This window comes from Falco peregrinus, chromosome W (assembly GCF_023634155.1).
Source record: "Falco peregrinus isolate bFalPer1 chromosome W, bFalPer1.pri, whole genome shotgun sequence".
Lineage (NCBI taxonomy): Eukaryota > Metazoa > Chordata > Aves > Falconiformes > Falconidae > Falco > Falco peregrinus.
Window position 1 is genome coordinate 13,391,677 of NC_073743.1, and position 72,089 is coordinate 13,463,765.

Consider the following 72,089-nt stretch of genomic DNA (forward strand, 5'->3'; position numbering starts at 1 on the left):
CAGAGGGAAGAACAGATTATATAAAGATATATATAATGTGACAAGTATTTCTGCAAAGAAAAATATCCCCTGTTAAAGCAGATGCAATGGAAACCATTTTGGTTTTGTTGCAAACAGTTTTAAAAACTCAGTTCTTCAGAAATTTTGACAATTTTTTTGGACATAACCTGTTAAAACTTTTCTGTCACCTTTCAAGGACTAATTTTTGGTTATTTTTAATGGATACTTTTGAGGCGTGCTTTTATACAAATGTAATGCTTATTTAGACAGATGCAATAGGAAGATATGTTGTTCTGATGAAATTATTTGCCAGGACAAACAATTGTACAACTAGAAAAATTATTTTTAAATAAATGAAGTCAACGAGCTATGAAAATACATAAATTAAAAGCCACCAGCATGGGATTAGATCCAGCACAGGTGGTGAAATGTCAGCATCTCCTTCTGTTTCTGATGTAGTCATTCTTATAATACCCTTTCCCCTAAACACCTGTATAAGAATAGTGACAAGGAGATCTTAGCTACACACGTTCACCAGAAGCCAGACAGAACCTTTACCACAATCAGTTTTAAAAATAATAATAACAACCCCATGCCCAGTACAGCACAGAAATTGACCTCCAATGATGCCAGGGTTTGATTTGCACACCTGCTGAGCATGCTTTCCAGATATCAACAAATCTGGAGAAAAAACCAGGATGAGTAGTATTACTATGATGCTCTGGAGCTTTTCCATTACAATTTGGTCAGTATCACCTCAAAAACATTTCATGGTATGAAAGGATATCACTGCTGGGCAGAAACAGAGAAACAGAGATGTTCACAGCGCCATAATTTTCTGTGTGGACATTTGGCTCCTAGAGGGAGACTTGATGAAACAGACATTCATATTATTTACACCTGTGTAAATATGCAGTATGTGAACTGATAGCAGTAGGAGTTGGATATTGGTGTCTTTCTGTTTTGGATTATTGGTATTGGAAATCACAACCCAAATGTTCTCAACTTGCATAAAGGTCTAGTTCACAGAGTAAACTGTTTCTTCAATCTCTGCTCTCCTCTCCTTCTCCTAGAGTGGTTTTTTTGGTTGATTTGTTGGGTTTTTTTAATTTTTCCCTGTCTAGGACATATCTGCCTATGTCTATAACTACTTAAACATATTGTACGTATATATACATACTCATGACTAATCTTGCTGCTAATTGAAAAGGCCATAATGTACTTCCTATCTAAGAAGCAGCATAAGGAATGTTGTATCAGATATGTCTTTAGCCTAAGCCAGCCTCTGAGCCAGCACTGGTCTTGTGGACACTTTTAGATGACAGACATGTCACAGCTCTGCATAAGGTCATCCCTGGACACATGTCCATTCTAATGATTTTACAGTTTTAGTGATATCAACAAGGACAGTTCAGACCTCAGCCTGCAGAAACAAAAGGGAAATGGTGTATGACTATTTCTTTACAGTGAGTGTTTCACAAACATTTCATTACAAGTACTGTAGCAATTAATGACGTTACTTTGCACATTCTTACAAGCAATCATAAAGCTTTTGTAATTTCTTTTCTTACCAAGTTGCTCTGCTAGATGTTTGCCTCTCTCAGTGAAGATTACCCGTTCATCCTCCATGTCACATTTGTTACCAACCAAAATAACCTGGGCATTATCCCAGGAGTATGTTTTGATTTGAGTTGACCTTAAAAGAGAGACAGAGAGAGGGAGAAGTCAAAACAAAGCAAATTCCCCTTAAATAAATTTCAAACAGAATTTCAACAAGGTAAAAAAGACAACAGTTATTTTGACATTTAGGGTAACATGATTCTGTTTAATTTTGGATTTCAAATAAACTAGGGATTATCTGTCAGTATTTATTATTATAGGAATAATATCAACACAGGTTTTACTTTTACTTGTTAAAATAATACAGTCTTTTAGCATTTTCCCTTGCTATCAACATTCTTCCTATATTTTTAGAAAGAAGCAATGACACTTTCTCCCACACAATTAAAAAAAGAATTTTCACATTTTAATGCAAATCTTATAACCTAAACCCAGAGCTTTGAAACAAAATTAACAGCTTATTAATTTCTTATATCTCACCTTTTAAAATTATGATTTATCCTAATATTAGGATTTAAATTTATCAGCAAAACTTCAAAGTCATTCTATCTTCCTTCTGTTGTTTCTCTCCAGCACATTCGACTATAGCTCTTTCATCTACCAGGATGATATTTACATTGTACATTAAGCCACTGACAGGGGCCAAGTTTGAACTTTAATTTACCTTCCATTTAAATTATACAAGCTCTGACCTTGACTACAGCTGAATTGGAGCATTTGAGTCTTTGAAACACCATGGGACCTTGAGTGCTGGTAGTGAAACAGCTCACCCTACAAAGCTCTTTTCTGTAATTTGAATGCGATGCAACTAATGAGCAACTTAGGAGCACGCCTGTAGAACCTCTCAGCTGCTGACTGCCACCACTCAACTGATATTCAGACCTGCTCTGTAGGAAGGAAAGATCCATGTCCTGGCTCCAGGCTCAGCTAGGAGTGATGCTGCTGGCTACCACCTTCTAACTACCCTTGAAAGTAACACAGGGTGCAGTAAGCTTACTCTAAGCACTTATATTTTGCCTTGGACTTGTAACTATGCCTGGCTTTAACCTCTGACTCAAGTGCTTGGTAGGATATGAATATCTCTTCTTTCTCCATATGATAATGGAGAGAGAAAGAGAATGTACAGAATCTATATCTCTCTCTACTTGGGCAATACAGGGTGCTTAGGAAAACTGCACTGGTATAGAACTAGCTTGCTTAACTACACATTTAGGAGAAGGTACCCTGGAAGGGAATCTTGTGTATCAGAGCCCTAGATGTCTGTAAGAAAAGATGAAATAGCTTCAAAAATCTGTCACCTAAGTGTTTTGGAAGCTGGTCTGTGTGGGTGTTAAATTCACTAATGACCCCTTCTTATACCACAGCCATTATCTCTACACATTCGGATCCCTGTCTTTAAAATGCTTCATGCACAAAAAAGACCACAATGTAGTCTGACAACCATTTCTAGTGAAAAACAAACAATGGATCAAATCTCCCCACCTGGCTTTGCTTAGTGCAAGACCAGAGGGATGGACATGGGCAAAAACTGCTACAGACTATCTTTGTAGCCCTGGATCCAATGCCAATGCTCACAGGCCCAGCCCTGCCTGGCATGAGTCAAAGCAGCCTGCTGTAGTTTAACCTTTAAGCCATTTGTGATGGGTCTGCAGTGCTAGGCAGAGGAATTTTAAAGGGACAGATCACACTGCCTTTAGGGTTGTTTCACTTCATCAGAATGGTCAAAAAGAAGCTGAAGCAAGCCCCAGGCATTTTGTGCTGTAGATGAGTCTGTCCAGATCTTTCCTTCAAGAAATGGATACTGTGCTATTTTAAATCTGTTTAAAAAATTATATTAATTTGAGTAGGCTATCATAAGGTACTGTGACTAAAGAGGAGGTCAGACTTCTCTTTACATTTATATTTTACTAAAGATATAATTGCTCTAAAAAAAGGGAACCATGCATTTATTTCGGCAGAAATGTACTTTTGGAACCATGCTGAGTTCTGGAATTCATGGTTAAGCAAGATAGGATTATTACTATTTTTTAATCAAAACTATATTTGTCATAATAGCAACTTTGCAAATACTAGTAATTCAAATGTCAGAGGATGTTAGTCAATTTTAAGGACTCTAAAAGAGCTTAGCTTTGAGAAATTATGATTTGAGGGTCAATTGGTTCCCCTTATGTCAGTAGGATATTGAAGATGTTTAAAAAACAAAATATACAGTAAAAAATTAAGTTTCACTGAAGGAATTAATTGCGTATTCTGCAAAGGTGAAATGAAAAAAAAAAGAAAATGATAAATAAGGAGATACAACCTGAAGAAATATCGTCACATCAATATAAAGGGAACTCATTCAGCTTTGTTTTGAAGACTTTTGCTCAAGAGCCTTACCAGAATTTCTTTATTTAAGACTGTAAAACGCTTCATTTTATTGCAGCTAGATGTGATTTTTCATTCTGTGAACTATGAATCTATGCAGTCAAATACTTCTCATTACCAAAGTCACTTATTTTATTCTTAGACTTTTTTGTCTGATTTTCTCATGTCTCATCTTCTAGTTATAACGAATTTTTTAAGCAAGAGAACTTGTCCTTAATAATGATTCCAAAGGCTTATGTTTTGCAAAAGACTCTGTAGTACAAAAATACAACTGATTGAAAATCAGTCAAATGTATCCCCACCTAATCCCACATCAATAGGAGCTTGGATTATAGCTCATTGCTATTATATTTTCTTTTAGACATACATTTCCACTAATGACTTCTAGAGATTTTGATTCTCACAATTCTCCACAAAAGCCAACACACAGGTCATTTAAAAAAGAGATTTTGCTGTTCCTTACATATATGACCATTCAAATAACCAAGGCATTTGATTAATCCAAAACACATAACATTGTCCTTATAAAGAACTTCTGTCTCAGGAAGACTGAAGACATGAAAAGGCAAAGCAGATATTTGCAGTAAGCTGGATACAGCAATTCTTGTTCAGTCTCACTGCCCTGGTATATGTCAATACCAATACACTCTGTAAATCTTTCACATTCTAGTTGTATGGTAGGCAGGCAATCTGCAACATGGTAGAATTTTTAGAATGCATAGACACCAGAGGGGCAGATTAATGCAGAATTTCAATACTCCATTATTTTCAATGATCAATGCAAGACTCATTCTCCTTGTACATATACCTTGTCAGAAAAGAGCACTTACTGAATGTTAACTAAAGAAAAGCTATTTTCTCATCTTAAAAAGTGCTGCATTTTCCAGTAAAGGTTCAAAGTACTGTAAAGTTACATCAATAAATCTCCGAAAGAGTATTGGACTATTATGAAAGAAGACTGTCAAAGATAACATGTAGGCTTTTTACTTTCTGTGATGGAATGAATTACTATGTGAAAAAATGTTCAAAACGCAGTTTTTCAAACCTACATTCTTTGAAATGAACCCTGAAGAAAAGGCAAAATTAAAAAATTCACACTGGCATATTCTATTGTGTTTGCATGGGAAGGTTTTGTTCTATTGTGTTTGCATGGGAACACTCTGAAACAAACACTCTGAAACCAGAAGGTCTTCCTGATCAGCTGGTGAAACGTTAACATAGCTTTTGTCTGTATTGGCTGTGGAACTGTGAATAAAATGCATTAGCTAGTGTGTTCTTTTAATGTCACATTTTCTCAGGAAGATAAGAGGGTGCAGAATGTTCTTCCCTTTGCATATGGCTCTCCTTTATGTTTTTTTTTTCTTCCTTATTTTTGGAAAGCAGGCATAAACAAATGTTAACAAGCATTGATGAAGGAGCTTCTTCAGAGCCAGTAAAAGTGTGAGACAGAGAGGAGACAAAGTCAGTAATTCAGGCTGCTTATGTGTTTCACGGAGATTACCTAAACTGCTCTGTGTGCACTATAGCTCACCAGGTGAGCAACAGCACCATGCCAGTGTCCTGACTGGCTCTTGCTGCTCTAGTGCTCTGCCAGGGCTGCTGGGAGCTTGCAAGCTTTCTTTGAGTCAATAATAGAGGGAAGAAGCTAGATAAGGAAAAGAGACAGTGTAAGGACAGCAAAGGGAAAAATGAATGAAAGACAAAAAAGGGATTTAAATGAAAATATCCGCATGCATCTTCCACACACTGTTCATATGATCAGTCAGCACATGGATATTTTGTATTTTTTCAGTTTCATCTCTGTTCTGCCTCACCTACCCACTTGCCTCTCAGGCTTCGTCATATCTTTGCAGTAATATGCTCTGTCTGGTCTCATCCACATGTGAAGTACAGATCATCACAGGTGATGGGAACATGGTGTTCTTTTAGCTCTGCTTCCCTCAGCATCACCAGGGAGTTGCCTCACTTCAGGCTCACACACATGGAGAATCTTTCCTCTAAGTTAATAACACAGTGGAAAAAAACATTCAGAAAGTATTAAAAAGCTGCATTGGGTTTGCATGGAAAGGTTTTGGTAGCGGGGGGGGGGGGGGGGGGGGGGGGGGGGCTGCAGAGGTGGCTTCTGTGAGAACATGCCAGAATCTTCCTCCATGTCCGATAGAGCCAGCGCCAGCCAGCTCCAAGACGGACCTGCTGCTGGCCAAGGCCGAGCCAATCAGTGACAGTGGTAGCGCCTCTGTGATAATATATTTAAGAAGGGGAAAAAACCTGCTGTGAAACACCAGCAACAGTCAGAAGAGGCTAGTGAGACGATGTGAGAGCAACAACTCGGCAGACACCAAGGTCAGTGAAGAAGGAGGGGGAGGAGGTGCTCCAGGTGCCAGAGCAGACATTCCCCTGCAGCCCACAGTGGAGACCGTGGTGAGGCAGGCTGCCCCCTAAGCCCATGGAGGTCATTGGTGGAGCACATATCCACCTGCAGCCCATGGAGGGCCCCACGCCAGAGCAGGTGGATGCGCCCAAAGGAGGCTGTGACCCCATTGAGAGCTCATGCTGGAGCAAGCTCCAGGCAGGACCTATGGACCTGTGGAGAGAATGGAGCCCACACTGGAGCAGATTTGCTGGCAGGACTTGTGACCCCGTGGGGGACCTAGACTGGAGCATGCTGTCTGTTCCTGAAGGACTGCACCCCATGGAAAGGACCCACGCTGGAGCAGTGTGTGAAGAACTGCAGCCCGTGGGAAGGACTCATGTTGGAGAAGTCCATGGAGAACTGTCTCCCATGAGAGGGACCCTACGCTGGAGCAGGGGAAGAGTGTGAGGAGGAATGAGAGGCAGAAACAACGTGTGATGAACTGACCGCAGCCCCCATTCCCCATCCCCCTGCACCATTCGGGGGGAGGAGGTAGAGAAAATCTGGAGTGAAGTTGAGCCCGGGAAGAAGGGAGGGGTGGGGGGAAGGTGGTTTTTCTTCTGATGTGAATGGTAATAAACTAATTTCCCCAAGTCAAGTCTGTTTTGCCTGTGATGGTAATTGCTGAGTGATTTCCCTGTCCTTATCTCAACCCACAAGCCTTTCACCATATTTTCTCTCCCCTGTCCAGCTGAGTAGGGGAGTGATAGAGCAGCTTTGACGGGCACCTGGCATCCAGTCAAGGTCAACCCACCACAAAAGCATATATCTGAGGCTGTCGTACACGGGCATTTTAGAACCTTAGGGTGTCTAAGCACTATTAGTAAAAAATTTGCAAGATGAGTCAGGAGGAGAAGCAAGGTCATTGGGAAAAAAGGTCTGCATGATATTCCATAACAAAATGGAAATCAGACAGAATTCAGGAGGTTTTGCATCATTCCATTTTTTCTGAACTATTTATTGCGTATCCATAGAAGAGCAACAAAGCTGGTGAAGGGTCTAGAGCACAAGTCTTATGAGGAGCGGCTGAGGGAACTGGGGTTGTTTAGCCTGGAGAGGAGGAGGCTGAGGGGAGACTTTGTCACTCTCTACAGCTACCTGAAAGGAGGTTATATCAAGGTGGGTGTTGGTCTCTTTTACCAAATAGCAAGTGATATTATGAGAGGACATGGCCTCAAGTTGCACCAGGGAAGGTTTAGGTTGGATATTAGGAAATATTTCTTAACTGAAGGAGCTATCAAGCATTGGAACAGGCTGCCCAGGGACATGATTGAGTCACTGTCCCTGAAGGTATTTAAAAGATGTGTAGAGGTGGCGCTTAGGGACATGGTTTAGTGGCGGACTTGGCGGCGTTAAGTTTACAGTTGGACTCAATGATCTTAAAGGTCATTTCCAACCTAAATGATTCTATGATTCCAGATACATTCTGCTAGGAAAAATTCTCCTTATCTCTTTGAAACTCTTCCACAGACAGAGTTTCTGTTAAACAAACAAAAAAATAGAAACACCACCACTCTAATTTATTGGGATCTTTTGCATAAGGTAACATTCACATGGTGTTGTGAATGAGTTGTTTAGGTTGCTTAAAGTATCACCATCAAAGGTATTAGCAAAATAGTTCTAATATGAATTTGTAGAAGTGCGACCTAGCAAAGTTCAATTGCAAGGTTCATTCTATTACTTACTACATGGATGAAACATACAAAGGAAAATCAAGTTAGAATTGAGCTAGAATGATTTGCACAGAGACTGAAGACACAAAAGGGTAAGGCAGACCCTCCTGTTGAGTCACAAGTTTCAGAGTAAATCCCCTTGCTTTCTAAACTCCTGATGGAGCTTAGGTGCAGCTATGTCCAATCTTAGTCTCAGACTTAGTCAACAGTATATCAGTTAGGATCGCCTAAAGAACCATTGTCCAAAATATCAGCAAAAGGTGATCTTAATATGATGTTATAAAAGTACCCATTCACCACCGATAGAATTTTTACATGGCTTTTGATCTAGCAGCAGTCTAAGGTTTATTCACAGTTTTAAGGTGGATCACAAGATTTTAGCAGCGCTTAATCATTGACTAATTTAACATTTACAACCTCTGTCAATAGGATTTACTACAATCACAACAACTTAATTACAGATCCAAGACAGCAACATTCATACTATACTTGCTATGGGGTATCTAAATCAACTTACACATGCACGCACACAGATATACACACACATATAGAGATATATATATGTATAAATGTATAAAGATATATGTATATAAATGTATAAAGGTGTACCTGTTAAAATTTCCCCTTGAGTTCAGTGAAATACTCACTTCAAATGTCTTGGCATTTCTCAATGGGCAAGGGTTGAGTCTCAAGGAGTGGAGGGATTCGGCCCAGGCCCCATCGTCAGCTTTTGGTGACAGTCCTCTGCACTTTGCAAATTTGAGAGTTTATGAGCTCTGAGAGGTGTCCGCTAAGAGGGCAATGCTGGTTGCAGCCTGCTGCAGTCCACGAGAGCCCAAAGGGCCTCACTTAGGACCACTGTTTATAGAGTTGCAAGATGATTGGCTTTAGTGATCAGTAAATTTCCATCCTGGACACAATCTGGGTCCATAATTACTGGAATTTTCAAAATTCCAGTAACAATGGTACTGTTCCACTCAGGCTACGATTCAGGTAAGGAACATTTCAAGACTGTCAGGGGATGACTGATTATTCCCACTCTCATTCCCTACCTTGGCCAGGCAACAGGAGTTCCTGGTATGGTCAGTACTGCTCCCTACCTTAGACATACAAGAGTCCCTGGTGTGGTCAAGGCATGCTTAACCACCCAACTCATTACACAAAGACCAAGGCCTAATGGGAATTCCTGAGATCATAGAGCAGCCCAGAGGAGGGGGATGGGGAAATGCACCACCGCACCATATGTGGGAAATTGAATCCCTTGGACAGGACAGTCATTTGCTGTCTGGATGGCAACAGGAGCCTCTGTTGAAAGGATCCTTGCAAATGTCTTACCTGTGTGCAGTTGAATCCATTCTACAGTAGGAACTGCTTGGGAGGAGCCTGCTGGCATGGCCATGTTTTCTACTCAGGATGTTTATTAGCACATTTAAGCAGATAAATAGTGTCTATCAGCTGGCCTGTGCACAGCAGAGACTGCTTGGGGAATCTCCAGGACTGTCCAAAATTCCTATTTGTACAGTTCCTGTAAAGAATAAGGCAAATACTTTGTTGTGGAGGCAGCTGAGAGTTCAGTCACCTTCTCACAGGTCAGTGCATTGTCTCAAATCAGTGCATTGTCTCATCTACGCAGAATCTAGCTGGGGAGGTCCTGGATCTTCCAGGGAATTAATGAATAAGTTAATGAAATGTGTATACAGGCATAGACTGATGCCCAGCTATGCCACTACTGTGACAATTTCCTTCTTATAACAGAATCGTAACTGAAATTCCATAAATTTGACTACAGCTGTACTTTTTATTTTTTATTTTATTTGAATAAATATATTTGTGCTTGAACACTATGTAAGTCCCTATTTTACTTGGAAAATGGGTGCCTCTTAGTTTTTCACAGTGTTCTTATGCAGAACATCCTCACCGTGGTAGTGGACCTGTTTTATTGATCCTGTCCATGTTACAGTATTTCTTGACATCAGTCTCCTCTCTTCTTTGTGACTCTTTTCCTTTCACTTTCTGCTTTTCTCTGTCCAGATCTCTTACCTACCTGTCATATCTGCCATTTCATGATCATCTCATGTGTCAGTTATTCCATTTTCTTATCTGTAAAAACTGCTCCCCTCAGAAATGTCCTTAAGTTTCATTCTTCTTTCTGTAATCTTCTCCAAAGCTTTGGTGTTCCAGTTCTCAGGCATCCCCTCACTGTCCCTCAACCCTTCTGCCCTTTGGTCCTGCTTGTTCCTTTTTTGGGACAACAGCTTTCCTTCTGCTTCCTGTGGAGCAGACACTAACAGTTGTGGAAGGATCTGACTGTGTTGCTGTGCTACAGGGTTGCAGCTGGGTTTCAATACAGAGCACTGAAAATGTGGAGGATCTTCCTTCCCCCAAGCACTCCCTAAGAGATCTGAACAGTCTTCTGCATGGAGCACTGCATATCATGCCAAGCTAAATATAATTATCTTCTGTAAGTCTAGGCTAGTACACAAACATGCAAAAGCTACATGGTAAGCAGTTATAGGACTAAATGTGCACAGTACATCTTGTTTAGATGGCATATTGACTATATAGTACTAATGTTATCAAAGTAGTTGCATTTAAATTTCAAGTGGCCTTTGGGAACAGAAGATTAGCCCATTCACTAGAAAACATACATAACATTAAAAAAAAAAAAAAAGGCAAAAAAGCACTTTTTTTTCCCCTTCTGCCAAGAGTTTCAAGTGACTGACATTTTCTTACTGGAATTTTCCTCATAATTAAATGCAGTGGTAGTTGCACATTGCTATTCAGAGTTAATCAGAAAGAATCAAAATAGTTCTGCAAAGTTTAAGCCACTTCTGTAAAATTACCAGTGGCTTAGATGTTTTATAAACTGTTTTAATACTGAACCTTTAGGCAGTGGAAAAACAGAAGTAGGAGAAAGTTTTAAATTACCAATGAACCCTCAGGTGACCGAGCAATGTGGTAACTGTGGGAAAAAGATGGAGCATGGCAGAAAAGGCTTAGAAAACAAACAAATGAAAAAGACAAAGGAATTGCAAAGGAAGTAAGAACATAAGAAAACCCAGCACTGGCATAAGCCTGCTGGACTGTAGACCAGCAAGCTGGAAACCTGGCCCAGATGGAGGAGGCAGACATGGGAGATAAGATGTGGGACAAATGAGGGCAGAGAAGAGAGCTTAGGAAAGCTGGCTCTTCTCCATAAAGGCTTCCAGTGTCCCTTCTGGGTTAAGGACAGTTCTAAGTTTTGCCTTTGGGGTAGTCATTCGGAATGGATAGATAAAAAGTCCTTCTATATAAATTAATTAAGGAAGAAAAATATGTGAATTTGTGTATTTGTTTATTAGTTTGAGTTGAGGGGTTGGGGGCCCCTTTGTTCTCACAGATTTACCTCTATCTTAAATAGATGACAAATTGCAGAAATCTTTCCTTGTCTTGCTTGGGTTTTTTCCTGGTTATTTCCAAACACAGTTGTCTATTTTGGCACCAGGTTAATTTCACAATGGAAGTGACTGTTTCCAGCTGAATAATGCTCTGAGGAATGTAATAGTTAGAGATGGAGCAGTAGATTATTCCTTCATAATGGCTGGATATATAGGGCATTTCTAAAATAGCGCTCTCAAACTGGTGTCAATTTTTAGATGAAACTGTTTTAAAGTAGAATTTGTTTAAGGGAATGTATTTGGATGAGTGAGTCCTCATTTCATCTGGCTTGGTATAAAGTAAATAACATTAATGTAGTTACTCCGTGTTACAATTTTAACTGCTCTTGCAATATCACTCTTTTATATGCGTGCTCTCACATATTTCCTTTCTGTGTATCTCTCCACTCTTCCTTGCCCAAGAGAAGTTTGTATATTTATTGGAGATGTTGGAATATGCATCAAACATAAATGTGGTGTTTATTTTCTTAGGTTTTGAATTTTTTGAAACAAGTGCCAAGGACAACATTAATGTCAAGCAGACATTTGAGCAACTCGTGGATATCATCTGTGACAAAATGTCAGAAAGTCTGGAGATGGATCCCACCATTGCTGTCAGCAAGCAGAACACATGGCTAAAGGACACTCCTCCCCCACAGCAGCCCAACTGTGGCTGTTAATGCAACTATCAACAAAGGCAACTCAGTGCTGCCAAGAGAGTATTTATGAATACTCTATATGCCTTTATTTATACTATTATTTAATTGGGAGAAAAGTATTTTATTTTACATCAGCAGCTGGTTGAGCATGTATATGGAGATAGAGATGTTAGTTTGAAAGGACAATCCTTTTTTTAGCATCTGGCTTTTGTATGTAGGATGGCTATTAGTTTCTCTTTTCTTTTTACTGTTTTACATTACACTTACATCAGCTGGTGTCATATCTTCAGACCACATTTGTCTAGAATTGGATTTTGCTTCATGGGTTTCAAATTATATAGTTGAATCCTTAAGGTAGTGGCCAAGGTGATTTAGAATAAGCTTCCTGACGGCACTTATATTTTCTCCTGATAGAGCAGCTTTGGTGGGCACCTGGCATTCAGCCAGGGTCAAACAACCACATTATGTCTATACAGATATAAATATTGCTAGTGGAATAGTCTCTTTATATTCTCACCCACAGACAGAAAAGATGGCAAAAAAATATATTAGATAAGTATATGCCCACATAGTAAATACATCAGGAATACGAACTTTTAGAGACAGTCTCAATGCACACACTACTGTTTGGACCCAGAGCTCTCCAAAGATGCTTACAGTCTCTAGAGGGGCTGGTTTCTATGAGTTTTTAAAATTAATTATGTAGTAAGTGACATGCACTGACAGCAGAGAAACACCTTAATTAAAATGCTCGGGGGGGGGGGGGGGGGGGAGGGGCAGGTATGATGTTTATTCCAGCAATTTCAGGGAACACGTACTTCTGATGTTCTGGTTTCAGGAAGGAGTTGTCCTGGTTTCAGCTGGGATGTAGTTAACTTTCTTCTTAAGAGCTAGTACAGTGCTGTGTTTTGGATTTGGTGTGAGAACAATGTTGATAGGACACTGATGTTTTTGGTTGCTGCTAGGTAATGTTTATACTAAGTCAAAGACTTTTCAGCTCCTCAGGCCTTGCTTGGGAGAAGGCTGGAGGGGCATGGGAAAGTGGGAGGGGACACAGCCAGGTCAGCTGACCTGAACCAGCCAAAGAGGTATTCCATACCATGGGACGTCACGCTTGGTATATAAACTTGGGGGGTTAGACGGGGCCTGTGGATTGTTGCTCGGGGACTGGCTGGGCATCGGTCAGCAGGTGGTGAGCAGTTGTACTTTGCAACTGGAGTGCATCATCTTACCAGGAAAAAAAATTAAACAAAATTAAAAAACTGAGCTGAAATAAACAAACCCCCTACAAACCCCCCCACACACCCCTTTTTTTTTTTTTTAAAAGTTACTGTTATATTGAGTTCATTGACTGGTTGATCCTAAAAACTCTCATCTCTGTTTCCAGCATGATGCCTCCAAAGCCCTTTAGCTGAACTATCAGGGGCTGCAGGGTAGTGATGGGACCTGCAGTGAAGTCCAGGGTATGTTCTAAAACATTCTCAGTTTATTGAAGTATTTGGTGAGGGGAAGTGTCAGAGAAGCAGCTATGAGTGTGGAGGTGTGTCTAAAAGCCTTCAGTGACCCAAGCTGAATTTCCTGCCTTTATTTGCAGGTGACAGTGCCGAACACTGGACTACCTCTGAGCAGAAAGGCTGGCTTTCCAGCATTTTCAGGAGACATAGTTTTCCTTCTGTAATTGAGGCAATGGAGGGTATCTTCCCCCCCTTCTCCCAGTCCCATTCTTATGATGTGGGAAAGGTATGGCACAGCCCCCTCCAACCCACAACAGACTGGGATGGTAAAAGGAAGATCTGCCATTCCCATCTTTTCAGGGGACTGGATCATGTCAGGAGCCCTCATTGTCTGGGAGGAGCTCTGGCACTCTCCCTGTCCAAGCCGGGGTCAGTCTGAGGTCTCCCTCATATTACCAAGTATCTTTTACACGTCAGTGTGTACCATATGCTCTATTCCTTTCCCCATGCATTCCTTTAGGTCTCCTAAGCACTTATTATTCCCAGCAACCCTAATATGTGCCTTAAGAATGCCACTGTATCTTGAAGTTTTCTCATGTCCTCTCTCTATCCCACTCACCTTGGGGATATGATAGAGATGGATTGTTCTATACAGAATCATAGAATCATAGAATGGTTTGGGTTGGAAGGGACCTTTAAAGGTCACCTAGACCAACCCCCCTGCAATAAGCAGGGGCATCTTCATTAGATCAGGTTGCTCAAAGCCCCGTCCAACCTGACCTTGAATGTTTCCAGGGATGGGGCATCTACCACCTCTCTGGGCAACCTGTTCCAGTGTTTCACCACCCTGTTCCTTATATCTAGTTTGAATCTGCCCTCTTTTAGTTTAAAACCATTACCCCTTATCCTATCACTACAGGGACTATTAAGAAGTCTGTCCCCAAGCACAATAATTGATTGCAACTCTCAATCTTCATGGACCTTTGGAAGCTAACTCTGTAGCAGCTGCTCTGCACTTGGCACTCAGACCCTGCTGTAGGGAGGGAAGGGAGACAGGTATCCTCAGGCTTTCCATCTGTTCTCCAGAATAATCCGATGTTAGTGGGAGACAAGCCATACAACGATATATAAACCTACCAACCAAAAACCCCAACTCAGCTTTATGATTGGGATTTTGAAAACAGTCCTAGAGGTTAAATATTTGAAGAACTCTGAGACAAAACAAAAGAGAAGAGTCCTGGCTACAGAAGACTCCTGGCTTTTCAGGCTTCTGAGTGCTTATTTGAATACTAGACTTTTTATGGCCATGATTATTGGCATAGTAGGAATATAATAGCAGTAATTAGTTATAACATCAGTAAAAATAAGATCTTAACATTTGCCATATTTTATTTGAACTATTGAGCAGCTCGAAAAAGACACAGCCCCAAGAAACAGAACAATTTTTGGGAAATAGCTCAGGATCTTTCCTCCTTCAGGTACCAATGACTGTCATGGTTTAACCCCAGATAGCAACTAAGCACCACACAGCCACTCGCTCACTCCCCCCCACAATGGGGGAGAGAATTAGAAAAGTAAAAGTAAGAAAACTCATGGGTTAAGATAAAGACTGTTTCATAGCTAAAGCAAAAGCCGTGCATGCAAGCAAAGCAAAACAAGGAATTTATTCACCGCTTCCCATCAGCAGGCAGGTGTTCAGCTGTCTCCAGGAAAGCAGGGCTCCATCATGCATAATGGTTACTTGGGAAGACAACCACCATAACTCCAAACATGTGTCTCCCTCCCTTCCTTCTTCTTTCCCTAGCATTATATTGCTGAATGAGAAAATTAGCCAGTACTTAATCTCTCTGCTGACTCATGGATGGTGTCAAATGCCCTGTGGGGGTGGCTACAGCAATGGAAGCAGAACAAGTGGCAGTGCAGAGGTAAACCCATCTGGGCTGCTGAATTATGGCAAGATATTGTTGCTCGGGTGGAGAACCTGGTTGTAAAAGTACATCACATAGATGCTCACGTACCCAAGAGTCGTCCCAATGAAGAATATTGAAACAATGAGCAGGTGGACCAGGCTGCTAAGATTGAAGTGGCTCAGGTGGATCTGGACTGGAACATAAGGGTGAGCTATTTGTAGCTCAATAGGCCCATGATGCATCAGGACATTTAGGAAGGGATGTAACACACAAATGGGCTCATGATTGAGGAGTGGACTTGACTATTGATGCCACTGCACAGGTTATCCACGAATATAAAACGTGCACCATAATCAAACAAACCAAGTGGCTAAAGCCTCTTTGGTATAGAGGACAATGGCTGAAATATTGATCTGGGGAAGCCTGGCAGATTGATTATATCACATTACCGCAAACCTGGCATGGCAAGCATTATTAGTCTGAGCCATCCTCAGGCAAGGCAAGGCAAGGTGAGAGGAGGACATGGACACATCTTACATGAGCTTGGGCATATCCTGAATCATGCAGCATGGCTACAAGTGCAAATATTCTCCCAGCTTTGTTCTGGGATGCTGGCTGCAAAATGGTCATCTCCTGTGCATGTTATAACAAGGAAAAATGACCCCAGGATGCCCCTTGCTACAGCCATGCTTTGCTTGTACTCCATTGCAATGGATTCCAGACTCTCCCTGCCTCTTTATGACCATATAGACTCTAATCAGTGGTGACAATACATTATTAGCATATATCTTTTTAAAGAAATTGAGTGATAGATAAATAGTTCTTTATTTAAATAAGATTAATTAGTTGCTTTTCATTTTGCATCAAGAGACTAGGAAGAAGAGTAATAGCAAAATCAAAGAGGGAGAATCTCTCCTTTGGATTTGTGAGACAACTAAACACCCAGGCCTCCAACATGTCTGATCTTCTGTATGGGATGGGGAGGATGGGGGAAGCAGCTGCCAGAGTAACATTGTTCATTAGACTGCCAGTCATGTTATAAGGAAAAGGCTCATATAGAGTACAACAGCAGAATCAGTCAGTAGATTAAAAACTCCTAGGATCTTTGTATTGACACTCAGACATTGTCATAGAGTTCAAAATTAGTCAGATTAATTTTTAAAGTGTTCACATCAAATATTTGGAGGTTTTCAAGATCAGACTGGATAAAGCCCTGATCAAATTGCTCGGACCTCTTAGTTGACACTGTTTTGAGCAGGAGGTTGGGCTGGATGACCTGCTGATGTCCCATCGAACCCAATTTATCCTATGTGTTGAAGTTCAAGTAGATAGTAGATCTTTTCTGAACAATCAGGGTTACCTACTGTTGGAAAAGTAGGCTTTGATTTTCCATCACAGGTTGGCTTTTTGAGCCACGTGTTTCACATGAAATTGAATTTTCTGTTATAGAGTTTGGTCAGATTTAGATCAGAAGCATCATGATCTCAGTACCTCTCTCAACTGGAACCTGGCTATTGTAGAGAAAATGAAACACAGAAAGGCTTTTGGGAAGTAACTTATTAACCCTTACCCAAACATTCTAAAAATTTAGTTTGAATTCTGGGGAAACTAGCAGGATTGGAATTTTCATTCTATTAAAAATTATGCCTTGGCCTGTTTCATAGGGTGGGATTTCCAAAAGCAGCCTGTGTCAGTCTAGTTCAGTTCCTATTGACTTATGTGACAGAACTGCAATTTTCTTAAATGCAAGTAGAGACTAATACTAAGAACTTTTGGAAATCCCATCCCAACCTGATCAAGGGCCAAAATTTAAACAATCAATGGCTCGTTCTTTACACATAGTCACTGATTATGAGTTGTTGGAAGAGACAAAGCAGGATTTGGTTAGATCCTTCATCTATCCGCTGTTGTAGCACAGTTCCAGCAAAATAAAGTAGAAGGTTAAAAAGAGATATATTTTAGTGATGGAAGAGGGCTGGATCATTAAATTGGAACTTGAGACAGGAGATCCAAAACTATTTCCAGCCACATCACAATTGTTGGTGCACACACTGCACTAATTTGTTGCCACTCTCAGCACAGAAATAGGACTGAATGTCATGGAACCTTATTGATTTAGCCACAGATAACCTCTTCAGACGAGATTTAAGCCACTTGGTGAGATACAGCAGTTGATACACAGAACACATTAAATTTATGAGAGATTAGATGCCTGTGGACAGGGGGTCCTGAGCTCCAATAGTGCCAGCTGAACTAATACTATAAAACCCATTTTCCAAGTTATGATCTAGACTAAAGCTTTTAGCAGCAGGCTAATCCTGTGCATGGGTAATGCACCAGTCTTATCGTGCTCTGACAATGTCTTGCTTGCTGTATGATCAAACTAGTGCTCACAAAATGCCTTGGGAGCACGAAAAAGTATGGGATGTGACTGGCTCCTGTGGTGCCTCCTGGCACTGACCCACCAAATGGCTAGCAAGCCCTGCTGAGCTGAACCTTCAAATGCATGTTTTCAATTTTGATAAGAGTTCATCTTCACAAGCGTTTTGATCCTTATAGTGCAACTAACATTACTGATTTTGTTGTTGTTGTGTTTATTTAGATCTGTTTGACTGGTGTTTGAAATAGATGAGCTAGCCTGATTTTCTGTCAAAATACTCTTTCTCTCTGAACAGCAGTGTATGTGAATGATACCTGGAACTGTTTGTTCCTTTGTCCTAGAGAAACTACATCTATGTGGCCTTTCCGGAGCATCAGTATGAAAGATTTTCTTTCCAGTTTGCTCAGCTCTGTATATTCAGCTGTCCCACATGCACCTTCTTTATTTTAGGAATAAAGTGCTACTTCAGGGTGCACAAAATCTGCTGGAGTTTGATCCTAACTTTGAGAATGCTTTGAATTTAATTGTCATTTTTAGGAAAAAAAAATAGTGGTACAAATTCTACATATGTTGATGATACCTTTGTTACTTCAATAGCAGACAAACGATGTTGATTTACATTCCAAAAGAAACACACCCCCCCAAAAAAAATCTTCCCCTCAACTTCACTTTTCTATATTTGTGAGAGGCAAGTTTTATTACATTTTTAAGGGCATCAACTGAATTACTGTTCTGCTGACTGACTGTTAGGACAGATTCCTTCATGGCCTGTTTCCTATAGACAGACACACAGTGTATGTACCTAGTTCCTCTTTATGATGACAGATTCAGCAGCGTGAGACCATGAGTATGCAAATCCTCAGAGATAAACCCTCAGGGGGTGTAAAGCAACAGATCTTCACTTATGCCAACAGGGGAGTGAGTTGTGTTGATTTACACCATTTTATCCATATGCATAGTCTCTTCAGTACATGCTGACTCCAGATTCTCCATGGTTCATCATTTGTCAAGTCTCATTTAAAGAGGCAACTCAGTTCAATTATTTCAATGATTTTTACCAGTTTTCTTTATTGAGGAGGGGTAAATGTAGTTAATCTTTGCAATTGAAGCTGTTTTGTTTTGTTTTTTTTAAATTTATTTATCCATGGATGTTCATTGAAGCAGAAATTGTAACTACACATGTATAGTATACACATATACACAGCAGTACATCTTTGACACTCATTCAGTTCCCACTGCTACTTGTTCATTTTCAGTGCAGCCTTCCCTAAATGCTACAGTGGAATTTATCTGTAATTTCTCATTAGCACCAGAAATCAACTTTGTTACATTTGCAGACCATAGGTTTATTATCCATGATTAAAACAGGTGTAGATGGTTTGTCATTTATAGAATAAAGTACCTGGTATTTGATTTGGGGAGGAAGCATAAGTCCTAATCTTCCAGTAACTTCAGGATCATGCATAACATGCAGAAATGAAAACTAGGGATTGCTTATCACTTCTGGTGATAAATTTCCTCAAGTAATTCTGACATGTACACACAACTAGTGTTAAATGAAATGTTTGTGCTGTAACTCCTGTTTAATTTTTTGTCAGTAATGTCAGATGTGTTGTGGCTCAGTTGGACTGTCAGAATGTGTAACCTATATATTAGTGTTCATGGAACGGAAATGTCTGAAATGTTGCATGAAAATATGTTATAAAAATAGATATGTTTTCTATTTTTTAATACCTCAAAACTGAGGAATCATGGGCCAATAAGTGCAATATTTAATGACTTAGTGTATATAAACTTGTGTGAAAGGAAGTGTCCTGTATGTGTGATAAACTGTTGATGAAGCCTGTGTGGCTTAAGATTTCCAGTAGCTGAATGTGTCTTGTAGTAAAATTTATATAGTAAATGCTTTACCAGTGTAGTGTAAAAATACTCAATTCTTAAGTCATTCTAGCTATTTTTTATATATTAGATGATAGTAAAAGATATTTGTATGTTTACTGCAAGTGCATGTCAATTTTACTTTTAGATTTGTGTCCTTTTTGAAAATGATCATGTTACACCAACGCTGGTAGGACAGTGCTTTCAGTCAGAAGATGCTTATAACTATTTTTAAAATATCTGCCTATATTTTTAAAGCATATTCTCTAGAAGCATTAAAAGAACCTCCTAGAGCTCAGCAGTTAGAGTTATTTATTCTTAAAGAATCAGTTACATGCTCTGTCTGCCTGTATTGCATAATATCATGTGGGTATGTTTTCTTTAATCTGATAGAGTTAACTCATAATACTTATCTTAAATATTAAATATTAAATATTAAATACTCTTGCAGATGACTTGGCAAACTTCAGTTGGTGCACTGAGTTAACATTTTTGGGAACAGCTTGAAGGTCACAGTAAAAATGGTCCAGTACAGTGGATGGTGACCTTAATTAGTTACTTCTGCCAATTAAGTTTCTTAACTTTTCTAGATCCTAAAGATGGAAGATACATCCTTAAATATATTGACTCAGACTCTTCACTCAACTGTTACATGTCTCTCAGTGTTGAACAATTCCATTAGCAGTAAAGCTATAGTATAAATGGAAACAAAATTCAACCCATTATCTAACCATGATATTAAAAAGAAACATCCAATAATTTCTTTTTCCTTTCCAGTTATCCTTGCATATGTCTAATAATTCTCTAAGCAGACAAGCAAGGCCATCACTATTCAGCAAAACCCTTGGGTACATTTGGGACTTTTAACCCTGAATCACTGATCTGCCATGGGCTCCCATCTCTACCTAGGTACTCTGCAGAGAAGCTCATTCTGCTAATTCTTGCTACACCTCTGGTTTCAAAGGAATGTGTCATGCACCTTGGGATTTGTTAAATAGAGATGGGCCACTGAGTCTGGACCAAGGAGAATAACTGGTTTTGCTAAACAATTTTATAAAAAATTGTTTTCATTAGTAACACATTAAAAGGTACATAAGTACATTTTTAGTTTGATCTGATGCATTTTTGTGACAACGTACAAGGTTGATTTAGGTTTGGGTTTTGTGTTGTTTTTTTAATTAGCCTGATCAGACAAAGAATCAAACTCTAAGGCCTACTAGAAACCAGTAGCATGGGTTTCCTTTCCTATGTCATCGAATAGTTTCTCTGCCAAAGCAAAGTAGCCAGATTGCATTAAGTAGCGCAGGAAGGTACTTGCAATGACCTGAGCAGCCCATAAAATTCTTCCTGTTTTTTACACCTTCTGCCATGAAAACGTCTGCAAAATTATAAAGAGCAGAGTGAAATGAAAATGTATTTGGAAATAAATTTAGGATTACTTAATAAAAAAGGAAGTTCTGAATATCTTTATAGCTGAGCAGCAGACAAAGTAGCAGTTATATGAGATACCACTTAAATACAGATATACAAGCTGCTACAGGACTGAGAATGCATTACCTAAACTTTTTATTGCTAAATGACCTGACTGTTCAAGGGCTGGCAGATAATTTTAGCTAGTATTTTTATTACTCCTCATAGGCATGTGATTACATACACAAAGATAAATGGTTACCTTGAAAATATGTAGCTGTTCTGGCTTCCTCAAGCTAATTTACTTGCTGAATTGTTCTTTAAGAAAAGTTGAAGAACTTGCTTAGGATACATTTTTGAGGGGGTGAGACTCAATCTGTCCCTCCTCCCCCAACTATTACTGCAATTTAGTGACTGTGGTTCTAAAAAATGTTTGTTTAAAATTCTTCTGGGTGACAAATTTTGTGAATCATCTGCATACATCCATGGGAACTCTTGTCCGAACATGAAGTACAGGTTTTATCCATATGCAGAGTTTTAATTCTATGTGGAAGTAGAGACCATGTGTATTCCATTGGATATTCTGTTTGTGACTTCTGTATACCAAGTGGATTATGTTTAATTTTTTGTTGGAAGTTTTCCCTTTTGTGTTTACAATAAATATTCAAGAGACTATATTAATGAATGTCAGTTGTGGTGACATGGTTTTACCCCCCTTCCTCTGTTTATTTCCTTTCACTTACTAAAACTGTGAGAGAATTATTTCAGTTTGATAAAATAATGGACAATGATAACACAGTTTCATTAATATCCCCTCAGTAGCACTGGTGAGTCATAGTTCTGTCTCCATCCCACAGAATTCACTGGAGATTTTGCCCTAGGAGTCTGCAGGAGAAAGATTAGACATTTCCCTACCAAAAGCTGTTTCGTGGCAGGCTACCCACTGGCCTTTTAGCATGGAGTAAATTTTTTTCTTTCGACTTTTCATTGTATAATCTGTTAAACAGTGTCCGTGCCTTTTGGATGCTGCTGTTAGTTTGCCATGCAGTCTTAGTCCATATGATCCATCTTAATTGTGGGAGTGGTAGTCACACATAGTGTGATATATTACTGTCCAGGTATTGCTTTTTCTAGACACACAGCCACCTTTGCATTAGTTTGAACCCTACTGTGACTCCTGAATTTACCTTCCCTTCATATAAGTCCTAATCTTCATACAATCTGTTGATCAGGTCGCACTGTCCCCTGTGCCCCCCAGCTCCTGCACTCAGGGGTCCACCTGCAAATTCCTTTAATTCATGTTCCCCCTCATTATTCGACTGTTTCAGTCAAGTCCCTCAGTTTTTCTAGTATATTTACATCTCATCTGCAGAGTAAACATTGCATATTAATACCAAGTTCTCACTCAACACCAAGTGCTTCCTAGCTTATTGCTCAGGACCCCATATCTTTAGGCAGGCTTCTTCTGAGGGGTCTATCTGTGCAACTCACTGCCCTTACTCATAGAGTTTCTCTTTCTGGCACCAATGCTTGCCATCAAATCACACCTGAGAATGAAACTCCCTCGTTCCTCCCAGCTACCAGAAAACTTAGTGTCTTCTCCATCCACCTTTCTCATGCTGTTGTTCTGTGAGATGGGCCCTAATGTGCTTTCTGTGAGAGACCATATCTCAAACTGACTGTCTCAAAGTTTGTTAGCTGAGCTCCTGCAAGACTTAATAGTTGTGAACAGATAAGGAGCCAACAGCTGCCTGACATCAGTTTTCGGCCAGGGTCAAGGAAAGGCCACACCAAAGGGACCAGGGGTGGGGAATGTAATGGAAATACCTTTAAATTGTTGCAACCCATGATTTGAGTTTCATGTTATAGGAATAACTATAGCAGGAATCACCCGAACCATTGGAGGACAAGCCTTATAAGAAGCAGTGCAAGTGCAGCAGTGACCTGACCTGAGCTGGATTTGGTGCCCAGTAACTCCATGCAACATACCACCTCTCCTGTCCTGAGTGACCACCATAAGAGATGGAGCCCAAATTCATGGGCTAAACGAACTCACTGGTCATTTTGTGGACATTTGTGGACATTCTAAAGACATTTTACAGGGGTGCTCCATAGACTAGAGGAATGATATCTGTATATTATATCAAAGGATGGGAAGGGGAGGGTGACTGGCTGGGCATCAGTTGGTTGGTGGTCGTTCTGGTTTCAGCTGGGATAGAGTTAGTTTTCTTCTTAGTAGCTGGTGCGGTGCTGTGTTTTGGATTTGGTGTGAGAACAATGTTGATAGCACACTGATGTTTTTACTTGTTGCTGGGTAATGTTTATACTAAGTCAAGGACTTTTTCAGTTCCTTGGGCCCTGCCAGGAAGAGGGTTGGAGGGGCACAAGAGACTGGGAAGGGACACAGCCAGGACAGGTGACCTGAACCAGCCAAAGAGGTATTCCATACCATATGACATCATGCTGAGTATATAAACTGGAGGAAGAAGAAGGAAGGCGAGGGATATTTAGCGTTATGGCGTTTTTCTTCCAGAGTAACCATTACGCATGATGGAGCCCTGCTTTCCTGGGGACGGCTGAACACCTGCCTGCCTATGGGAAGCAGTGAATGAAATCCTTGCTTTGCTTTCCTTGCATGCGCGGCTTTTGCTTTACCTATTGAATTGTTCTTATCTCAACCCTCGAGTTCTACATTCCTTTCTGATTCTCCTCCCCATCCCTCTGGGTGAGGGGGCAGTGAGCGAGTGGCTGCGTGGCGCTTGGTTGCCGGTCAGGGTTAAACCACGACAGTCCTTTTTGGCACCCAGCGTGGTGCTCGAAGGGTTTTAGATAACAACAGATTTGATTGGAATGTGCTACTTTGAATTTAGTTTATAGTTGTTATTGCTGTTTAGCTATTAAGGGGCAGGTTTCTGTGCTTACGATGGGGCTTTCTTGCTTGCCTTACTGTATATTAGAGCCTAGTGCTCATTAGTGGCTGCTTCTTGCTTTTACTGCTTGCTGTACTGCTTATCATATTACTGTGATGTGCCTTGGAACATTTTGATAACAGCAATGGTGATGCACCAGGGCTGTCAGGTGGCCAGGGCATGGCTGCTGTTCCTGTGCTGCTGTACTGGACAGGCTGGAACTCCAGTGTGAACTCAAGTCAAAGGGACTGTGACCTGTGGATGAGCCCACGTGGGAGCAGGACACCCCAAAGCCCCTGTAGCCGTGACTAAGTCCATGCCTGGGCAGGTATATCTCGGAGTGTCTGTGGCCATGGTTGTGTCTGTGCTGCAGCAGATATGCCTCTGAAGGAATTGTGGCCCAAGGATGAGTCCATATTGGAGAAGGTACACCTCAAAGCATCTGTGGCTGTGGATAAGTCCATGCTACAGAAGGTACACCTTGAAGCATCAGTGGCTATGCATGAGGTCATGGTGGAGCACCTCAAAGCTTGTGGCCATAGATAACCCCACAACAGAGCAGGTACAGCCCTGGAGGGATTGCAGCCAGGGATAAGGCCATGCTGGAGCTGATTTACTTCTGAAGGGACTGTGGCTGTGGGTAAGGCCATGTTGGAGCAGGCCTATGTCATGGCCCATGGATAAGGCCATGTTGGAACAGGTGCACCTCGAAGTGACTGTGGCTGTGGATGAGTCTATGCCACAGCAGGGATACCCCTGGAGAAACTGTGGCTTGTAGCTGAGGCTCCACTTGGAGCAGGTTGCAGTCTGCAGATAAGTCCAAGCCGGAGCAGGGGCAAGGGGAGGAGTTCATTGCAATGTTAAACCCTACGGGGTGGTCCAAAGGGATCAGGGGTGGAGATTGTAATGGATATACCTTCAAATGGCTGTAACCCATGATTTGAGTTTCATGTTATAGGAATGACTATAGCAGGAACCACCTGAACCATTGGAGGACAAGCTTTACAAGAAGCAGTGCAACTGCAGCAGCGACCTGACCTGAGCTGGCTTTGATGTGCAATAACCCCACACAACACACAACCTCTCTTCTCCTGAGTGACCACCATAAGAGATCATGTTCATGGACTAAATGAACTCAATGGACATTTTGTGGACATTTTATAGACATTTTTACAGGGGTGGTGCATAGACTAGGGGAATGATATCTGTGTATTATATCAAAGGATGGGAAGGGTGATCATTGTTAACAAGGTTGTATTGGAAAGTGTAGCATGACATAAATGGTATAGAATAAGGGGTGGATACTGTCCTGGTTTCAGCTGGGATAGAGTTAGCTTTCTTCTTAGTAGCTGGTGCAGTGCTGTGTTTTGGATTTGGTGTGAGAACAATGTTGATAGCACACTGTTGTTTTTACTTGTTGCTGGGTAATGTTTATACTAAGTCAAGGACTTTTTCAGTTCCTTGGGCCCTGCCAGGAAGAGGGTTGGAGGGGCACAAGAGACTGGGAAGGGACACAGCCAGGACAGGTGACCCGAACCAGCCAAAGAGGTATTCCATACCATGGAACATCATGTTTGTTATATAAACGGGGGGAAGAATAAGGAAGAGGGGGACATCCGGCATTATGGTGTTTGTCTCTCCGAGTAACCATTACACATGATGGAGCCCTGCTTTCCTGGAGATGGCTGAACACCTGCCTGCCAATGGAAAGTAGTGTATTTCTTATTTCGCTTTGCTTGTGTGTGTGGCTTTTGCTTTACCTATTGAACTATCTCATCCCACAAGTTTTCTCACTTTTATCCTTCCGATTCTCTCCCCCATCGTATAGTGGGGGGAGTGAGCGAGTGGCTGTGTGGGGCTTAATCGCCAGCCAAGTTTAAACCATGACAAATATTTAATTCTTAATACTAAAACAGGGTTTGCTTATGAGCAGACCAACTAATATAACACATTTCTCACAGTGGGACACAGTAATGATACATGTTAATGAAGTGGTTTTATGTCATGTATAGTGCTGCAAGCTGTGTTATACTGTGGGAAGTGATTTAGCAACTCACCATACAGACAAAAAGCTGTACATTTCATTTTCTCTCCACTGAGAAACCCAAAGTTAAATCATCATCCTTCAAAGCTACTTCTAGACACGCACAGTGCACATAATCATCAAAAATTAGAATTTGAAAGGAGATGGAAAAAATATTTACAGGAAAATAATATTTATGGAAATAATAAGAGGCAAAATACAGTCTGCACTTGCACATCTTTTGACTGTCCCCATGGTTTCATTTTCCAGCTGCTTCCAAATAAATGATCCTGTTAATCAGCAATTTATGTTGATTGCACAGACTGTTGCTGGAACTCTGAGTAATGACCCTAATCAGTGCAGCTGATCCTAAGTCTGGTATCTGAAAAGCATAGCTGTGAAATAAGGGAATACTGAAGTCATTTACTAAAGGAACTACAGCATCTGTTTGAGTATAGTATACTTTTAAGTAAATGAGCAATTTGCTATCACTTTAAAATATTTTTTTGCTTGCCATTTTGTGTATATATATATATATATATATCAGGAAACAGATACAGATACATACATATGCCCTCACATTTGCTGTTTTTCTTTCTTGCAATGACATGCTTTTGATAATTTTTTTTAGGAAAAAAAATAGTTAAGCAAGCAATGTTGATGCTGAACAAGTCTTTTTAGTCCTACACGTTTCTATCTAATACTTCTCACTGCATCAGCGATGGTTCCTTAACCCAGGACTGCACCACTCTGCTGAAGAGCCTCTCTTGCACTTCTGGGGTTACCTATTAGCCTCCCCTCCTTCAGCCTCATAGAGCACCTGCACAGCGATGATATTTTGGAGGTACAAAATTTTTACAGGCAAAGTAAAGTTTTTTTGGTTTGTAACAACACCGATAATCCTGCAGCTATAATTTAGCTTGGTCACACAGGGTGATTTATTTCTCCTTTTTCTCTTTTAAATAACAAATTCATATTTGCAATATATATGGCAAGTGTCTGGCAACAAGATGTCCCATTTCAGAGAATTTCTCATTATACAATTCTCTAGAATTCTGGATTGACTCTGACTTTTTACTGTCATATCTCATGAAATTAATTGCATATTTGTGGCCATTAATCCCTTTTTGCCTGTTTTGCCAGGAATACCTTCAAAGTTTCTCTCATTTCTCAAATTTGCTGCTTTGGTTTTTATTTCCTCTATTGGTTTAGCTTTAAAATTTTTTTTGAATATAAATAAATTCTGCTATTGCTTCTCTTATATCTGATCTTGGTTTTTGGGTTATTTTTCTCATTCAGTATTTTGCACAACCTCTTTCACAAACAACTCAGTCTTATATGCACATAATTTGTGTTCTGAAATGCCTGTGTCCATGTTTTGATGAAGGAGTTAAGACTTACTAGGTCATAGAAGCCACCCGTGATGATAAATTATCTTGGACTATCCTTGTTAAGGATTCATCCAACCTGCAAGCTATGTGTCATGGCTATCATATGAGTCATTTTACTTTTCACTGATAAGGTAGACAGCATTGTTTTACCATAACATCAAGGATGTGTTACTTTTGTAATACTACATTTTACACCAGAACTGGTATAAACTCTGTCAGCACTTATCTTCTTATTTCCTGGAAGCAAAGCAAAGGAAATATTCAGAGCTATACTTGAACCCTAGAAATAAAAATGTGATTCCACCATTGTGTCCTTGCACCAATACCTATTTGGAAGTAATTTCCCTACATGGCTGTACACTGCAAGCACAAAAGATTTGAGATCTGAATTTTTGAGTCAGAATATGTGTGGCCTAATTTTCATCTGAACACTTGAGCTTCTGCCTTTTTTTTCCCCACAGATACCTGAAACTGGATTGGCAAAATGGCAGTTGCCTTAATCCCGCTGTTAAATGATACTGGTTAATCAGATGAGTATGAGTTATATAATTGTACCTTTTTTTCATTGAGGCCCTGAAGGTAAGTTTTGAATTACTCTGGTCACACTTTGCTTTTGAGACACTGCTGATCAAAATTAATTTTGTGAGGTGCCAGGAGCCAAAGACAACAGTAACAACCATTTCACTGTCTACATCTTGCCTGGCACTGGGTGTCAGGATTGTCCTGCTGACTCACTCTGTGAGCAAGTAAACCACAGGTTTATTTCTGTTGACTCATGGAGGCTGACGGGAGGTATTAGACTTTAGATTTTATTTCTAGAATTAAAAATAAAGCAAGAATAAAATTGTAAAAACAACGAAAGTCTTGTGTATTCATTCAGAATGTCAGTAGTGCTTCTACCTGATTCACAAATCAAAAGACCATGTATATATATGTATACACACACACATACATATATAATTTCATCTCAAGCCCTAGCTTTTATATATTTGAATTTTTTTCTCCATCACAATTCTTAAAACAAAAGTATAGTGCTTGTCCCTGACCCCAGAAGCCAGAGCTAAAAGGAAATCCTGAGTATAGTGGAAGCTGTCAGCAACATATGCAGGCATGAATGCAATGCTTTAGTAAAAAATGTGGAGATTAGATTTAAAACTTTCTAACACTTTTGAAAACTGAACACAGATACAGCATAAACCTCTCCTAAAGGCTCATGTTGAACTTTCATAAATTAAAGTTTATCTCGCTCTGACTGTGAGCACTTTAAAACATACTGTTTAAACCATGTTAGCTAACACATTTTTAAGGTTACAGCTTCTCTCTGATGATAAAAATGAAGTGTTTAATATTGTCTTGTTTACACTTCATCACTGACTTTAGAGGTAGAGACCTCTTTCAGAGTACATAACTGTGTACATCAAACAGGTCCTAAGGTAGGCAGGAATCTTTGGCTAGAAAGCTTAGAAGGGCAAGCATCACAAAATCAGAAGTTCATCAGTTAAATTGTTCTGTATCCCCAGCATGGTAGAGGATTACAAGATAATGAGATTCCTAAAGTAATGTACTGGAAAATCAAGAGAATAAAACATTTCCTATGCACTGTTCCAGAAAAGAAAGCCTACAATTGCAAACAAGCATGAATGAATGAGTTGGACATCAGGCACGGAGTACAGGAAATGACTGCACTTTACCAGAAAGTGTTTCCAGTGTGGACATAAATATATCAACAAAACTGTATTTTGCCCTGGAACATAATAAGCTATCATGTACTGCCAACTTTGATCCTATAACAAATCAAAATAAAGCAGTAAAACTTTTGCCCGTATAACCACATCTCTATTAGAGATGTCTCTTGGCAGAGCTAGACAGGTTAAGAGTCATCACTCTTCACAACTCTGACATAGATGGGCTGGCAGAGGTCTTTTTGGGTGCAATTCATCTGGTCTATTCTAGACAACTACTTTAGAATAAGATGAGTAATGAGCTAAAAGTGTCTGTTTCTTGCCATTGACCAAAAGGGAACTTCATATGTTTAATTTGGATATGGATTTCTGCAATGTAGCAGCTAAATTTATTCTGAGGAGTCTCACCTACAGCTTTGGATGTTGTCAAGGTCTCTGTGAAATGTGTTCATTTGATTCATGTCAATATAGAGCAATGCTAGGACCACATGATGAAATGTAACCTTCTGTCTTACATACCCTTGTATAACCACACGCTTAAGAAAAACAGAGTGATCAATGTATATAGTTCCTGTATCTTGCAAAGAACATCTGGCTACATACCTAGTTTCTGTATCTTATAAAGGACATCTGGTTACACACCCTGATATGCTGGCTGAGCTGCTAACCGAATAGTGTTAAGTAAGAGAAGTTTACAGGGCGTATGCATAAGATCTAGGGTCATCCTAAGGGTGAGCCGAGGAAGACTGCTGACTTCATCCATTGACGACCAGAAAGGGGTTAAGAAGACCCTCAGAGATAGAAAGAGCATGCACCACGAAGTACACGCCTATTCCAAGGATCCATTTACATAAACCGACCCTTTCTTAGAAATAGCTATGAATATGCATTAGTTTAGGAAATATAAACCAAAAATAAATTTTGTACAGTGCGCGTCTTGGTGGAGCGGAGACTCCCGGCGCACCCAGCGCTGTTTGCTTGCCTCTATTTGCTTAATAAATTGCAAACTTTGATTGTAATCCTATTTTGGGACTAAGTTATTTATCACAGTCTCCAAGGTTTCATAACTCACTAACATACTACAAGATTTGTCTACAGAAGAACAGTATTAGGTGAAGGTTTCCCATATACCTCTACAGATGTAAACTAGCAAACACATCCAGGCAGACTTATCTCATACAAGAGAAAGGTTTCTATAGAGCTATAACACTCAGAAGATCATTTAGCTAATGAACTTATATAAGCTTTGTTGGTATGAAACATTTCTAGCCAAGGCTGATCCCCTAAGGCATGTTCACTACCTTTAACTCAAGAAGGAAAAACGAAGGACTTAGCCTGTGGCAGATTACAAAAACAGCTGAGTAGACCTGTGTGTGTATTGCAGAACTGCAAAAGGGTTACAGTCTGGGGCAAGATGACACCATCTCCTGCCACCCGGCTTCCTTTCTCCCTTTCCTGTACAGTTCCCACCATCTGATCTCTTTCTCAGAAGGAGCAGAGGGCCTCTCCTCTTTCATCTCTGCTGCAAAGTATTATTCTCCTCATATTCCTTCATATGGTTTCAGTCTAAACCAAGCATCCCCAGGAAGGTGAAGAAAAAAAGTGATGGGTAGATATGAAGAATTCTGAGGAAGTCTGGGCACATTTCCTAGGCTGAGCAGATGAGAAATGCCAATGTTACAATCTTCTGTCATGTGGAAATCCTATGGACATCATCCTGACCCTGGGCCAAGTTGCAGGCCCGGCTTTGCCTTTTCCTCACCATTAGAGATGTGTAGAAACCCCAGTCTGGAGATAGGACAGTGGGTGCAGAGACCTATATTTCCCACAAACCATGTGCTGGTAGGGACTTAATTAAGAAAAATGGGATTCTGTGGATCACTTAAAATCAGTAAGCATTCCTTGTAAGAATCCTAAATGCTGCAGATATTAGATCTGTATGAATCATTTAACTATTTATGTTCAGAAAAAGCTTTTAAATAAGTACTAAACACACTCAAATGTAAGCACATGTATTCAAAGAGAAGGCAAACTGTCTTTTTTTGCAAACCTAAGAACTAACCCAACTGCCACAAAACAAATCTGGAGGAAAAAAAGCCCAAACAAACAAAAGAAAAAAGAAAAAAAGAAAAATAAACAGAACGTAACAATTTAAGAGGTTAACAAACCTCTTATTTCTTCCCTTGTGTTTAGTTTGGCTATATCAAGCCAGTGACCACTACTTAAGATGCAGTGACTCTACTCGTTTCTGAAGCTTCAATTTGCTATGCAGAATCTCAGCATTCATTATTTTCTTAAAAAGGTAAAACTTCAACCAACAGTTGTTAAAACTCCTGACAATAGAAGCCAAAAGCAATGCTACTGCTTGCATATGCAGGAAACCAGAAGCTCGAGTGCTACTAATGACGTACAGAATTAGACTCTATAACTCGAAAGTTATAAAGTAGGTATGTTTATTGCACGCAGATGCACGGGGGATCGCTCCTCCACAAGCATGCATGCCCGAAGTGAGGAACCATCTCACATTTATACAATAAAACAAATGAATATTCAATTAACGGCTATACATATTCGTTACCTAAACCCACTTACTCTCGCTTCATATGTTAATTAGCTTATCAGTCCTTTGCCTGGAATGTGGTGGTCTTGCAGGTTTGTAGGTGATTCATGTCCTTGTGACCATCTGATCTTCTCCAGCAAGAAGACTTAGCACTCCCTCCCTCTAGATAACATTGGAATGTCTCTCATCCTTTTCTCATCCTTTTTTAAATAGCCCCTTTGTTAGAGGAAGAAGGGCAGGCATCTCCGCAAAGCTGTGTGGCTATGTGACCAGACACCACACCCATGACCAGTCACCATACCCACATTCCTTGAGCAGACATACAATCACGATCGATGTCCATTGTCCCTATTTCACACTATTTCTCCATATCACAGTGATACTCTATTAACAGAAAAGGAGAAGAAATTTCAACCAGGTGTTTCAGTCTCATCAGGGCTTATGTTCAAAGACACAATGATTACCTCTCAGATAGTCCATAAAAAGGAATGTATGCAATCCAAGGCCAACTTGTCCTGAAGCACAGATGTGGGAGGCTTGGGGGTGTAAGCAGAATGGACTGCAATGCAAATGAACTGCTCTCTTTTCTTGAGGGTCACAGAGCCCCTGGGGAACGTGCAGAGAGCTTCCAGTGATATGGAGAAATAGTGTGAAATGGGGATAATGGACATCGATTGTGATTGTATGTGTCTGCTTATGGAATGTGGGTATGGTGACTAGTCATGGGTGCGGTGTCTGGTCACATAGGCACACAGCCTTGAGGAGACAACTACATTTTTGAGGAGACGCCTGCCCCTCTTCCTCTAACAAAGGGGCTATTTAAAGGAGAATGAGAAAAAGATGAGAGACATTCAAATGCTATCTAGAGGGAGGGAGTGCTAAGTCTCCTTGCTGGAGAAGATTGGATGGTCACAAGGACATGAATCACCTGAAGAAGATCGGATGGTCACAAGAACATGAATCACCTACAAACCTGCAAGACCACCACATTCCAGGAAAGGGACTGATAAGCTAATTAACCTACGAAGCGGGGTTTAGGTAACGAATATGTATAGGCGTTAATTGAATATTCATTTGTTCATTGTATAAATGTGAGATGGATCGTCACTTCGGGTATGCACCCTTGTGGAGGAGCGATCCCCCGTGCATCTGCGCGCAATAAACATACCTACTTTATAACTTTCGAGTTATAGAGTCTAATTCCGCACGTCAGTTTGGCGAGCCAGGCAGGAGGATTTCTACTCGGCTGAGGGACCAGCTGCGGAGCGGACGCTCCTAGGCGCGCCCCGGGAGATTTCCTCGGAGGAGCCTCCTCTTCTCAGCTGTTCACCCGGGAGCAGAAGAGAAACCCCTGGGTCCACGGATAAAACGGTATGTTTAGTAACAGGGGCGGCTGGTGAGACGCACGGAGACGTCTGGCGCGCAGCGTAGTCCCCAGGTGGAAAGGTACCTTGGGAGGGGGTTTGCTGACCAAGGGGTGGCCGCTAGCGATCTTGAGGGCAGATCGAGCAAATCCGAGGTTACTGCCATTCCTAAAAGCCCGGAGGCCTCGTGACGGAAAGCGGGGGGCGGGACGGAATAAGGCGGAATCTCACAGGAACAAGAGGGACCTCACATCAAAAGTAAAAGGGAAACTTTTGCGTAGGAAAAAGAGAAAGCTAAAAACTTCCTTTAGGTTGTTTTAAGAATTGGGGAATTCCTGGAATGTAACAACTGAAATAGCGCTCTGTGTCTTGTTTGTTCTATGTGTTGTCTTGTTACATGTTCAAAACTCGGAGTTATGAAATGTATGTTGAAAAATATTAACATTCTGGTAATTCGTGGCAAATAGCGGAAAACTTAACACTCTGCTTAAGACCAGGAAAACTGGTTTTTGTTTGTTGATTGTTTTTTGGCAATTGTTCATTGAAATGCATACTTTGTGAGCTGTTAGTGTTCCTAAAAGTTTGTACATAAGTGCACGGTACCGTATAACATACTGCTTGTGTGACTGCGGGCTGCCCGGAGAGTGTGAATGGTGTGATTGAGATGCGCATTTTGATTTTCCGTGTATAGCTTAATTATTTTGACTGAGTGTGAGTGCAAGAGTGCTTGAGACAGGCGTTTGAGTGCAAAATGAGTAAGAAACTCTATCCGCGTTTCCGACCTTGGGTGGCTAAGGCGGCCGGAGAAAAACAAAGTAATTAAAATTGCAAAATGGGAAATGGAAGGAGTAAGCCCTGTGAAAAATCACCCTTGGGTTGTATATTAAAACATTGGAGCAATATCGTAGGACAGGGTGGTACCGAAAATAGAAGGAAATTGGTTAAATATTGTAATCAGTGGTGGCCTTTGTATAAATTGGAGAGTGATGCGAAATGGCCTCAGGAAGGAGGAATGTTAGATTATAACACTCTCCTGCAATTAATGTTTCTGAGAAGAGAAGGAAAATGGGACGAAGTATCATATGCAAACATGTTCTTCATCCTCCAGGACAAACCTGAGTGGCAAAAGGACTATGGATTAGTACCCCCTCGGGATCCTATGGTACTAGCACTAGAAAGAGTGCGGGATTAACATCACCTGATCTTTGATGATGGCTCTAGAAAAGGATAGGGAAAAAAAACCTGAGACCTAAACTAGAAAATTGTTCTTGTTGAAGTTTTTGTGTTAAAAAGCTCAGGTTGCGGTTCCTTCTGTGGAGCAACCAGAATGAAACATGTTGTAAGATAAAAACTTGTACTGATGTATGTAAAACCTGAGACGGGGGTGGGTGGAGAATCAAAGACCTTGTGAAAGTGTTGGAAGTATTGGGGTGAGTTTGTACAAACCCCCGTACCCCCTCGAAGGTGCGACTGAGTCATGCTGGGATGCATGGCAGGGTGTTTTCTGTTTGCCTGCAAAGGCATGACATGTAATAACACAGACTTAAAGCAACAAGTAGCAGATTTGCATTCAGGGTAAGAAAGAGTTAAAACAGAAGTGCTGCTGCAGAGGCAGGCTTGTGTAACCTGCAGAGCAGGAAGAGCATCTCTTGCCCCGAACCCTTCTGCTGGTAAGGAGGAGGGGATTGCTATTGCTGACAATTGAGCAGAAGGACCTGACAATGTCACCCCAATTACTGCAGCATTTGCAGTACAACAGGACCGGTAACGGCCCCTTTAGGGCAGGGAATGGGTATGAGGTGGAATTTTAGTGAATACAAAACCAACTTATTTGTTAAACTTCAGTAAAAAATAAATAAATAAATAAATTTGTTACAGTTGTGGGAGCTGCTGGCCACCAGGAAAACATCCTGAAACCTTTAAAGTACAAACAAAAAAAACCAAATAAGAATGCCAAATTCACCAAAATCTTTGTTGGGATGAGATTTATTAGAACATCTAGACCTTAAAGAAGGAGAAATGAAACTAAAAGTTAAAAATGATCAAGTAATTGAAATATTGAGATTATCTTTAATTCAGCAGAAAAGAGGAAAAGAGGACCTCCCTGAAGTAAGAGAAATTTTTAACCAGGTGTATCTGAAAATAAATTCCAGGAAAGGTGAAAAATGCTTTACCTGTTACAGTAAAATGATAAGGGGGAGGCTTGCTCAGTTCAGATAAAAACAATATCCCTTGGTCAGCAAGGCTGTGGGGATATTGGCAGAAAAACTGAAATAAAATACACTCTCTAGTAGTTCTACTAATGTAAATCTGTGTGTTTTGCCATGACAGTGACTTGTTATGGGATGTGCAGATGAAACTGCATTGACAACGAAGTACAAGGAATAAGGTTGGTCAGGTGCCTCCTACCATAGTCAAGGGCAAGACTGGGTTGGCCTCTGTGTTTGCCACCAAGAAGAATCTTGAGCTCCGCTGTTGGCTGCAACCCAGTAGGCGTTGAGCGGTGGGAACAAATGCCATGCCAGACCTTGATGTGAGGAATGGCCCCCTCTGTTATAAGAGGGTCACCCAGGAAGGAAGAACATAAGATGACACACTGGGGCACTGATTTGGAAATTGGAAACCGCCTGGCGAACCATGAGGCCAGACGAGTAGCAGAGGAGGTAGGAAAGGAGGAATTCTCCTTAATGCCAGACGATAAAATCCAAACTGTAAGTACAGATCAGGAGCCAAACTATTCTAAAGAAGACCTAAAGCTAATTCAGGACATGAATGGTGAAATAAAATTAAATAAGTGGGCTTATTTGGCAGATGGCCATATAGTGGTACCATCCAATTTAATATGGACCACAGCCCTAACAGAACATAATAAGACGCATTGGGGAGCTGATACTTTATATAAAAGTCTAAATCAGAAATTGATAGGGGGAAACTTGTCTACTGTAATAAAACAGGTGACTCAGCAATGTGAAATGTGTTTACGCAATAATCCCAATACAGCAAATAAAATAAAACTAGGGAACATTAGTAGAGGAAATTATCCAGGACAACAGTGGCAAGCTGATTTTCCAAACTCCCAAGAAAAGGGGGTTACCAATATTTATTAGTTATGTCTGATATGTTTTCAGGTTGGCCAGAAGCCTTCCCGTGCAGAACTGCTAAAGCCCGGGAAGTGACCAAAATACTACTCCAAGAGATAATACCTAGGTTTGGAGTCCCAGCGGTAATGTCCTCGGATAGAGGACCACATTTTGTGTCCAGAATAGTGCAACAGATCAGCCACCATCTAGGAATAGATTGGCAATTACATACCCCATACCAACCACAATCGAGTGGCCAGGTGGAAAAGATGAATCATCTAATCAAACAACAGATTGTCAAGTTAGGCCAAGAAACAAATCTAACTTGGCCCCAGTCTTTGCCATTAGCTCTTACACGAATTCGAACTAGACCAAGAGCAAAAGAGGGGCTTAGCCCATTTGAAATTTTATATGGACGACCCTATGGGGTACAAAAGGGGACGTCTTCACAGATTGGTGAAGAAACAATGACTTCCTATATGGTGGAACTAAACCAACAATTAATAAGAATTGAGAAGCATGTGATGGGAACACGCAGTAGGGGTCTGGATGGACCTGTTCACGATATACGACCAGGAGACTATGTATACGTTAAGTGTTTTGCAGATAAAACCCTGGAACCACAGTGGACTGGACCTTTTCAAGTCCTACTCACCACCTACACTGCAATCAAGGTTGAGGGACAGAATTCTTGGATTCACCATACCCGGATTAAGAAAGCCCCTGCAACTTCGTGGAAAGTAACCCCAGTTAAAAAAGAACTGAAACTCAAATTTACTCGGACAAATGGGAACAATGTGGGTGGCAAGTAAGTGAACCTGAGAGGTTGCGGATCCACCATATGGGAAGGGCACCACAACAAACAATATAGAACAAAAGAGTCTGGGACTGAGCCAGTGGCCAGTCTTGCCCAACTTGTTATCAGTAAGCCCCAACTCAAACAAAGATATTTTTGATCAAAACAGATTTTATATGTATATATGAGGAACGTTTAGATTCTTAAAATGATCAATAGTGGGTTTAAACCATTTGTGGTTTTTTGTACCCTCTCTCTTGCCTACAACCAAGAGCCTGATAACTGGCCTTGGAATCATGCCCAGAAAAAACACACTGGAATAATGGGAAAGGTGGACTCAAAGACAAAACTAGCTATGTTGGTTTTTTCTGAAAATGAGGTGTACCAAAGGAATCAATGGGATCGGGAGGATGTACACAAAGTCGACCGATTATGGGGAAAATTAGGAGATAAGATAAAAGTAGGGTGTCAAACATATAATGAAAAGGATAACACCAAGATTTCGGGAGACACCCTGATTAATGTCAGAAAGGTAGATAAGGAATTTGCCCTTCTAAATACAACCATGTGCTTTAATTCACGGGAATGTTGGCACAATTTTACCTTAACCGAGCCCATCTTTATAATATGCCTAGGAAAGGAATCCCCAAGAACAGCTCTGACTTATAAGATCAAAATAACAATCATGCTAACCACTGTTCCTACCACCACCACAGTTACAACAACCCCATTAACGCTTGATCTTAAATTAACTAAACCAGATCCAAAAATTTATACAATTGGACCATATGTAATCAGAAATACAGGTCAGCAACAAATGTTGTTTAACCCAGAATGGTCTCTTAAAAGAATAGAGTTAAAAATACAAGTCAATGTTTCTGATGTTAAGCCATCCTGTTCCCCCTTCTTACGAACCTCTTATGAGGGATGGACAACTTGGTTAAGAAAAAGGGGAAATATTTATCGAAACAGAATAGTGAGAGATGTAACTGGAATGTTGGGAACAGGACTCGGAGTATTAAATTCCATAGACTCAGAGGTGATAATGAATAAACTAGCCGCCACCACGGCCGATCTATCAAAACTACAACAACCACTAAAATCTTCATTATTGGCATTAGGGGCGCACCAATGGTTGATATCGAAGGTACTCCCCAGGTGGGAACAAATAAACATGGAAGATCATCAACTCATCACTAAGGCATTAGGTGGTTTACAGGATGACGTCGCCCTGGCTCTAAGTTGTATCCAAGCCCAAATGTGGATGCAATCAATAGCTGCATCCATAATAAGAGAAGGAGAGGAAGGCATATTTCCTACGGAAATTCGAAAGATGGATTGGGACAATGCTACAGAGGTAGAAAGAAAACTCCAGTCATGGTGGAATATGGTGAACTTTACCTACGACCCCAACACACACACCATCACAGCTTTTGTATTAACCATACATAATGCAGTAATAATTACCATACACCCCATTGTAGCCCTTGGAATTAACCATAATGGGGTGCTCCTATATCCTTTTGAACATAGAACATGGGCCAGAAAGACAGGCGACAAGTGGCAAACAGTAGATTTAGAATCTTGTATTATGCGAGAGCAGCAGGGCTTCCTCTGCGAAAGCAATACTATAATGGCTCAGGTTACTTGTTTAGATACAGATCAGAAAATATGTCATTTCGAGGCCCGACCAAATGCAAACTTGAAAACAGTAATTATATATGCAGGGAAGGGATGTGCGTGTTTGAGAACTAAGTGTAACACAATAACCATAGATGGGGAGGTAAAGGAGACTGCACAGTATTCAAATTATTGTATTTGTAATTTTACTACTATCACAGGATGCGATTTTAGTTACTCAGCCCCAGTAGTGTCTCATCCATTCTTAAAATCCAACTTTACCCTATCACAGATAATAATTCCTACCCCCATAGGACTAAATATAAGCAGTATAAAAGAACTATTAAAACATGCAGATTTACAACGTATACTGGAAGAAACCAAAGAAAAGGGACATGAAACTCTTCTTATGATCCATCATGATGTAGAGGGGATCAAGAAAGTTTTAAAAAGGTAGAACAGGATGGAAACCATAAGTGGTGGGATACTCTCTTTGGCTGGTCACCTTCTGCAACAGGAATTCTTAACACTATGGTACACCCCATTGTGATCTTATTGATCAGTTTAGGAATTTCCTTAATACTAACCATTATGTTATATTTGTGGGTTTGGAGAATGTTTAAAAGGGTAACACTTATGTATGATGCTTTATATCATTCGGGAAGACTGCTTAAGTAAAAGAATTTACTTAATTTAATAGAAAAGGGGGGATGATATGGAGAAATAGTGTGAAATGGGGATAATGGACATCGATTGTGATTGTATATGTCTGCTTAAGGAATGTGGGTATGGTGACTAGTCATGGGTGCGGTGTCTGGTCACATAGCCACACAGCTCTGAGGAGACAACTACATTTTTGAGGAGACGCCTGCCCCTCTTCCTCTAACAAAGGGGCTATTTAAAGGAGAATGAGAAAAAGATGAGAGACATTCAAATGCTATCTAGAGGGAGGGAGTGCTAAGTCTCCTTGCTGGAGAAGATTGGATGGTCACAAGGACATGAATCACCTGAAGAAGATCGGATGGTCACAAGAACATGAATCACCTACAAACCTGCAAGACCACCACATTCCAGGAAAGGGACTGATAAGCTAATTAACATACGAAGCGGGGTTTAGGTAACGAATATGTATAGGTGTTAATTGAATATTCATTTGTTTTATTGTATAAATGTGAGATGGTTCCTCACTTCAGGCGTGCATGCTTGTGGAGGAGCAATCCCCCGTGCATCTGCGCGCAATAAACATACCTACTTTATAACTTTCGAGTTATAGAGTCTAATTCTGCACGTCACCAGAGGAACAAGGCTTGTCCTGTGGACCTATGCTTCCCACGGCAATCCCATGACCTCAAGGTGAGCATTGATAGCTTCAGTCTTCCACACAGAAGTAGATAAGAGAATTTGGACAACAAGGTTTAAATCTATATTATCTTTTCTGATTTGTCTCTGCAGTGCTGAATAGACCAATCATTTAATAAACAAATTTTAACTTCTACCCTCTGGACATCTGGCAGTGGAAGGACTTAGAATGGAAGAGATCATTTGGCTGAGAAAGAAATGATGAGTTATCTGAAACCAGTCCAGTAAAGTGGAGTATGCTAGAACAGATGCTAAGGTTTAACATCTGTGGCAGATAATCTCCGAAGGCTGAAGTGCCATACTGTCCTTAATTTAAAATAGGAAATTAAATCAGATAAAAAAAGAGACCACCAAAAGTGACACAAGCTTCTATTAATTTGTTGTAAACTGCATATTACATATTTATATATAATGCATAAGTGAGTGAGAGAGTCTGAGACAATAAACAAACATCCCTAATTTTACTAAAGCCAAGAACAAATATGCTATTTTTTTGTTAATAAAATATGATTGCTAAATTAGAAAATCTTTCCTCCCTCTCCTCAGTTTTGCCCTGAGTGTTGTTTTAAAATTTTTGCATAATAATAGAAATCCCTCACTGGATTCTAAACAATGGCTGCTTAAAGAGAAATCTGATGAATAACCAGTATTAAGTAAAAAGAAATGTCTAAAGGCAGAAGACACCTACCAATGATATAAATCCTTAATATAACCATAGCTCATTTTGCTGATTCACTTCCCACTTAGTCACTCAGAGCTAAAATAAATATTAAAAAGCAAGATAAATTAAGAACATGCTCTCAGTCGGTGTGAAAAGAACTTAGATAACTCACCTGAAGAGAAGAGACATATGAGAGGGAGGTAGCTGCTACACTGCACACCAAGGAGTTGGGCCTATAGCATATATAAGCAATATGAACAAAGCCATCTTTGGCTGCTTTCAGAAGAGGGGCAGGGGTGCTGCAGGAAGATACCACAGAATCCTTATATGAAAAGAAGACATTGTGGAGCAGCATGCAAAGCAGGATGAATTAAATATGCTGATTAAATGAACAGCTTGCTTTTTGTACTTCATTGAAGTTCAAAGCTTTCTGACCAACCACTTTAAGCATACCTAGCAATCAAATAAATGATGTTATAAAACCCTCATTCAAAGAAACAGTAGGTAATGCAAAATGGATCTCTTTATATGTCTATGTCCCTCATCTTTGTTTAGGGCTTTAAAAAGAATACATATCACTTTAAATGCAGGTATAAATGCTAAAGGCTGGGGGAAGAGAGAGACCCTCCACTGCAGAAAGAAGCTGAAGACAATGCCCTCTATCCTGACCCCTGGAAGATGGGGCAAACAGGTTTTCCCAAAAGTATACCTCAGGCATGCTGCAAGCTCATTCCTTATGTGCAGATCTTTATCTAAGGTATTAATGATAAAACAGTCATTGTTGCCTGCTCTGTTAAGTGTATGTCTCTAAGCAGCAGGACACCTGGGCTCTAATCCTGATTATAAGAATTTTATTGCTGACTGCAAAGCCACAGCAGGGAGTAAGGTCATCCCAAGGACTCACTGTGAAGAGCAGGAGGTCTAATGCCTTTGATTAGAGGGGACAAAGGAAAAGCAAATACACCAGAACTTGACTTTTAATTCTGAGACTAAGGACAAGAGGAAGAGAAGTATTTTTACTTGCAATCTGATACATTAAATCACTGACAGATACTAATTGTGGCATCCTAGCAGTTTTTGGTTTGGGTTGGTTTGGGTTTTTTTTTAGCAGTCTATTTTGTGCTGTAACACTTCAAAGCTGATGACAATTTTTAGAGAAAGGATATCTAAAATTTGGAGTCACACTGTCTTGAGTTTTGGATTTGGGTGTTGAGTCCTATTAAACTAGGTTGGTTGTTCAAGTGCCTCAATATGGATTTACGAGTCTATTTTTGGACTGTCAGAATAGTCACAGAATGGTTAGAGCTGTGCTCTGCTTGGCCTTTCACAGATACACTGAATGGTTGTAAACACTAAACTGTCCTTTCTGAGCTTGCCCACAAGCCATGAGAACTGCAAGTCTCTTGTTTTCAGTGCTTCCTAAGGGTCTCCAGCATAGTGTGTGATATTTGGATGTCAGACATCCACATATTTGAACTTGTGATCTTGACATGATCTGGCATATTCTTTCAGTATCAAACAAAACAAATGGAATAAAGCTTCTGTTTCTTTCTGTGAAATCCCAGATTACTGCTTCTGGTTGGAATACTTCTGTACAAAACCCCTCATGTTTCCCATATTTCATCACACCACCAAACCTTACCTCTGCATTACTGATAACTCCAGTCTGTGGCCAACGTTTCATTTTTCTAACAGTAACCTCCACACATTCTCCCAAACTGTCCTTTGTAAAAAGCAGCATGATGTTATCCTGTGTAGTGATGTCTCTGTTTAATGAGTAGCCAGCTGGGGTGCTGTGAATGAAGTTATTACACTAATTCTCACTGTTTCACTGGTATCCTGTGTTTCTTTGTGTTACCTTATATCTTTATTCCTTATGCTTCTGCTCATGCTTTATTCATATTTCCTTGGTCATGGTTTTTTAAATATACAGTGATTAAAACAAAGGTATGTCACGTACTCAGACTCGACAGTAACAGAGCATGCTGCAAACACTGAAGAAAAGCCCAAGGACTAAATCAGACAGTAGGCTAGAGCAAAACATTTGGGATTGCAATATAGTATTGGTTTGTAGCTGTCTCATTCTTGGGGCCAGAAAAGAGCCAAGAGAGGAAACCAAACACAGACCTAGATGAAGGATGAAGACATGAGAATTTTATTGACTGATACACATGAAGACCTCTGGCTCCTGTTTGTTTCTATTGTGTTCAGGGAATACTACATGCTCATTTGTAAATGAAAAAGTTTATATTATAACTGAATGATCTAATAAATTTCTCCATCACAGAGAAACAGCTGTGCTAAAGGCTGAATATCAGCTAACTGCATGCACCAAGGAAAAAACAAGAATTATATTAAGAGAGCAATGCATCTATATTTAGTTACTCCTAATTATTGCTATGACAGAATGATGTAGGGTGCTTTACAGGCATTATGAAATACCCCCAACACTTCATAGCATTCTAAGGCTTTGGTAATAAAATAAAAGCAGAATACAAACTCTTAATGTTTATTGTACTTTCAAGGATTTTATGTGCAATTCTACAAGGTCAAAGAGAATAACATTTCTTTTGCAAAGAAATTATTAAGGAAAAATGGTACTCTGCTCAAGTATTCTGAAGAAATAATTTCTATAAAGCTCAAGAACTGTTTTCCTCTTAGTTGTGAGCCAGTTGGTTGACATAGTTTATTTGGACTGTTAAAAAGTTTGAAACTTTTTTAAGAAGCTTGTAAGGAGGAAGATTCGGACACATGAACTCCCACTTGTTTCTTCACTCTTCCTGCTGAAGTTTTAGTGTAACAGACTTAACATGATGTCTCTCAGCTATTAATATCAACAGCAACATACAAGCTTATTTGATGATGAGCTATGACACTCTGTGCAAGCTGGTTGAGATGCAGGTATATGTTTTATTTTACTGATTTATTTTGGAGGAAGAGCAGTCACAGATAGGTGAGGCAGGGAAGTAACATGTCAGGCTATTGCAGTTGTTTCTCTAATAAACACAAGTAGAAAACTAAAGTGTAGAACAAGCACTAAAATATCATCTAGAATAGGAGATGGCAATGAGACACGAGACAAAGAGGGAAAGAAAACCAACATTTAATTTGGTGAGGAAAGAGCAGCGATGCCTCCAATTTTTGTGAAACAGTAAAAATAATAACATTCTGAAAAACAATGTAAAATGATAACACAGAGACATATCAGATAGGAGAGTCAGGATGGAAGATGACTGAAAATTTTCTGCAGAAGTAAAGGAATCTAAATGAGGGAAAAAATTATGGCTGCTAAAATTTATTCTTGATATATTTAAAACATGCACATTAGAAGGGATAATCTGTACTATTCGTCTTCTCTAATGAAGTCTAAATTAACTATAGTCACTTAGGAAAAATCTGAAGTGTCATTGCAAGCTCCTTAATGAAAACTGGTATACCATGTGCCACAACAGTTAAATGACCAAGAAAAATATTGGCTGCATGCATAACATGATTGGGTAGAATACTAAAAAACTCATTCTTGCCCAAGGTCATTAGCCAAATTTAGGGTTTTGTAGGCAGGGTTCTTTGGGGTTTTTTGTTTGCTTATTTGTTTTTAAATTTTTGTAGGAGAGTATCACACATATCTTTGATGCAGTTCTCTTACATACAAAAGATGTGCGCAAAGCTGAGGTCCCAATAGAAACTAAATAGGAGAGAGTAATTTTTCTCACAATTTCCAAACCTCATCAAATCAGCCTATTCCCCAAAGAAATTCTTGCACCGAGAACTCCTTGCATCTTCTCAGAGGAGCATTTTTCATGTTATTTTCTTTTTGGATTGTGGCTGTTTCTCTGTCTTCTGCCTTTAAATACATAGAATAGGTTTCACCTTATCTAACCTGAGACATTTACTGTGTAAGTGTCCATGACTGTGGATCAGTCACTGCTGACTCCCTCACTGGAGAGAAAAAGGCACTTTTAGGGCACAAATCACACAACCCATTTTAGATGTATGCCTTAGGATGAGACAAATCATGTGACAAAAATGCCCAGTTCTCTGCACTGGCTGTAAAGTGAGCTTAGAGTAACTAGCACAGGGCAGATGCTGACATCTTGTTAGATGAATGCCAGACTTACAGATCATCAACAGCTCATGATCCCAGCTCAGTCATAACTTTTTTCTTTTCTTTTCTTTTCTTTTTTATTTTTAATCAAAATACTGTGTTTTATATATATATATATATATATATATATATATATGTATTAGGTGGAAAAATTCAACTTTTAAACTAGCTTATTCCAAAAGGGGAATTTTTACTGGTTCTTCCATTTGTTTTTAATGACATACAGACATCATGTCAATAGTATACTTTCACTTGACCTTCATCATAATAATCAAATAACTCATATAAATTGTTTGAAAAAGCTTGCTTGGAACAAGATGCTGAGTTCTAGTCACTCTGGCACAGAAATGTATAAATAAAACAACTCTGAGATATAAATAAAACATGAGAGAAAGAACACTGTATGATAAAGAAATTGGAATTTTTATGTTCTGTGAACGGTCAGTGTCCTATGTACCTAAAACCAATGGTGGCTTCATTTACATTTATTTTTGGTTCAGAAAAGTGAACTTGTTAGTTTCACTGATAGAAACATGTAGCATTCATTCTGAAAAACTCTTCAGTTATTTTTTTAAATTTAAAAAGGAGTACTAAAAATTATTCTGTTGTCTTATAGTGGGGTGAATAACTGAGTACACTACAGCTGCAAGGTACATGGATGGAAGCCTGTCCTGGGGTTTCAGGTGTCATAGCTGCAAGACAGAGCTATGACCAATTTAAGGCACATGAACAGAAGAAGCTGAAAATCTTCATTCATTTTTTGTAACTGATGGATGGAAATAATAATAAAAAAATAATCTTTATTTAATAGGTAGCAGATGAAAGCCAAACAATAATAATTTTATCTGAGAAAAGCATATAAAACTTACAAAATGTAGGCCTCAAGAAAAAAGAATTTTAAAATAGTCTTTCAAGATTTCATCCCTTTACATGGAATTAATTCTATTCTTCATGCTCAATATCTAATTTTTCCCATTAAATACAATAACGATTGCCATACACAAATTGGAGATGACTGCTTGGGTACAGCATTGAGTAAATCAAGGCCTTCTGTTAAGTATACATAATAGGGATGCTTTTAACCCTCCCTTAGCCCAGTAGGCCTTATAAAAAAACAATGTACTGAAGATACAAGTTTGCACATAATTGTGGGTTAGTAGAACAGGCTTTATAAAAATCTTTGAATCTATACACAAGCAGAAACCTGATGTTCTCTAAGATGTTAGGAAGGCGAGCTTGAACAACTTGCCATGATAAAGGAGCTTGAGGGCATGAAGTTAATGCCTTCTTCAGATGTCTCACATAGATAGCTATGGCAGTCAGAGAAACACAATAAAATCCATTCTGCAGGGACTTGTGCTTCCAGCATACTTTTAGGATAGTTTACAGCAAAGAAATTGAATAGTGGGAGAGGATCTCTCTGATTTAATGTTTACATAAGTAGACAAAGTATGGGTGGGGTGGTTTTTTTCAGTTTGTCATCCCTTTCTTTTATAAATATTTATAACAGTGTTGTCCATTTTAAACATATCTATTTGATGCTACCTTAGAGTGGATTGAATTTAGAGTCAGGCAATCTAAAGCCTTCTCTGCAAATTTCAAATACTCTTACTGGCTTAATAAAAATTCACACTTTTACATATTGATGTCTCTCTACTTATGTCTTTAGGCCATCACAATTAAAACAACGCTTGTACCATACCTGGTGAATGATGGAAAATTTGGTTTGTGATGTGTGTATAAAAATGAAGGATTTGCTCAGACCTTCCTGTCTTTCAGTTTTGACACTACAAGTGATTCTACTAATTATGTAAGGAATCAGGGAACAGACAAATGCATAAATAAAACAGAACTTCTGTAGGAGGACTAAGATATTTTGAAATTAGTATTTTGATGTGTCCTGGGTTTGGCTGGGATGGAGTTAACTTTCTTCTTAGGAGCTAGTACAGTGCTGTCTTTTGGCTCTGATGTGGGAACAATGTTGATAACGGCACTGATGTTTTTAGTTGTTGCTGCGTAATGTTTATACTGAGTCAAGGACCATACCATGGGACATCATGCTTGGTATAAAAACTTGAGGGGTTAGCTGGGGTGGAGGGGATCGTTGCTCAGGGACTGGCTGGGCATCAGTCAGTGGGTGGTGAGCAGTTGTACTGTGCATCACTTGTTTTCCTTTCTCCCTTTTCCTTTGGATTTTATCCTTTTCCCCACCTTTCCATTATAATTGTTATTACTATTATTATTGTTATTGTTGTTATTATTGTTATTGTTGTTTTTCATACCTTTTTATTCTGTTTAAATTATTAAATTGTTCTTATCTCAACCCTCGAGTTTTACATTCCGATTCCAATTCTCCTCCCCACCCCTCTGGGTGGGGGGGAGTGAGGAAGCGGCTGTGTGGTGCTACTGTGTGAGTCAAAACTGAAAAAAAGTTAATAGGTAGTCATTTAAGCCATTCACTAGGCCAGTTAGGTCCAATGGAAATCAAGGGTGATTTAGTCTTGCTGGTGAATTCCTGAAGCATATAATTGAGAATAGCTCAACTGGGGAGCTCCACTCAAACACCAGTGACTGAGCAGGATCTAGGTGAGTGATTATCATGGGTTCACAGAATCATTTAGTTCAGAAAAGATCTTTGAGTCCAACCATAAACCTAATGCTGCCAAGTCCACCACACATTGATTGCTACCAGTGACTTCATGGCTATGCTGCCCCATCTCAGATTTGAGGGAAAAGAAAGACATGGAGCACCCTGAGAAAATTCTGTCCAGGTACTATTTGCTCCCTTTCCTTATTAGACTCCCCACTAGCAGCGTTCATATTGCTTGATGCAGCTGAGCACAGTTGAATGAACACACTGATACTGGATGGCAGCCTAGTATCGAAGAAGAAGATGGCACATCTGTAGTGAAGGAGGTTCAAGGGAAGGATGTACAATCTTCATGACATGATGTAACATATGTAGTCTTTTTCCTAAATTATTTTTGTTTAGGTTATGACATTCCTACACAGTGAAACTGGGGGAGGTAGAATTGTTAAGTAGGATGAAGAGAGAGATGGCACCAACTTCAAGTCTGTCATAATAGGTATGTAAAAGTCTTAAAGCATTTTGGCTGAGTTATCTTTTTTAAATCTGAAATGTATAGAAAACTATGTAGACCTACAGAGGACTGCCCAGATGTGTGAGCAACACATACTAGTCAAGGCATTGCTCTCCTCCCCACACCCATCACACATCAGTATTTTATGATATTCCTCGGTAAGAGGCTTTGAAGCCAGTCATCTCAAAAGCTTACCGTTGTGCCAAGAATTTATGTACAAAGTGTGGTAATTGTGTCTAGTCTGAATCAAAAATCAGTATTATTACATGCATTTAGCCCATTCACATTTTTCTGTGAAGAATATGTGATAATATAAAACATAAGATCCAGCAGATAGGGTTGTTTTACAATAAAAAATGCATATTGATTCACAAAATAGCAGAGGAGGTGACTCTCAGTCACTCAGTCAAAAAGTTGTTAATTGACCAACCAAGTACAGTGCAGGGTTTTTCATCTACCCAATTGGCATTTGTGTCTCTGAAGACATAAATTTGACCTTAAATTTAGGTAGTGCATTAAGACCATTCTTTGAATAAGTTTGCAATAAATATGTTTTGGAAGGAAAAATTAAATCTGTCTGAATCTCCTGAAGGGCCCTAAGAAGCTTAGTTATAAAAGCTAGCATTTTCCATCAGAAAACTATTTTGTCCCTGAGGAATAAAACCTAAGATGGAGAATATTCCAGGTGAAAAAAATCCTAAGCAGATGTATCAGAAAAGCATCTACAGAATGTCAGCTGCATACAGGGAAACTGCCCAATGAGGTAATATATCTTATTAGGCCAAGTGACAGAGCTGGGAAAACAGAAGAGCTTTCAGCCACTTATATACTTCTTTAAGTCTTCAGGAAAAAAAGCCTAAAATCTTGTCTCTTTATTCCAGCTGTGTTACTTGGTCTAATAAAAGCAAATTTTATTTGCATTCAATTGTAACTTAAGTAAGGAGTGATTTTGAAAGTTTCCTCATCTAAGGTGGAGAGGAATCTAAAAACTGAGATCCTGGTGCAGTTTAATAAAAGTGCTTAGCTCCCTAACATGCTTTCCGGAGTACTCAAAAAGCAAGAGAATATATCCACACAGAAACTGTATTTGTGGAAATGCCTTCAAGTGATTGGTGATAAGCAGTAAGGTGTTTTCCATGGTACAAAGCTATGGGTACCTACCTGAATCCTTCTGGTTCTGTAGGAATCTGATTCTTACAAGTAGCAAGAGTTATGTAGAAAAATACATATATCATCTAACTGTTGTTTAGCCTTGTGTGTTTGAAAAGTAGAACATCTGTGTTTAGATAACATAGGTCTGTGATAGACTTAGAGGCATCCTATTGAACATGCTTGATATTCCTGCCCTGCTGTGGGAAAGATCAAAGCACAGTGGTAAATTATGCCTATGCGAGTCCCTGAAATACAGGTGAAAATAGCAGGTTTGGTGATCCTCTAGCAAGGACCAAACTCCATAGTGCCTGCATCCCTGCTTGTGTGCCTCTGCCTGGGTGCTGCTTTGGGGATCCTCTGGTCTGCGAGGTAACAAAAATAAATTTGCTCTTTGCATTTCATCCATGGTTTTGCAGTTGTTCCTGTGCCCTGCCTGTGTCAGCTCACATACAGAGGAAAGCTTAGATAGAACATATTAAAAAAACGCAAACGACAAAAACTTAAAAGCAGACTCTATGGAATTATAGACCAATAAGCCCACTTAATGGCTGGAAATATTTAAAACCAGAACAATTTCCTTATTCCTTAGGTATAAGTTCATAAGACATAGCCACCATAGATGTGTTATTGACATTGGGCCAGCTGAATCTGGCAAATCAAGAAATGGTTACGGGACTGGTGCTACAGTCAAGGGTTTGGCTACTTAGACTATGGGACTCGCTTTGAGAAACCTGGTCTACTGGGGGCTGACGGGGTTCATCTGACAGAGAAGGGGAAGAACATCTTTGGTCATAGTCTTCTCAAGCTGGTGAAGAGGGCTTTAAACTAAAGTTGCCGGGAGAGGGGAACCTCAACCCATCCTGCTCCTACTCGTTTGGTGCCAATGCCAGCAAGAGATGCCCAGAACCTGGAGAGAAATCGCAGGGCAGCGGGAGAGCACCTGAAGAGCAGCACAAAGGAATTCCAGCTGCTCCAGCCAGTAAGTCAGCTTCATTGGGGGCCCAATTTAAATGCCTCTATGCAAACGCACGTAGCATGGGGAATAAAGAGGAGTTAGGGACATGCCTACGCCTGCAGGGCTACAATCTTATTGGCATCACAGAGACATGGTAGGATGATTTTTCTGACTGGAGTGTTGGAACGGAAGGATAAAAGCTCTTTAGGAAGGACAGGCAGAGGAAAAGAGGAGAGGGTGTCACCCTTTGTATCAACAAACAGCTGGACTGCATGGTGCCCTGTCTAGGGATGGATGATGAGCCGACCAAGAGTTTATGGGTCAGGATTAAAGGGATGGCAGAGGCAGGGATAAGTGACATAGTGGGGGTCTGCTACAGGCCACCGGACCAAGCGGATGAGGCCCTCTATAGGAGCTCCCTCAAGTTCACAAGTCCTGATCCTCATGGAGGACTTCATCCACCTCCATATCTGTCGGAGGGACAACACAGCAGGGCATAGCTGTCCTGGTTTCAACTGGGATAGAGTTAATTTTCTTCTTGATAGCTGGTACAGTGCTGTGTTTTGGATTTGGTGTGAGAACAATGTTGATAGCACACTGTTGTTTTTACTTGTTGCTGGGTGATATTTATACCAAATAAAGGACTTTTCAGTTTCTTAGGCCTTGCCAGTGAGAGGGCTGGAGGGGCATGGGAAATTGGGAGGGGATACAGCCAGGTCAGCTGACCCAAACTAGCCAAAGAGGTATTCCACACCATATGACGTCATGCTGAGTATATAAACTGGGGGAAGAAGAAGGACATCTGGCATTATGGCATTTGTCTTCCCGAGTAACCATTACGCATGATGGAGCCCTGCTTTCCTGGAGTTGGCTGAACACCTGCCTGCCCATGGGAAGTAGTGAATTAATTCCTTGTTTTGCTTTGCTTGCATGCACGGCTTTTGCTTTACCTATTAAATTGTTCTTATCTCAACCCTCAAGTTTTACATTCCTTTCTGATTCTCCTCCCCATCCCTCTGGGTGAGAGGGAGTGATTGAGCGGCTGTGTGGTACTTTAGTTAACAGCTGGGGTTAAACAACAACAATAGGCAATCCAGGAGGTTCTTGGAATGCATGGCAAATAACTTCCTTCTCCAAGTGGTAGAGGAGGCAATGAAGAGGAGTGCCATGCTGGACCTTGTTCTCACCAACACGGAGGGGCTGGTGGGGAACGTGAAGCTCAAGGGAAGACTTGGCTGTAGTGACCATGAAATAGTGGAGTTCAAGATCCTTAGGGCAGTGAGGAGGGCATGCAGACTTTGGCCTCTTCAGGGATCTGCTTGGTAGAGTACCATGGAATAAAGCCCTGGAGAGAAGAGGAGTCCAAGAAAGCTGGTTAATATTGAAAGTTCATCTCCTCCAAGCTCAGGAGCAATGCGCCCCAACAAAGAGAAAGTTGGGCAAAAAAGCCAGGAGGCCTGCATGGATGGACAAGGAGCTCCTGGACAACATAAAACACAAAAGGGAAGCCTACAGGGGGTGGAAGCAAGGACAGGCAGCCTGGGAAGAATACAGAGAAATTGTCTAAGCAGCCAGGGATCAGGTTAGGAAAGCTAAAGCCCTGATAGAATTAAATCTGGCCAGGGGCATCAAGGGCAACAAGAAAAGCTTCTATAGGTATGTCAGTGATAAAGGGAAGACTAGGGAAAATGTGGGCTGTCTCCAGAAGGAAATGGGACACCTGGTTACTTGGGACATGGAGAAGGCTGAGGTACTCAATAACTTTTTCGCCTTGGTCTTCACCGGCAAGTGCTCTAGCCACACCACTCAAGTCGCAGAAGACAAAGGCAGGGACTGGGACAATGAAGAACCACTCACTGTAGGAGAAGATCAGGTTCAAGACCATCTAAGGAACCTGAAGGTGCACAAGTCTGTGGGACCTGATGAGATGCATCCATGGGTCCTGCAGGAACTTGTGGATGAAGTGGCTAAGCCACTGTCCATCATAATTCAGAAGTCATGGCAGTCTGGTGAAGTTCCCGCTGACTGAAAAGGGGAAACATAATGCCCTTTCTTAAAAAGGCAAATAAGACCTAGGAAACTACAGGCCGGTCAGTCTCACCTCTGTGCCTGGCAAAATCATGAACCAGATCCTCCTGAAACTATGCTAAAGCACATGGAAAATAAAGAGGTGATTTGTGACAGCCAACATGGCTTCACTAAGGGCAAATCATACCTGACAAATTTGGTGGCTTTCTATGACAGGGTTGCAGCACTGACAGATGAGGGAAGTGTGACTGTTGTCATCTACCTGGACTTGTGCAAAGCTTTTGACACTGTTCTGCACCATATCCTTGTCTCTAAACTGGAGAGACATAGATTTGATGGGTGGACCACTCAGTAGATAAGGAATTGGCTGGATGGTCGCACTCAAAAGAGTTGCAGTCAATGCCTCAATGTCCAAGTGGAGACTGGTGATGAGTGGCATTCCTCATGGGTCTGTACTGGGACCAGCACTGTTCAACATATTTGTCAGCGACATGGACACTGAGATTGAGTGCACTCTCAGCAACTTTGCAGACGACACCAAGCTGAGAGGTGCGGTTGACACACTGGAGGGAAAGGATGCCATCCAGAGGGACCTTGAATGACGTGATAGCTGTGCCCATGCGAACCTCATGAAGTTCAACAAGGCCAAGTGCAAGGTCCTGCACCTGGGTTGGGGCAACCCCCAGTATACAGGCTGGGTGGAGAATGGATTGAGAACAGCCCTGAGGAAAAGGACTTGGGGGTGTTGGTGGCTGAAATGCTCAACATGGCCCGACAATGTGTGCTTGCAGCCCAGAAAGCCAACCATGTCTTGGGCTGCATCAAAAGAAGAGTGACCAGCAGGTCGAAGGAAGTGATTCTGCCCCTCTACTCCGCTCTCATGAGACCCCACCTAGAGTGTGGCGAATGAGGAGACGGGACGCAGCTTGATGCAAGCAAATGTCGGTTTATTGTACAGGAGCACAACTTTATATACACTTTCAAAGGCTGCGCGTCTTAAACCAATTGGTTCCTGAGGCTAACCCTTGCATACTAGGCAATCCCTGATTGGCGGCTAATTAACAGCAAGGTGTTGCCTTTCCTTGGCGCCAACTTTGGCGCCATCCGTTTCCCGCTCCCCTGTGCTCTGCAAACAGGCCTCATCATGTTAATTGCTGTCTAGACAAGCTCATCATGTTGATTGTTGTCTAGACAAGCCCGAGCACATTCCCCTCAGCTAACTGATTGCCACGCATGGTCCTAGTTTCCAGCCTGCTCCTGCACTAGAGTACTGTGTTCAGCTCTGGAGCCCCCAACATAAGAAGGACATGGACCTGTTGGAGCAAGTCCAAAGGAGAGCCACAAAGATGATCAGAGGGCTGGAGCACCTCTCCTATGAAGAAAGGCTGAGAGAGTTGGGGTTGCTCAGCCTGGAGAAGAGAAGGCTCTGGGGACACCTTATTGCAGCCTTTCAATATTTAAAGGGGGCCTACAAGAAAGCTGGTGAGGGACTTTTTACAAGAACATATAGTGATAGGACAAGGGGGAATGGTTTTAAACTGAAAGATGGGTAGATTTAGATTAGTTATTAGGAAGAAATTCTTTACTGTGAGGGTGGTGAGGCACTGGAACAGGTTGCCCAGAGGAGTTGTGGATGCCCTATCCCTGGAAGTGTCCAAGGCCAGGCTGGATGGGGCTTTGAGCAATCCGGTCTAGTGGAAGGTGTCCCTGCCCATAGCAGGGGGTTTGGAACTACATGATCTTTAATGTCCCTTCCAACAAAACTGTTCTGTGATTCTGTGACATTGCTATGTCAATAACAATGTCAGACCAATCTAGTTGCCTTCATTGATAGGCTAACTAACCTGGCAGGTACAGGGGAGAAAATTAATGAGATTCCTCTTGATTTTAGTAAGGTTAATGTGAAATAGGAATTTTTGATACAGCAGCAAAGGAAATATGTTGAAGAGAAACAGAACAAAATTAAAATCTGCCCTCAGATTAGTTATGAATGATTCGTCAAGCTAGAAAGGGACTCTGAATGTGTTCTGTCAATGCATTTCTATTTGCTGCTGTATTAATGACTTGGATGACAGAATAAGGAAGAGACTGATCAAATCTGACGACACCAAGCTGAAGGGAAGTATTTGCAAGCACTTCAGAGAACGGGATCAGAATTCTAAATGGTCTTGATAGAGTAATGGAGCGATCTGTAATCAATGAGATGAAATTTAATAAAGATCAGTGCAAAGTGCTACCTTCTGGAAGAAGAGAGTAAATGCATAAATATGAGCTTTGAAATAACTGACTAGATGGTGTTTCTAAAGAAAAGGAGTCTGGGGCTACAGTGACCAAAACCTCAATATGGGTAGCGCAGTGACAAAACAAATCTGACTCTTGGCAGAGTTAAGAGGTGTTATAAAGAACAAGGATTATTCGTTCTACTCAGCATTTGCAGGACTTTTGCTCTGGTTTGCATGCTACATTTTAAGAAATGCACAGACAAATTAGGAAGATTGTAGAGGAGAGAAACAAGACAGAACAGAAAGTTAGGAAATATTTGTGAAAAAATATTAAAGGATTAAAATTTTAATTTAGAAAGGGTGGTAGAAGAAGCAACATAATAACAGTACTTAAAAAATAGATACAAAGAAAAGTAAATTATCAACCTCAACTGGAGACAGATCAAGAAACAATTTGCCTAATTTGCAATGAAGTAACTTCTTGCTATTAGAGCAATCTTTCAAACTGTAAAGGTAGACAGACAATCAGTGAAACAGAGAGAAATGGAAGTTATGGGACCTCTTTAGTGACTTTTAAGAATAGGACAGATAAACATTTTTTCAGGAAAGAGCTAGCCCAATGATTTCCTAACTCTAGTTTGGGGCTACAATGACATATCATATAATACTAGGTAACTATGTCAAATGTTTCACTGATAGTTTGTAAAAATAGATTATTTCAGCATGCTTAAAGGCTGGATGATAAAAGTTGCATAGCCATGAGAAATTGTGAGCACTGACAGAGGCTCATGGGGAATATTTAGCATAGGCCTATGAACTAGACACTGTTCTGGGGTTCCCACAGCCCCCGTTGGCAGGGAACATTTTGATTTCATGCCACTTCTTTCTTAGTGGTGCAGTTGACAAGTTTGGCTTACTATGGCTCTGAATATCCTTTTCTAGGTCAAATCAGTTTGCTACACTTCTTATTAGGGTCACCCAGGCATACATCAGCATTTCCCTTTGTGCTTTGCAGATGTGCTATGTGCACTCTATTCCAGAGAAAAATCCTTTACGGCACCACATTTGAAAACATGATGAGTCTCAGAATCCCTCAAACTGTCAAAGTCCCTTTATTATAAAATTCTGACAAAAGATAAAATCAAGATATTTGACACAAATTAAGGGTCCATGCTCCAAGTATGGAATGATGTGGTAAAGTATATGAAACAGTCCTGTGCTCCCAAATCCACCCACAATGACTTTATCCATGAACAACTATTAAATTTAAAAAAAATTTGGCCAACATGTTATCTTCTTTACAATAACGACTTAATGAATATAGGTGAACAATTAATTGTTTATGGAAACAAGTCACCCCCATCCTATTACAGAACTTACAAACCTGAGAAAAAGTTCCACCAGATATTTAGTATTATTTTGTCTTCCATGACCTCAGCTCCAAAGGTTTGTTTTATTTTTGTAAGAACTGACATTTTACATGGCATTTTTGCATGAAGCCTATTACAACTGGCACTCAGTTCCAATAAGACTTTTAATGAAGTGCATTAACAATAGAAGAGTAACTGTGGCTAAAAATCTACCTTTCTCATCATATTCTATTAAACTTCAGCATATAAGAAAATGAAAACAGAAAGGATCATTAATGTAGAGATGATACACCCACAAACATACAGATGGAGAGCATGTGTACAGCACCATGTATTACTGATTTAGGGATCCTCCTAGGTAGTCTGGATGGCTAAGTGGTACAGTGCAATGCATCATCACACAGAGATGTGACATCAAATCCCAGAAGCAGTCAGTATTGTCTGGTGCATATGCTAATTATCATATGGTCTGAACTATTTGGGTGAAAATTTACTCTCTGTTCTTTGGCACCATGGAAAGCCCAAGTTGGGGAATGAGTGGAAAGAAAGGAAAGCCAAAAACTCACCAACTAAAATTCAACTGAACCTGATGAAGGAAGAAAATTGAGGATTCCATAAAGCAATACTGTGCAAATAGGATTGGGCTGCATTCCTAATGTATGGTTAGTTCGTATCATCATACCTAAGTGATAATGTGATTTTTAGAACCATTCTTAAGGTCATTGTATATATCATATTTTCTGAAGTCTTCAATTTTTAAATAATTTCCAGGGACAACAGATGGATTTTTTTGTGCTAGAGCATGCTTCTTGCAAGGAAATATATTAAAAGGTTATATGTTTGCAGCATTCTAAATGCCAAGATGTTATTTCTCTTAAAAATTCTCATAAAATTCAGCATTTTCTTTCAAATACCAGCTCTTTACATCAAAAAGAGGTGTAAAAGTACCTCAGAACCTCAATTTACTACAGATCATATTAACTGTCTCAGGGTCAAGAGGCTTATCTTCACATGCAGTACTTCTGTCATTCTTAGTGAAATGAACTTAGGTTGTGAGACTGCTTAGGTTTTATATTCTGGCTGGGAGACCACTAACCTTTTGGGGTAGTCATGGTGGTAGTGGAAACAATGTGGAGCACAATTCTCTTCAAACTCTGTAGGTAGCTACTCTAGCACTACTACTATTCTGAATTAAAAGACACTGAACTCTTTTCAGAGAAAATGTATAACCATGGTCCTGTTTGCCTGTGGCATTGCGAGTCCTATGGCAAATGTCTTTGCACATCCTTCCTGAGCAGAATTGTATTAGTTTATTTGCCTAAAATAAACCTGAAACATCTACTGTTTTTTCAGATATGTTGAATAACCTTATTTATAAAGACTTTTTTTCAGATTGAGTTCACAAGCCAACAAGGAAGACCCCTCTTTTCTCGGGTGAGCTTTTAGGGCTATAAGGGTACCAGAGTATAGGCTTTTATTTTCATTATTTGATTCTCATAACACCAAAATATATATTGAATGCATCTTATAAAAAATCACATCAACTTCTACAAAAGGTATGAAAAAGGTCTTCAGAATATCCCACAGTATGACAGTTAGGACACACCACTGAGAACAGCAACCAATGTAGGCTCAAAACCTCTCACACAGAAAAGGAAATTAAATCCAGCTGCCTACATGAGTTGCAAGTGCTCTAAACACTGGCCTCTATGGTTAAAAAAGAACCCTGCCATTGAAATTGTCAGTTTGGAAAGAGTTCCTAATTCCTTCTCTTTATTTTCATTGCAAATGTACAGATGGAAACAAAACAATGGAGTCCTTTGCAAGCCACACAGTCCCTTTCACCACAGTCTTACCAGTTTTAAGAGAGACCAAAATATTTTCTTCACTCTGATATTTTTTACCTCCAATTCTTGGGTAATAATATTCTTTTGGAGATAAAAGAGAAGATTCTTGGACTGACTGAAATATTTTGTTTTAGTTTGGCCACAGAAACAGGACTTTCCTAGCCCAATGATTTAGTCAGTTGCAGGTCAGATAGGATATGCTCCCTACCTGTACACAGGAACCTACTTCTTGTCTTTAAAATGCTGGGCACGTATCTGGTAGAGCATAGCTGAAAATGATTATCAGAGCATTTATTTCTAGGTCCTTCTTCAGTGTATACTATGTTCAGATCAGATAATTATAGACACTCTTACAATGGAGTTTAAAAATCCATCATAAAATTCATATTGACAAAGTGTCAACAATTAGACTATAATTTCTTTGCAGTTCATAATGTCCCCAAAGTCCAATTGTCTGCTTTTCCTGTTATATATTGATACACAAGTATAAGTAATATATTTTACAGACCTCTCATATTCTTCCATTATTTTAATTAAGTCTGTCTAGTTGAAGATTAAAACTTTCCTTCCTAGGACATGTCAACTGTGTAACATAACAGATTGCATTTTACCTAAACCAGAAATCTTCTGTAAGTTAATACTTTCATGTTTGTGACTCCATTATTTCCCAGATATTTTTTTCTTTTTTGGGCATAGCTCAGTACAGATCAGCAACATCAAAAATCAGGTTGAAATGTATGTGGGAAAACTGATATTGGACAGGTTGCTTAAGCTGAAGAGTTGAAACTATTTCTTCAGCTCTGAATCTTTGAAAAATTGTATTCTACTAGTAGATCTTCCAAGCATTCCTTTAACAGTCATACACATCTGAAAATGACAATAAAACACTGTGTCTATATAATTTGTGTGAGGTATAGCCAAAATAATCACACATTATTAATGCTGATCTATAAACAAGCTACTTCCAGTCTCAATTTGCTCAAGGAATACAGTGGCAATGTCCTTTCAATCACCATGAGAAGCAACATGCTGGCTGAAGTTTTTTTAGATACTTTAAAACCCAGTTTATATGTCTTCTTTAATGTAAGACACCAAACATTGGATGTGCTTTGCTCAACAGACACTCTGGTGTCTGTTATGTTTCTAGTTTATACTATATTTGCCACCTGCTCAAGTTGCCAATACCTGATTACATAGAATTGTGTTTAAATAAATGGTTATTATTAATTAGCTGATGCAATGAATCAATACACCAAGCAAAACAATAAATGTCTGGAAGAAGAAACAAGCTCAGCTCCAGTGGATTTTGGTGTCACTTTTCAACTCCACAGTTTTGCATATGCCAGGAGGCATACTTTTTGACATATTTTTACTGTGAACATGACATTTTGGCTTGGAATATGCCTGGAATTTGTTTAAAACTTGACAGGCTTATATTCTTGAACCCCATTCCATGCAGGTCTAAAGCTCTGTTGACAATGTCAGGGACACTGGTGCTCCAGGAAGCTTGCCCAGCCCTGGCACGTGCCCTGGATGAGCAGACAGGTTCCTCTGGCTTCTAAATAAACAACTTGCTCTGGCTTTAAATTGCCCCTGTCCTAGAGGCTGAACAACACTTTTGCATCACAGTGAGCTAGCACAAAATGTGAACTACTTGTCAGCTGTCAGTGAAGATATGGGGAGTTTCCCAAAACGGAAAATGGCTGGAATGAGTACACCCAATGCTCCTGACTTGATGAAAGTCCATCGGAACCACTTAATTTCTCAGTTATCTTTCTTCAAAAAAGCAAAATGATTCTGTGGTGGTTTGACCCTGGCTGAATGCCAGGTGCCCACCAAAACTGCTCTATCACTCCTCTCCTCAAGCAGACAGGGGAGAGAAAATATAACAAAATAAGATAAGGACAGGGTCATCACTGAGCAATTACCATCACTGTCAAAACAGACTTGACTTGGGGAAACTAGTCCAATTTATTACCATCCAAATCAGAAAAAAACCCACCTTCCCTCTCCCCTCCCTTCTTCCCGGGCTTAACTCAATTCGTGATTTTTCTACCTCCTCCTGCCGAGCAGTGCAGGGGAATGAGGAATGAGGGTTATGGTCAGCTCTTCACACATTTCTGCCACTTCTTCCTCCTTACGTTATTCCTCTGCTCCAGCATGGGGTCCCTCCCATGGGAGACAATCCTTCACAAACTTCTCCAACGTGGGTCCTTCCCATGGGCTACAACTCTTCAATAAATGCTCCAGCATGGGTCCTTGCCACAGGGTGCAGTCCTTCAGGAATGGACTGCTCCAGCGTGGGTCCCCCTCAGAGTTGCAAGTCCTGCCAGAAAACCTGCTTCAGCGTGAGTTTCCCATGGGTCACAGCCTCCTTCATGCATCCACCTGTTCTGCATGGGGTCCTCCACAGGCTGCAGGTGGATATTTGCTCCACCGTGGACCTCCATGGGCTGCAGGGGGACAGACTGCCTCACCATGGTCTTCACCATGGGCTGCAGGGGTATCTGTGCTCTTATGCCTGGAGCACCTCCTCCCCCTCCTTCTTCACTGACCTTTGTGTCTGCAGTTGTTTCTCTCACATAGTCTCACTCCTCTCTCCCGCTGGCACAGCTTATAATTTTTTTTTAACCTTCTTAATAGGCTATCACAGAGGTGCTACCACCATTGCTGATTAGCTCAGCCTTGGCCAGAAGCAGATCCATCTTGGAGCCAGCTGGCATTGGCTCCATTGGACACAGGGGAAAGTGTCTGGCATCTCACAGAAGCTACCCCTGTAGCCCCCCTGCTACGAAAACCTTGCCATGCAAACCCACTACATTAGGTTTAATAACCCATTACCATTGTTTCCAATCCTTCTGGAGCACAGTATCTCACTGTTCAGACTCCTAACCCCCTTTCTTATGGCCATTTAATTTGCGCCTTTTATTTTGCACTCATGCTATTTTCTACTTTATTATAGAGTCATCTCTCCAAAGGTCAAAGCCCAAAGAAATAATCTACATCCTGAAATGTTCTAATTTATACCTTTAAGTGCCCAGAGAACAAGCAGAAAACCACATTTTTTTATGGAAAACCATGTACTCCAATGTAAGGTATATATACATTCTTTTCAGAAATTCTCTTTCCTCTCACTTAGGTTTTTTATGAATGCAGAATTCAACTTTAAAAAAAAAACCTAGGAAATGGTAATCAAAAGGAATGCTATAAATGCTAATTAATTGCTGAATATTAAATAAGCAATGTTTCAAGAATTCATATTTCTCAAGCACTTAATTAGGAAGGACTTACTTATTTCATCCTTGATAGCCTTAGCTATATATGAAAATGAAAAAGGAAAAGACATTTAAAACTTGATTTTTAAGAGTGTGGAGGGCTTCAGCTCTCTCTGCAGCAAATTCTTATGTGTATGATATTGGCCATGGCTGTAAAAAAAGGAAAAAATAAAAAAGGAGAGCAACCAAATGAATCACTAATTTTCAGTTAAGCATACCTAGGAAAGTATCACAGTTCCTTCACGATAAACCAAATATTACAAAACCCAATACAGTAAAAAATAAGGTAATGAGATCTGTATTGACTGATTGTCTTAATAATGCTTAAAAGCGAAAGCAAACACTTGTGTTTATGACCATTTCCCATCTCTAGGATTCCTATGCAGAATGCATTGAGTTTGGTTTTGTGTTCAAATATTTCCATATAAGAAAGGAGTGCTGCATTTCCTGGAATTTTTAATTAATAGTGATATCAGTGATGTCTAATAAAAACAACTTAAGTATATTTAAATAATGAAATAGTTATTTTATGATGCCATTAACCTCCTTGTGACTTCTACCACTGTTACCGATTAGTTAATAAGTTAAAATCGATTGATTCTATTTGATTAATTAATTGATTTTATAAAATCATATAATAGAGTTAAAATGTAGAAGGCTAAGGAAAAAAAAAATTATAGGAAACTTGCATATACGCAATAAGAGACGTTATGGAATCTTTTGTACGTCTTGTACCAAGGCTAGAAGAAGGGCCTGGAACTATTGTAATAACTCTAGGGTTGGAAGGTTCCATTGTATTTAACCAGTCTTCTGTACGCAGAGGTGCATTGAAATGTCAGAATATGAGATTAATGGGAACTGGGGAGAGTCGACTGGAACAGCTTGTAGGTGCCTGCCAAGAAACTGTGAACTTTAGTAAAAGGTAATTCCGGCAGGGGGAGATCGCGACCACCGACTCATATACCACCTACCCAAATCGTACCCTAGACCCATTTCTAGACCTTTCTAAGCTTTGCTGCGCATAATCGGATATAGGAGGAGAGTATGTAAATGATTTACGGGAAATGTTATAATTATGTATGAATAATTAATGAATATGTATGAATAAGTTGTATATATGGAATCTGATTTTGGGACCTGGTGTGCGTTGATCGTGAGAGGACTCGCTCACGCACCCGGCCGTCAATAAAGAAGTGTCTGCTTATCTACATCACATTGGTGTCGATAAGTTCTTCATTCCGAGATTTCGGTAACAGTTTTGGCGACCCAGGTGGGACCTCGCTGAAGGAGACCGGAGGAGTCGGGGACCTGATCGGTTCCGGCCGGCACCGAGGATTTCTCGGGGACACCCATCGATCCCCGATCCGTAAGGCTCTTTGTGACGTACCCTGGATATTTGGTAAGACACTTCTTTTTTATTTGTAGTAAGTGGGTGGGAGTCCCACTAAAGTAAGTAAGTAAGTGCACTAGAGAAAGTGGGGGGGAGTCCCACTATAATAAGTGTATGGTAAGGAGTGGGTTGGAGACCCACCAGTGAGTTTGAGTCTCACTGAGTAAGTCTGCCTGTCAGACGCGGTGAAAGCTGCGCAGGGTTGGACTAAAAGGATCCTTGTGGAAGTGGAAGCCTAGGCGTCTGCCCGTAAGACATAAGCGAAAGCTATTGCAGGGTTGGACAAAAGTGGAAACAAGAGAAACTATATGCTATAGTGTTCTCTAAGGTAGTGCCTCTAACAAGAAGTTAGAAGAAGTTTTTGGTGTTCTTTGTTGTATTGTGAGTTTGTGTATTAAGAAGAAAATTAAGAGGTATAATATTGTGTTATATGTTTGTTTTCTTTGTTGTTCTGTGAGTTTGTGTATTAAGAAGAGAAATTAAGAGGTATAATATTGTGTTATATGTTTGTTTAAAGTAACTGTGGGAAAGTGTGAGTGTGGCTGTAAGAGTGAGACTGTGGAGTGTGGATCCGCGGATCGGAGTGATAGAGTTGAATAATTGTGTATTGTACTGTGGGTAATTACACCATGGCAACTAAGTTAACTTGGTTGTTTAAATGTAAAAGCTTGGGTAATCTTGTGTTAAATGATAAAATCCCGAAAAATTCTCCATTGGGATGTTTACTGGCGCATTGGGGGGATTTATATGAGGATTTGTCAAAGAGCCAGATGATTGAATATTGTAATAATTGGTGGCCACTATATATACATTAGAAGATCAGGAAAAGTGGCCCACGAATGGGACACTGAATTATAACACTATTTTGCAGTTAATGTTGTATTGTAAAAGAGAAGGGAAATGGAATAAAATGCCATATGTGGATTTGTTTTTTACTTAAGACAAAGAAAGGATTGGCAGGATGAATGTAAGCTAACTATTAGAGATAATTTGGTAATAGCTATAACTTCTGATAATAAGAAAGTGGAAAAAAAAATGTTGTTTAAATTGTGAGGTTGGGAGTGGATACAGGAGCGACATTTTTTTATTAAATACCTGTAAAAACTGGAATAAAAACAGGCCATTCCTGCAACCCCTGGATTTGAAATTTGGAAATAAGATAATTACACATGAATTTTTGTATGTACCAGTATGCCCGGTACCCTTGTTAGGAAGAGATTTGTTATCTAAATTAAATGCACAAATTGTTTTTGATGAAGGAGAACTCTTTTTGAAGATACCTGAGTCAAAAACGGGAGAAGTTTTGATGATACAAGAAAAGGTAAAGGAATAAGAAATTCCACCGGAGGTAAATTGGCAGTGATCCCTACTGTATGGGAGACAGATATTCCTGGCAAATCGAAACTAGCAGAACCGGTTAAAATAGATTTGAAGGAAGGCGCAGGAGCCGTGAGAATTAAACAATATCCAATCAAACCAGAAGTGAGACAGGAATTGAAGAAATTGATTGATAAATTATTGGAGTATAAAATTTTGGAAGAATGTGAATCTGAGTATAATACTCCTATTTTACCAGTCAGAAAACCTTCGGGTGAATATAGACTGGTACAAGACTTGAGAGCAGTAAATCAAATAGTTAAGGACATTTATCCTGTGGTAGCAAACCCTTATACACTGTTAACAGCACTGAGGGAGAATTATCAGTGGTTTACAGCGCTTGATTTAAAAGATGCTTTCTTTTGTATACCTTTGGAAAAAGGAAGCAGAAAACTGTTTGCTTTTGAATGGGAAAATCCTCAAACCGGGCAAAAGATGCAGCTGACATGGACTAGATTACCCCAAGGATTTGAAAACAGTCCAACTATTTTTGGAAATCAATTAGCAAAGGAACTTGAAATCTGGAAACAGGATAAATCAAGGCCTGGACATTTACTCCTACAATATGTGGATGACATACTGATAGCTACAGAAGAAAGATTTATTTGTATACAGGTGACTATTGACCTTTTGAATTTCCTGGGACTAAATGGGTACAAGGTATCCAGGAAGAAAGCCCAAAGAGCCTGCCAGACTGTGATATATCTCGGCTTTGAGATTTAAAAGGACAACGACAATTAGGAAAAAATCGCAAAGAAGCTATTTGTAGTATACCTGACCCGAGAAATATTCATGAACTCAGAGCATTTTTGGGAATGACTGGGTGGTGTCGCCTTTGGATCATGAACTATGGGCTAATAGCTAAACCGCTGTACGAGGCCCAAAAGAACTCTCCCTTTGTATGGGGCCCACAACAACAAAAGGCTTTTATAGAGTTGAAACGTGCCTTAATGTCTGCACCTGCCTTGGGACTGCCGGATCTAACCAAAGATTTCCAGCTGTTTGTACATGAAAGACAACACCTTGCACTGGGAGTGTTAACCCAGAGGATAGGAAGCTGGAAACGACCAGTCGGATATTTCTCTAAACAACTGGACACAGTGAGTAAAGGGTGGCCGAACTGCCTTCGAGCAGTGGCTGCAACAGTGATGCTCATACAAGAAGCTCGGAAATTGACTTTGGGAAGAACAATGACAGTCTATGTTCCACACATGGTGATAACTTTCCTAGAACAGAAGGGGGGACATTGGCTGTCCCCAGCCGAATGATGAAATACCAGATAGTATTGACTGAACAAGATGATGTGATTCTAAAGACAACTAACCTGGTAAATCCTGCAGTGTTTTTAAGTTCCATACAGGAAGAAGGACGACTGGAACGTGATTGCTTGACTACCATCGAGTATGTTTATTCCAGTCGTGAAGATCTGAAGGATGTGCCATTGGAGCGACCAGATTGGGAACTGTATACTGATGGAAGCAGCTTTATGGAACAAGGAGTCCCATACGCTGGATATGCGGTAACAACAGGGACTACAGTTATAGAAGCAGGAGCATTGGCGAGTACCACATCAGCCCAAAAGGCAGAACTCATCGCTTTAATTCGAGCCTTAGAATTAAGCAAAGACAAGAAAGTAAATATCTGGACTGATTCAAAATATGCCTTTGGGGTAGTGCATGTCCATGGAACTTTGTGGAAAGAGAGGGGGTTATTGTCCTCTCAAGAATCAAATATTAAGCATCAAACAGAGATTTTACGATTATTACAAGCAGTTCAAAAGCCAGATCAAGTAGCAATCATGCACTGTACGGCACACCAGACTGGCAATACAAAAATAATAGCTGGGAATAATTTAGCTGATAAGACTGCAAAAAGGGTAGCAAAGAAACAAGCATTGCAAATGGCAATAATTCCTTCTAAAACAGTAACCCTTCTCAGGGAAAAACCGAGATATTCAGAAGAAGATGACAAATTGGGTCAGTTATTAAATGCTAAGAAAAACTTAACAGGATGGTGGGTAACTCCTAACGGACAAGTAGTAATTCCACCTCCTTTGATGAGAGAAATAATTCAAATGAGACATCAAGAATGTCATTGGGGGCGGTAGAAGCCTTAGTAACATTTTTACGAAAGCAAGTAATATCAGTTAAGATGTTAGGAATAGCCAAAATGGTAACTGCAAAGTGTAAAGTATGTTTGAAAAATAATCCAGTGATTAAGAAAAAGGTTCAAATGGGTAGGCTGAAATCTGGTACAGAACCTGGAGATTACTGGCAAGTAGATTTTTCAGAGTTGCCTAGATACAATGGGTACCGGTACATCTTGGTAGGGGTTGATACTTTTACAGGATGGCCAGAAGCCCTTCCCTGTCGCACCACACAAGCAAAAAGAGGTTGTGAAGTGGTTATTACAAGAAATAATTCCGAGATTTGGAGTTTTTATTGGAAATCCTCTGACAGAGGTCCACACTTTGTTGCTGAAGTAGTCCAAAGTGTTAGAAAAATATTGGGTATTAATTGGGATTTGCATGTGTCTTGGAGGCCACAATCTAGTGGGAAAGTGGAAAGGATGAATCAAACTTTGAAACGACAAATAAGTAAAATTTGTCAAGAAACCAGTTTAAAGTGGCCTCAGGCACTTTCATTGGCATTATTATGAATCAGGGTACAGCCAAAGAGTGGAACCTCAGTCAGTCCTTATGAATTATTATATGGAAAACCATATGAGTCTCTAGAACCAAATCTAAACATACATGTAAAAGGAAAACAAGATGTGTAGAACTATTTGCTTTTTTTAAGGAAAACTTTGGCTGTGATTCGGAGTGCAGTAATTTGGAATAGACCTTTATCTCTGGAAAATTCAGTGCATGATTTCCAGCCGGGAGACTATGTTTATGTGAAGAATTGGATCTCCGAACCTTTGCAGGAGCGCTGGAGAGGACCCTTCCAGATACTGCTAACCACCTTTACAGCTATCAAAATTGCAGAATCGGATGCTTGGATATATTATATTTGAGTGAAGAAAGCACAGTGAAGAAAGCATCTACTCCGTGGAAGATTGTGAAATGTAACTCAGAGACTTAAAATTAATTTTGAAACATGTTTAATTTTGCATATCAGGTTATGATTGGTTATTGGATTTTCTTTTGGTTGGTAGTGTTGGTGGGATCATGGGCTGACTTGGTGGACAGGAACATAAGACAAATAGAAACAGAACAAGTGATTGACATTCCCAAACAAATGGCTGAGGAAAATTTGATGGTAGGATTGATTAAAGAATTTGCCAATTTACAAAACATCACACAGATCACTGCTTGTTTGCCAGTACCGAAGGCAGTAGGTGAATCTATTCCATGGGGAATTTTAACTATGAACTTGACTAACCTGGAACATAAAAATGAAACCAATTATTGTGAACAGAGGCCAGTGACTCAATGGTATGAGCAAATAAAAGTCATTAGAAAACAGTGGAAATCTCCAGGTAATCTGGCGGATTGTGAAAAATTGTTAAATTATGTTTTTACCAAAATAGGAAGATTTAAGACTGTGGGATGGTGTTCTTATGATGAACAATTTAAAATCAACGTGAGCAAATGTGTTATGAAATGGAAGTGTAACGAAACTGGCCAGAGCACCCAGGTAATAGACCAGTGGGACTCTATATGGTCTATGTCCATATTTTCCCATTTTCAGTATATAGCAAGAATTTCTTGGTGTTTTACCTGGGATGGAAAGGTTTTTTTCAGTATTACCCTGGGTAGATGATAGGTCAACTACATCGGGAGAGAAGGAAAATAAAATAATGCCATGGTGGAAATGTGAAAAAGTGTATGACTGTAATAATGCAGACTTAGTAATTCAAAGAATTCCTCCGTTGGCTGCTGCTTTGAAATATGGTTGTTTTTGTCGAGGTCTTAAGAATACTCTCAATTTAACCAGCGCCTTTACAGTCAGAAGAGGAACTTTGTTTAGTTGTAGAAAATCTTCTATTTGAAGTCCAGGACATTTAGTTTGGGCATTAAGTGATGGAACCTGGACAACACACCTACCATTAGATGGTAAGGTAAAACAAATCACATTGGGCATGCCAACCTTGTGTCCGATTTGGAAGAAATCACCATTTAAAAGATCTCTAGAGAATCTAGAATTAAAACGAATAAAGAGATCAGGGATAAGTGATGATATCTGGAATGAACCATCTACAGGAGTGAAAATTGGCTGGGCACTGGAATCACTTTTAAATCCTATAGCTTCATATAGAAACAGAGCATGGCTCTATTATTTAACTGGTCAAGTGGAAAAATTGGCAAACGTTACCAAGAAGGGGTTTAAGGAATTGAATATACAACTACAGGCAACTTCCAGAATGACTTTACAAAATAGAATGGCACTAGATATGCTCCTACTTAAAGAACATGGAGTGTGTGGATATCTTAAGGATAAACTGGACCACTGTTGTATCCACATTCCAAATGTCACTCAGGATGTGGAACATGATCTAGATCTATTGGGAAAAATTGAAAAAGAAACTGAAACAATTCAAAAGGATATGTCAGAAGATTGGCTTGGGAAAATTTTTAACGAACTGGGATGGAATTTGAGCTCTTGGATACAATCTATAATTAAGACTTTGTTTCTGTTACTAGTTGTCTTTTTGATGAGCATGCTGATATATGCATGTCTGAAGAAACAGTTTACCAGTAGAATTGCAGTGAGTCGTATGATTATGAGAGAAGTACCAACTATTTCACCAAGACATGATCCATTACCCAAATATGTTGAAACAAAAGATATATGAATAAAGTGAAAGTATTGAAATAATGATTTTCAACACTTTCAAAGGGGGGAAATGTTACCGATTAGTTAATAAGTTAAAATCGATTGATTCTATTTGATTAATTAATTGATTTTATAAAATCATATAATAGAGTTAAAATGTAGAAGGCTAAGGAAAAAAAAAAATTATAGGAAACTTGCATATATGCAATAAGAGACATTATGGAATCTTTTGTACGTCTTGTACCAAGGCTAGAAGAAGGGCCTGGAACTATTGTAATAACTCTAGGGTTGGAAGGTTCCATTGTATTTAACCAGTCTTCTGTACGCAGAGGTGCATTGAAATGTCAGAATATGAGATTAATGGGAACTGGGGAGAGTCGACTGGAACAGCTTGTAGGTGCCTGCCAAGAAACTGTGAACTTTAGTAAAAGGTAATTCCGGCAGGGGGAGATCGCGACCACCGACTCATATACCACCTACCCAAATCGTACCCTAGACCCATTTCTAGACCTTTCTAAGCTTTGCTGCGCATAATCGGATATAGGAGGAGAGTATGTAAATGATTTACGGGAAATGTTATAATTATGTATGAATAATTAATGAATATGTATGAATAAGTTGTATATATGGAATCTGATTTTGGGACCTGGTGTGCGTTGATCGTGAGAGGACTCGCTCACGCACCCGGCCGTCAATAAAGAAGTGTCTGCTTATCTACATCACATTGGTGTCGATAAGTTCTTCATTCCGAGATTTCGGTAACACCACTAGGAGAAGATCCTTTTTTCAAGATCAAAATCAGGATGTTTATTTCAAGTCAGTTCAAGTTTAGGAGAGAGCAGTATTGACTCCATTACAAGACAGCACTATTAACAGGGTGAACAAACATAGGAAATATAGAAATAAATTGGATATGTACATACGTCATGGAATAAGACAGTTAATGATTCGAGTATTCTACTAAACAACAATGAGCTTACATTATAATTTCCCTTAACAGGTTCTGCAGCTTGTAAAGCTTCATTTTTATTAATTTCCTCCAACATCTTTATTAAAGAAAATGAAATCTAGAAACTGTTTTCAATATACTGCATTTTGGTGAGACTGCTGTACATCACAGCAAGCCTGATTAAAGAGAGTGAAAACTTGGTCTCACTGAAGTCAGAGGAAGTTTCCCATTTTGCTTTGCATTCAAGACAAAGCAAAACTTGCATGGGGCTAGGATCCAGATACCCTGCTTAAAAACCTTCCAGGTTTTGTTGAGATGAGAACAAAAAGGGGTAGATACAACAGAAGGAGACAATAAAATAGAAAAGGACTGGGTGTCCCACATGATCTCAGCTATGTAAGCAATATTATCCTACTATGAAAACAGCAAAGCAATCAACAACAAATTCAGAAGGTTTACTAGAGTATGAAAGCAGGCAGTTACTCAGGGGTAACAAGATTATTAGGGCAATGGGAAGCTACACCACTATATCCCAGCAAGAACCCATAGCAGACCTTTGCCATTACAAAGACAAAAACCATTTGCATATAATAAAGTTGTGACAGGGACCCATGTGATCTGTAGGATTCTACAATAACATTTTAATCCAACATGTACATACAGTGCAACTTTACACTTTAAAACTGTCCTCGAGTTCTGTCTGACTGGCTAGGCACAAACAGAGGCTAGTAAGGTCTGTCCATGGCTGAGGAATAATATGGGGCAGATTTAGTCTGGAATCCATAAAAGCAAACTTAAGCACTTCTTCTATATATGATAATAGGATGGAGGAACATGGGAGACAGTGTCCAGCACACCTCATGGAAATATGAATTGCCTTAAACCTACCCAGTAATTTAACATAAGCCTTTACTTTCATCACCTTTCTGTAACTCATGTACTTCCTTCAGAAAACACTGTAGGTTACCAGCCACACTCAGGGAGAAGAGATGACTATGTTCTTATAGTAGGGTGCTGCCCATACAAGTGGGAATAACTGCTTTTCCAAGCCATCCCAGCACTTCTTGGATAGCACAGTTCTCTGCTGTTTTAAGCTGAGTGTGCTTTGAAAGTATATTATAGCCTTTAGTGCTCAGGAAATGATATTGTGGAGAAAGGGGCTGTCATTATCAGTTTCACCTTTGTGCTATGAATATACCAGATCAATATTGAAACACCCTTGTTTGGTCTTTTGCTACATTGTTTTCAAGATAACCTTTGCTGTCAGATAAGTAAACTTCAGCAGTTTATTATATAAAATCAGACTGAAATGCAAAAGAACTGCTTCAGAGGCTTTCTAGAAATATGCATCCACAAGTGGGCTCTGGCAGACCCTAATTGAAAACAGAACCATTCCAAGATTTGTTCAAATATATTTTACAAACCTCCTTCTACTTTATGCAGTGCTCTTAATCTGCAGCATTCTTCCTAGCAAAAGCCTTTTCCTTTCCTCCTTCATCCCTTCCCATGAAGCTTTTTGCCAGTTAAGTGAAGAGGAGATAAACCCCATTTTTGGAAGAAGAGTCTCAAGAAGATTCTGGCATTCTGGACTCAGGTGAAAAATGAAGAACAGCAATGAAAATTAAGATGTCAATAGGCTAGAGGGTATGGAAGATAGCTCAGCTATCTTCTTTCTCATAGAGTAGTGAGAAATTATTTTTAAAGAGCTACAGTAGAGACTAGGGAGAGAAATCAACATGACGGGGGATGTATGAATTAAATATTGATAACAGAAATATCAGATAAAGACAAGCTTCCAGCAGCAGTTACCCAGTGATTTTGGCATGTGAGCCCTCCTGCTCCATACCACTCACAGTCTGAGGACAGGTGCTTGTGGGAGAGGAGGATAGAGAATGTCTGAAGAGAGATATATGAGAGGAGGATGGAGAATGTCTGATCTGGCAGGAGATGAGAGAACAGCTGGGTATTCTGAAGGAAAGTAAGAAAGATAAACATGGTTATCTAGTAGCAAAAAGGTGTTTGCATGCTTGTAGTGATATGTAACTATGTAACTGCAAGAACGGTTTCTGCTCTGAGCCTGGTGGTACATACAGCTGGAATTTGTATTCGGGCTCAGAGATATAAATATGACCTTCTTTGCACAATAAAGTGTCTCTGGTTGCACCACAACCTGAGTCCATGCCTTCATATGCCACAAATGGCACCTCACATTGGGGCTTAAGTAGGAGGCTCATGTAGCCTGAACCAGTGGCTTAGCCTGACTGAACCAGGATCCATGGAAATTTTGTGCACCCATCACATAAAAAAAGGTGAGCAGTTTGGAACAATGGGAGGGAAGTTATCCCAAGATCAACAGCGCAGCCTGGATGTATTGCGATGGCTGCTTACAGCTCAGCAACAAGCTGTGACGGGTCCACAGCTAGTGACTGTTAGAATGGATCCATGACAAAGTGCCAGACTTTCCTCCTGATGGCACTTTGCAAATTCCTGCCTGGCAAGTGGTCGGCACATGATTGTTTCGTGCTGCTGCAGAGGGGGACTCTGCGGTGGGAAAGCATTTAGCAACTTGGTGGCAAATTCTAACTACTCTTCGCCAAGTGTCAAATTCCACTGACAGCGCAACTCTTCTCAACACACCATCAATGATAGTGACTCCATCTGCATCTCACCTGCCCTCAAAGCTCCTGTTGCTGCTTGCAGCAACCCTCACAACACAGGACCAAGTGCAGGAAGAGGACAACTCAGACAATGATTCCATTGACATTGAGAAACCTTTTGATCCAGGTCCTATAGATCCGGAAAAGGAGCCAGACCTTTTTCCTCCACCCCCCCACCCCCCCCCTGATGACTTGACTGTGTTTTTGGGGAGGGTGAAAGGGGGTCTGGGGGATTGGTGGCGGGAATGCAAGCAGGAA